Source organism: Mobula hypostoma, chromosome 10 (genome assembly GCF_963921235.1).
Source record: "Mobula hypostoma chromosome 10, sMobHyp1.1, whole genome shotgun sequence".
NCBI lineage: Eukaryota > Metazoa > Chordata > Chondrichthyes > Myliobatiformes > Myliobatidae > Mobula > Mobula hypostoma.
Genome location: NC_086106.1, coordinates 11,021,813 through 11,092,786, shown reverse-complemented (window position 1 = coordinate 11,092,786; position 70,974 = coordinate 11,021,813). Strand labels below are relative to the sequence as shown.

Below are 70,974 nucleotides of genomic sequence, written 5' to 3'. Positions count from 1 at the left end.
CAAGTAAACTTTGCTTGTCGACTGCTGTAGCTTCCTCAGCGTCACTCTGAACGGGGCAGCTGGAGGGGGGTTTTTGCGTCGACCTTGTGCCCCGCTGTAGTCGCCGAGCACACTTCTTGGGGGGCGGGGGGGGGGTCCTGCGTTGGAAGTGGCCTTTAACTGCTGTACCTTCGCCCCACAGAGATACTGGGTGAACGCGGAGCTGTGGGAGCCAGAAGAGGGTCCGGTGTTCCTGTATATTGGCGGCGAGGGGTCCCTGTCGGCCTACTCTGTCTTGGCAGGTACGCTTCTGCGTGAGTAGGTGGGTTGAGAGGATTTTTGCTGCCCCTCGCGATCGGACCACCTCCTCAGCGTCACCCACGCATTTGAGCTCATCCTATGCTAATTCACTGTCCTTTTCTCTCTCTGCGCGGTCAATGGCTCGGTTTAATATCAGAGAATGTATACACTATACAACCTGAAATTACTCTTCACAGACATCCACGAAACAGGGAAAAAAAAACCCAAGAAATGAATGGCAGAAAACGTTAGAGCCCCAAAGCCCCCCCCCATGCAAGCAGCAGCAAAAAGCATCAACCCCCTCTCCCCTTCCCCTGTGAGGTTATCCATTTTGGTACCAAGAACAGGAAGGCAGATTACTATCTGAATGGTGTCAAGTTAGGAAAATGGGAAGTACAATGAGATCTAGGCGTCCTTGTTCATCTGAAAGTAAGCATACAGGTACAGCAGGCAGTGAAGAAAGCTAATGGCATGTTGGCCTTCATAACAAGGGGAGTTGAGTATAGGAGCAAAGAGGTCCTTCTGCAGTTGTACAGGGCCCCGGTGAGACCACACCTGGAATATTGTGTACAGTTTTGGTCTCCAAATTTGAGGAACGATGTTCTAGCTATGGAGGGAGTGCAGCGTAGGTTCACGAGGTTAATTCCTGGGATGGCGGGACTGTCATATGTTGAAAGATTGGAGCGACTGGGGTTGTACACACTGGGATTTAGAAGGATAAAAGGGGATCTGATCGAAACATATAAGATTATTAAGGGATTGGACAGGCTAGAGGCAGGAAACATGTTCCCGATGTTGGGGGAGTCTAGAACCAGAGGCCACAGTTTAAGAATAAGGGGTAGGCCACTTAGAACGGAGTTGAGGAAAATCTTTCACACAGAGGGTTGTAGTTCTGTGGAATGCTCTGCCTCAGAAGGCAGTGGAGGCCAGTTCTCTGGATTCTTTCAAAAAAGAGGTAGAGCTCTTAAAGATAGCGGAGTGAAGATATGGGGAGAAGGCAGGAACTGGATACTGATTGTGGATGATCAGCCATGATCACAGTGAATGGCGGTGCTGGCTCGAAGGGCTGAATGGCCTACTCCTGCATCTATTGTCTATTGTCTATCCCCATTTGCTCCAGCAAAAGCCCCACACCCACCACACCAGCAGTAGCAAAGCCTTCAAAGACAACATGATCTGGAGTCCATCAAAAACCCACTGTCTATCCCAACAGGTGCTCTCTCACTAGACAGGGAGAGAGAGATATCGCTTCTGCAATGACGAGAGGGGGGGACCGGCAGCTCGCTGTTTTGACGTTACCATCAGCCGCGTCCCCCCAACGTGAGCAACGGACTCTCGCTCACTTTCAAGGGAGGGAGCGATCGCTCGAGTGTGGGGTCCCTTCTACCGTCAGCCGCGCACACCGCCTGCTGTCTCGATGCTTCCACCTCCCACGACACTTTGGCCGGCGACTTCAGTGGGGGACCGGGTCGTCCACCCCGAAGGCGCACGACTCCCAGGCCGCATGGCGGGTCCGAGAGCGAGACCCCACCTCCCGTGGGGGAGCTGGAGTCTGAGCCGTAGCTGTAGATCAGGGACCGGCCTCCTTGAGAAGAAAAGATGGAACGTGAAAAAGGGACAAACTGGCGCCATCTTTAGGTCCTCCCAGGTTCCGCCCCTTGGGAGTAATTCACCTACCAAACTGCGTGCCCTTGGGATGTGGCCGGAAGGAGGGGAAACCCACAGGGAGAGCCTGCACACTCCACACAGACAGTAACAGAGATTGGAACTGGACCCACACCATTGGAGTTGAGGCTGTGGCTCTGCTGCCCAGACGAACCCCCTGAATTCGAGCCAGCTTGTGCAAACTCGACCAACGCTAAGTTGCTGGCGGTCCCGTGGATTACTGTAAATTCCACTTCAATGCCTTGAGAAACCAAGTAAAGGAGAGATTAGGCTGCTGGGGGCAGAAGTGGGACGGATGGGGCTGCCGAGCTGGCAAAGATGCGGCAAAGATTGAAGGAACTCAGCAAGCCAGGCTGTATCCATGGAGAGGAATAAAGAGCCAACGTTTTGGGCGGAGACCTTGAGCCCCGATAAAGGATCTCAGCCTGATGAAACACCGACCGTTTATCCCTCTCTGTAGCTGCTGCCCGACCTGCTGAGTTCCTCCGGCAGTCTGCCAGTGTTACTCTGGGTTTCCAGCATCTCTACGGCACAGGTGTGACGGGCTGAAAGGCCTCGCTGAAATTAAAAGGAGATGTGAGAAGTTGCCCAGGGCTGGCGTTTCAGTTTGGAGCTTAATTTGTTTCCCAAGTGCCTTGAATGCAAGTGCCGGTCCTGCTAAGTATGGGCAGTATGTGCTTACCAAAAACCCCTCCACCTGAGACTGGGGGCAGAGCACGCCAGGCCAAGGGGATCGGCAGCAGGCGTCGGACGCTCAGCGACGCGCACGCGACGCTGGAGGGGCTGAACAGGTCAGGCAGCGTCTGTGGAGAAGGATAAACGTTTGACGTTTTCGTGCCGAGGCCTTTCTTCAGGGTTGGCTGCTTCTGTGCGGCCTGTCTGCCGGACCTCTGCACCGTGGCAACTTTCTGCTCCCGTCTCCCGTTGCGCAGCTTTGACTCGACACGGGCTGGCGCGCTCCCCCGCAGCCCCTTTGTGGGTGGTGGCTCCTAGTTCTGGCCCCCCGAATACTGGCGTTTCCCATTGGCCCCCTTTCCTTGCAGGGTCCTTGGGTTTTCGCTATGGGGTGGAGAGTTGCTTATCTCCCGGTACGGATGTCTGGGTTGGAGGGCTGGGGGGCGAGGGGTGCGAGGGAGGTGGAGCTGTCTCCCAGGGTGGTCAGGACTCGCTGTTCCGCTTCGCCTCCTGCCACGTTTCCCTTTCCCGCAGGCGAGCACGTGGATCTGGCGCACAAGTACCGGGCCCTGCTGGTCTCGGCGGAGCACCGATTCTACGGAGCCAGCATCAACCCCGACGGACTGACCGAGCAGAGCCTCCGCTTCCTGAGCAGCCAGCAGGCGTAAGTCTGGCGGGGCGCGCGAGGCGGCTTGATCGCGGCTGGCTCATTACCCCCCCTCAGTTCCATTCTACTGCCTTCTCATCACCTTCGACACCCCTACTAATCAAATCTGTGTGCGTGTTTGTGTGTATTGACTTCGAACTGCTCCCAGACGCCGCCTTCCCCTTGATGCCTCTCTCCGCAACTTCTGCCTGCTCTCGTCTCATTCCTCCCGCTCAAACAGGGTGCTTCCCGTTTCTCTCCTCTTCCCCCCCTCGCAGTAACCTGCACACCAAGCACAGTGCCGCTGTTTCCTGATCTTGTTTTTTTAAAGTTTCCTTTCCAATCCTAACGCCGCGCTTTCTGACCTGCCACCGCATTCACCCCGCCATTGCTGACTGTGCCTTTGGCGGGCAGAATCTCTGAACTCCTTCCTGAACTGCCTGTGTCCACTGCTGCAAGCCGCCCGGTTGACCAGAACAACTTCCCTCGTGTCGTCTTGTTGTTGCGACAGGAGTTCCCGCTAGCTGGAAGTTGAGATACAGACTCGGTGCCTGTGGCTTTGCTTTTCTTTTTAAATTTTAGGGGTTTATTGCCTCCCCATTATCCTGGATTTCCCTAACACTGCTTCCTTCGCTGCACAGGCTGGCCGACCTGGCCACCTTCCATGCCTTCATCTCCCAGAAGTACAATCTGACGAGGCGCAACACTTGGATCTGCTTCGGGGGCTCGTACCCCGGCTCGCTGTCTGCTTGGTTCCGACTGAAGGTGAGGAAGGCCGCGGGGGCGGGGGTGCAGAATCGGGCCGGAGTCCGCTCCGCCATTCCGTCACGGCTGGTTTATTTCTCGACCGCGCCCTCCTGTCTTCTCTCCGTAATCCTTGACGCCCTGTTTAATCAGAAACCTGTCAACCCCCAACTGAGATGCGCCCAGTGACTCGGCCTGCACAGCCGTCTGTGGCAAAGAATTCCCTACATTCGCCACCCCCTGGCTAAAGTGATCCAAAGTTTTTGAAGGTACATTTGATGTCAGAGAAATGTATACAATATACATCCTGAAATTCTTTTTCTTCACAACCAGCTACGAAAACAGAGGAGTGCCCCAAAGAATGAGTGACAGTTGAATGTTAGAACACCAAAGCCCCCCCCCAATGCATAGACAGCAGCAAAGCGACGATCTCCCTCCCCACCAGCAAAATAAGCATCCACACCTCCTTCCCCCTTAGCAAAAAAAAAGCATCCGCACCCCCCCACCTAGCACTCAAACGTGCAGCAAAGCATCAATAAAGACACAGACTTGCAGTACCCCAAAGACTACTCGTTCACCCAGTATTCGACATACCACAGGCTCTCTCTCTAATAGGGGAAAAAGAAGTGTCCCCATTTCACAACGAGAGGGGAGACATAAAACAGCTCGCTGATTTACGATGTTGAAAGTCCGTTGCATTGCTTTTTCCGAGTTCTGTGCCCGAGGTGCCCGGGTCTCTGGGTGCACAGCCAGCAGCCAGCTCGCCACTTTCAATCTTCCGTGTACTCCCACGACGCACCAGGTTCCTGAGGAATGAGTCCGCCTCACCTCCGATCCAAGTGGACTGCCTCGCAGCTACAAATTGGGAATGATGAGTCGTGCAAGAAGATAGGCTCCCAAGACTACAGTCCCAGCAAATCGTTGGAAAGTTGCTGTTGTGAGACGTAGCTGGCCCCAACCAGGCAGGGCCAGAGGTGCTGGGCTCCACAGTATACAGAAAAGCTGGGGGAAGGTTTACCTCTGTCAAACAGTACCAAGTCAGGGCCTTGCATAGGGTCAGGATCCTTTCTTAGAACGGGAATTTGGAAGTTGGTCTGACTGTGAGTTGGCAGTTTCAGACTGAGACGGCGACCGCAGTTGCTTCTATTTCTGGTCACCCCTTGTGCAATCGCTCTAGCTCTCTGACTTGGCTCACCCCCTCGATGACAAGACAAGGGCTAAATAACTAGGTGTACGCTCTAATGTCCGAGGCGGTGGGTGGGTCTGGGAGGTGGGAAGGGGCGAGGAAGAAACCCAAGGCAGCCGAACGAGAGCTTGGGGTCTTTGGGGGGTGGGGGAGGGAGTGGTTTGTCTGTGAGGGAGAGACTGGAGGGATGAGGGTGGCTTCAGTTCTTGCCTTAAGAGGGCTGGTGTGATTTATTTGCCTTTGTTCTTGTCTTTCCTCTAGTTCCCTCACCTGGTTTATGCTGCTGTTGCCTCGTCTGCTCCTGTCCGGGCCCAGCTGGACTTCACCTCCTACAATAAGGTAAAAGTGTTCCCACAATCCCTTCCCCTGATCCGTATGGGGAATGAGGGGGCAGTGTTCCCACAATCCCTTCCCCTGATCCGTACGGGGAATGAGGGGGCAGTGTTCCCACAATCCCTTCCCCTGATCCGTACGGGGAATGAGGGGGCAGTGTTCCCACAATCCCTTCCCCTGATCCGTACGGGGAATGAGGGGGCAGTGGTCCCACAATCCCTTCCCCTGATCCGTACGGGGAATGAGGGGGCAGTGTTCCCACAATCCCTACCCCTGATCCGTACGGGGAATGAGGGGGCAGTGGTCCCACAATCCCTTCCCCTGATCCGTACGGGGAATGAGGGGGCAGTGTTCCCACAATCCCTTCCCCTGATCCGTACGGGGAATGAGGGGGCAGTGTTCCCACAATCCCTTCCCCTGATCTGTACGGGGAATGAGGGGGAAGTGTTTTCATTATCCTTTCAGGGGTGGGGGCCGGAAACTCACCTCTCTCCATCTCAGTCACCAGCCCGCGAGGGTGAGTAAGGTATTGTGTGAAGCCCCCTCTGTCCCCCTATCAAATGCTCCCTGTACAGAGGGAGTGTGTTAAGATTAATGAGGGGGCTGCTCTTCTCGTTCCGGTTGTGTTTCAGACTCTGTGGGGGGGGGGGGGAGACATGATGGAGGAGGGGCTGTGAGTTTACTGAGATTGGACAAGGCAGTCGATGGCTGAGCACGACAGCAGGCCATCAAAGGGTCCCTCCAAAACAACTGCCTGCCCCCCCGTCCCCCTTAACATGTTGCTCCCCCCCCTTTAATGAGTGGAGTCCTTGCAAGGGAACCCCTGAAGAAGTGGGGTGCACGGTGTGTGCCAGTCAATTGGAAACACAGAGGCATCAATTGGCACAGTAGGAACCAAAGTATTTTGTCAGCACAGTCACGTTTGTGCTGTTAATATTGGTGTATTTGATAAATGGTTTGTGCTGGTAATATTGGTGTATTTGAAAAGAGAAAATCAAAGGAGCCTGAAGATGCAGGCAAAATAGTATATTTAAAAAAAAAGGGTGACATACAGTGTAACGTTCCCTCTATCCTGTCCCATCACACACCCGGGGTGTCAGTCCTGGTTAGGTACAATTACACCCCTCTATACTGTCCCATCACACACCCAGGGGTGGGTCAGTCTGAATTTGAAACAATTACACCCCCCCTGTCCTGTCCCATCACACACCCGGGGTGTCAGTCCTGGTTAGGTACAATTACACCCCTCTATACTGTCCCTTCACACACCCAGGGGTGGGTCAGTCTGAATTTGATACAATTACACCCCCCTGTCCTGTCCCATCACACACCTGGGGTGTCTGGGTTACGTACAATTACACCCCTCTGTCCTGTCCCATCACACACCCAGGGGTGTCAGTCTGGGTTACATACAGTAACGATGTCTCTGTACTGTCCCATCACACACCCAGGGGTGGGTCAGTCTGAATTTGAAACAATTACACCCCCCTGTCCTGTCCCATCACGCACCCAGGGGTGTCAGTCTGGGTTACATGCAGTAACGATACCTCTGCGCTGTCGAATCAGGCTTGGAGGGTCTGTGGGTGGAGTGGTGGAGTCTGTTGTGTTAACCCTGCTTCTCTTCCACAGGTGGTGTCTCAGAGTCTGTCCAACCCGGTGGTCGGAGGCTCTCCCAAGGTATGAGTAGGGTCAAGCACGTTGGATTGTTCATTCGCGCGTCGTCGGGACGCAGTGACTGCCTTTAGTGCGCCACGGTTAGCGCGACGCTACGCAGTTTGGGCGTCGGGGGTCAATCCTGGCCCCCTCTGTTAGGGGTTTGTAGGTGCCCCCCGTGACTGCGTAGGTTTCCTCCGGGTGCTCTGGTTTCCTCCCACGGTCCGAAGACGTGCTAATTGGTCATTGTAAATCATCCTGTGATTAGGCTAGGGTTAAATTCAGGGGATGTCAGGCAGTGTGGCTTGAAGATCCAGGCTCTGTCTGTAGATTAGTAAATACATTGCCCTTGCCTGCTGCCTTCCCCTCCCCTCCCTTCACCCACCTGCCCCCACCGTCGAGTACTGCTAATTCACTCCTCACAGAGACAGAATCCAGGATCGTGTCTGAGGGAGTGGAGACTGACAGACAAACTTCCCCACTTCCCTTCAGACTCCTTCCCTGAAACCGATTATCAGACCCCAGCAGGTTTGGGCCTCGGAGACCCCACCCTGGCCGCTCGATCGTGGGGCTGCCCCTCCCACACCGAACAACACCTTCAAGGGCTGCTCTTCCCCTGGGCTTTCTGAGTCCGCCCAAGGCCCTGGGGTTTAAAACCATTAAGTATGGAAATGAGTGGGGGGGGGGATGGTGTTGGAGATGCATCTCTACTAAAGGAGGTGTAAGGTGCTCCTTTCCTCTGCAAGCCTACAGGCCACCTTTGGGCAAGGAGTAGTCCCCGATCAGGGTCACGTGAAGCCATATGAGCAGCCGGTGCAGATCACAAGCCCTGGTTATGCGACCACTGACGCCAGGCAGACAATCTCTGAAGAGTACTGATAATGGCTGGGAGGGGTCACCGGTCTTGTGAAGATACTGCCCAGAAGATGGCAATGGCAAACCACTTCTGTTGGAAAAATTTGCTGAGATCGCAGCACATAATGATGATGTCACACAACATGGCGCATAATAACAATGGAAAAAGGCCCTTCAGCCCCTCATTTCCAGGCTGACTATTCTACCTGCTTGTACTAGCCCCATTCGCCTGCAGTGGGTCAGTAGTCTTCCGTGAATTGCCAATTCAAGTGCTCAGACAGATAATCTTTAAAAGTTGGGTTGGGAGAATTTCGGCATTTACCAGTCCCTTGCAGTCCATTCATCCTCTGGGTGAGGACAACCCCCTCCCCACCCCAGATCTCCTGTTTTCTTCCTCTCATCTTGACCGTCTGTCCTGGGGTACTTCCACCGTGGGGTAAACTACTTGCTGTCCCTTCTGAAGCATGAGGGGAATGGCTGTGCTGTGTGCAGGGTCTCGGTGCCAGAGACCCTGGGTCCGATCCCAGCTTCCGATTCCGCGAGCTTCCTGTGACACTGTGGGTTTCCCGAGGGAGCTCCAGTTTTCACCCGCAGCCCAGATTGTTGGGTTAACAGCCTGCTGTGATTTCCCCTAACGTGCAAGTGGAGGGATAGAATTCTGGGTTGACAGGAGCTTTTTAAGAAAAAAAGGGGTGGGCACTAACCTAGCATACACTCGATGGGCTGAAGGGCCCATTTCTGTGCTGCCTCCCCCCCGTGGATCTCCTTCGAGGGCTGGTTCTCACTGCTTCCTTTCCCTCGGCAGTGCCGGGACGCCGTGACGCAGGCCTTCTCCCAGCTGGACCGCGCCCTGGCGCAGGGCGAAGCGGCGAGGCTGGAGTCTGACTTCCGGTCCTGCCAGAGGCTGGGCGGCGCCGGCGACTACTACGAGCTGGCCAGCAACCTGGCCGACGTCGTCATGGGGACGGTCCAGTACAACCGGGAGCAGCTGGGCTACGACATCGGCAGCCTGTGTCAAGTGATGACCAACCCAGCGCTGGGCTCGGCCTACCAGAGGCTGGTGATGCTTAACCAGGTAACCGTGGCTGGGAACGGGGTCCGGCTCGGGGTGGTGGTGGCGGGGGGGGGGGGAGCTGCTTGAATGAGAATCAGGATTATTGTCACTAATGCCGTGAAATTTGATTCGTGGCAGCAGTGTGCAAGTCTTAATAAAACCACAAGTAACGATAGTTTAGTGATTCACGTTCCTCTGTTACGGTGCCAGTGACCCAGGTTCAGCCCTGTTGCCCTCTGTAAGGGGTTCACGCACAGTCTCTCCACGACCATGTGGGTTTCCTCTGGCTAATCTGGTTTCCTCTCACTGTCCAAAGCGGTGCGGGTTAGTAGGTTATAAACAAGAGATAAACAAGAGAAACAAATGAAGTTCCTCCATCTCTGGTGGTGGTCAGGGCTTCCTTCGTCGTGTCAGTAGCTTCCTCTCAGTTTTCACTACTGTCAGTCATCCCCGTCCCGGGTGGAGACTCAGGAATACTGTCACACTCAGATGTAGAAGGATTCTTCACTGCTGTTTCCGTAACAGTCAGGGTTGTTAGCCCTGAGCTGCACCCCCGAACCTGGAGGACTGGTGGACCACTCTTAGTCTGACCTCTACCCTTTGACCTGTTTGGCATGGGTGACCCCACCAAGAGCCAAAAGCACAAGGCCCTGACACCAGCCAGCATCGCTCTCCATGATTTTGAGGCACACAACCCTCCAAACCCTACCACAAGGGTGTGGTCCTCCTGGAGGAGCGTTTTGTGTCTGTTGGTTATTTTGGTGCACGTTTTCAATGTTGCCTTGGTCGAGGTGGAAATGAGTTGAAGTTTAATTATCATTGAACCATACATGAATGTAGCTGAGTGAAACTGTGTTCCACTGGGCCAAGGTGCAAAACACCTTACCACCAGCACTCAGTACTCTGCGCATAGCACAAGAGGCACAGATGGTTACGGCAAACATACAGTCAACAAGACAAAAATAAACTTGGCCCGGTCCCCGAGTGGCATAGCTGTGGAATTGCTGGTTAACACTAGAGGGCAGCACTGCGCAAAGCAATACTGACACACCAGCAACACACATCAAAGTTGCTGGTGAACGCAGCAGGCCAGGCAGCATCTGTAGGAAGAGGTACAGTCGACGTTTCGGGCCGAGACCCTTCGTCAGGACTAACTGAAGGAAGAGCTGGTAAGAGATTTGAGAGGGGGAGGGGGAGATCCAAAATGATAGGAGAAGACAGGAGGGGGAGGGATGGAGCCAAGAGCTGGACAGGTGACTGGCAAAAGGGATGTGAGAGGATCATGGGACAGGAGGCCCAGGGAGAAGGAAAAGTGGGAGGGGGGGAAACCCAGAGGATGGGCAAGGGGTATAGTCAGAGGGAGAAAAAGGAGAGTGAGAGAAAGGATGTGTGTATATAAATAAATAATGGATGGGGTACGAGGGGGAGGTGGGGCATTCGCGGAAGTTAGCGAAGTCAAAGTTCATGACATCAGGTTGGAGGCTACCCAGACGGAATATAAGGTGTTGTTCCTCCAACCTGAGTGTGGTTTCATCTTTACAGTAGAGGAGGCCGTGGATAGACATGTCAGGGTGGGAATGGGACGTGGAATTAAAATGTGTGGCCACTGGGAGATCCTGCTTTCTCTGGCGGACAGAGCACAGGTGCTCAGCGAAATGATCTCCCAGTCTGTGTTGGGTCTCGCCAATATATAGAACGCCACATCGGGAGCACCGGACGCTGTATATCACCCCAGCCGACTCACAGGTGAAGTGTCGCCTCACCTGGAAGGACTGTCTGGGGCCCTGAATGGTGGTAAGGTCCCAGTCTGCAGCAGTCAAGGCCAACAGGGATTGGGTAGGGTTGAGGTGAGAGGTCCACTCTCTCTGCAGCTTCCGGCCTGACTTGCTTCTCTTTCCAGGGCTACCTGAAGCAGATGAGTAAGAACTGCACGGACAACTCTCACCAGAACGCCCTGGAGCTCCTGCACAGCACTGTGGTGAAACCCTTTGGCGTCGGGGAAAGGCAGTGGTACTACCAGACCTGCGCCGAGTTCGGCTACTGTGAGTTCCTGCCCCTCGCCTTCCTCTCCGTGGTCCGCGTTGAGCCCGGCATTCCCGTACGGATTCCCGGAAGGGATTGATCTGCTGGAGTAACTTCCACTGCAGAAGGAGAATTGCTGCTGGTATTCCTCGCGCCCCCCGCCCCCCCCCCAGCTTCTGCCTGGTCCAGCCCCTGCCGGGCTGAGGTTGCGTTTATATAGCGCCATTGACATCCTCCGTCTCCAAGAGGCTCGCAGCTGATGAAGGGGCTGTTGTCGGGCATGGCTCCCATGAAATACTGTGGCTCCCCCAACGGGGGAATGATATTAGCCCCAGGCCCCGCTTGGCGCGTGGGGGAGAGCACAGCGAGTTCACAGGTTCAATCCTGAACTCCCGTTAAATGCCTGTACGAAGTTTGCAGGTTCTCCTCGTGTCCCAGAACGCGTGCAGGTTGGTGGGTTAATTGTCTGCTTGTTGGTGGGTGAGGGGTGCAATCTGTTGATAGGAATGTGTCGGGGGGGGGAATAAAATTGGGTTTGTGTAAATGGGTGGTGGGCACAGATTCGATGGAGCGAAGGGCCTCTTTCCATGACTCTGGCTAAGACTTCCTTCTCTGATTGTCCCTGATTGCACTGATTACTCAGACTTGGTCTCTTGGGTCTTGAGTTTGTGACACTCAGTCTGGTGATGTCACTGTCATTTCTCTGAACCTTGGGGGTCCTTCCCGGGGTCAAGAATGGCAAACATTCTTAAATCTTAACAGTCATTTATTTTAAACTTTAATCAAGCACTTGAATACAGAGCTGAGAAACAAGCAGAGCTGAATGAAAAGTAAAGATGATAAGATGATGCCTCTGAAAAATCCATCGCCTTTTATAATCAAGATAAGAAAAATTCCTTAGATAAAATAACCCAATCACTAGTTGCACAATTACAAGCGGTGGATGTTGTCTATATGGACTTCACCTTTGACAAGGTTCCACACGGAAGGTTAGTTAGGAAGGTTCAATCGTTAGGTATTAATATTGAAGTAGTAAAATAGATTTGGCAGTGGCTGGATGGGAGACGCCAGAGAGTAGTGGTGGATAACTGTTTGTCAGATTGGAGGCTGGTGACTAGTGGTGTGCCTCAGGGATCTGTACTGGGTCCAATGTTGTTTGTCATATACATTAATGATCTGGATGATGGGGTGGTAAATTGGATTAGTAAGTATGCAGATGATACTAAGATAGGTGGCGTTGTGGATAATGAAGTAGGTTTTCAAAGCTTGCAGAGATTTAGGCCAGTTAGAAGAGTGGGCTGAGAGATGGCAGATGGAGTTTAATGCTGATAAATGTGCTACATTTTGGTAGGACTAATCAAAATAGGACATGCATGGTAAATGGTAGGGCATTGAAGAATGCAGTAGAACAGAGGGATCTAGGAATAATGGTGCATAGTTCCCTGAAGGTGGAATCTCATGTAGATAGGGTGGTGAAGAAAGCTTTTGGTATGCTGGCCTTTATAAATCAGAGCATTGAGTATAGGAAACAACAGGAATTCTGCAGATGCTGGAAATTCAAGCAACACACATCAAAGTTGCTGGTGAACGCAGCAGGCCAAGCAGCATCTATAGGAAGAGGCGCAGTCGACGTTTCAGGCCGGGACCCTTCGTCAGGACTAACTGAAGGAAGAGTGAGTGAGGGATTTGAAAGCTGGAGGGGGAGGGGGAGATGCAAAATGATAGGAGAAGACAGGAGGGGGAGAGATAGAGCCGAGAGCTGGACAGGTGATAGGCAAAAGGGGATACGAGAGGATCATGGGACAGGAGGTCCGGGTTCTTCCCGGAGGTTCTTCCCGGACCTCCTGTCCCATGATCCTCTCGTATCCCCTTTTGCCTATCACCTGTCCAGCTCTCGGCTCTATCCCTCCCCCTCCTGTCTTCTCCTATCATTGAGTATAGGAGTTGGGATGTAATGTTGAAATTGTACAAGGCAATGGTAAGGCCAAATTTGGAGTATTGTGTACAGTTCTGGTCACCAAATTATAGGAAAGATGTCAACAAATTAGAGAGAGTACAGAGAAGATTTACTAGAATGTTACCTGGGTTTCATCTCCTAAGTTACAGAGAAAGGTTGAACAAGTTGGGTCTTTATTCTTTGGAGCGTAGAAGGTTGAGGGGGGACTTGATAGAGGTGTTTAAAATTATGAGGGGGATTGATAGAGTTGACGTGGATAGGCTTTTTCCATTGAGAGTGGGGGAGATTCAAACAAGAGGACATGAGTCGAATGTTAAAGGGCAAAAGTTTAGGGGTAACATGAAGGGGAACTTCTTTACTCAGAGAGTGGTAGCTGTGTGGAACGAGCTTCCAGCAGAAGTGGTTGAGGTAGGTTCGATGTTGTCATTTAAAGTTAAGTTGGATAGATATATGGACAGGAAAGGAATGGAGGGTTATGGGCTGAGTGCAGGTCGGTGGGACTAGGTGAGAGTAAAAGTTCGGCACGGACTAGAAGGGCCGAGATGGCCTGTTTCCGTGCTGTAATTGTTATATGGTTACATGGATAATGGACTTAATGAAAAATGAGTAAGGTGATAAACTGCTATACCACCTTCTGCCAGTAGCTGGCGACGAACCGCTACATAATCTGAAAAATGCGTGCGTTTGTTCAAAAAGTACAAATTATGTTTAAACTCTGACTTTAATAAAAGTACAAATGATTTATTAAAAAAATTAGTGGTTTCCAATTGCTATTAAGCAAAAGGTGTTGAGGGGACACTTCTCCCTCTTTTCTGCCAACTCACTCCTGTTTCTCATTTTAACCTCGCCCCCTCCTGCCCAGACCAAACCTGCGAGGACGAGAGCTGCCCCCTCTCCCGCTGGCTGACGCTGCCGTCTCAGGTGGACATCTGCGCCCAGGTGTTTGGCATCAGTGCCGGCAGTGTACAGGGTGCAGTTGCCTTCACCAACGAGTACTATGGAGCTGACGAGCCCAAGTCCAGCCGTATCATATTTGTCAACGGTAGGTGGTGGTGATGTGGTTTAGGGTTGGGGAGGGAGGGAGTCGCTGCTGGCACACGGGCACACCCTCCACCCTGTGGGCAGGGTCAGGGGTACCTGAGGGTCCTGTGTCTCGTCTCCAGCGGGCTGGGTGTCACAGATGACCTGTTAAGTGTAACTTGAGAAGAATTCCCAACCCTATGTGTCAGGTGGGCTGAAGTTTAAAGTCTTGGATAATCTCAAATCAAAACTTGGATACTCTGGATTCAACATCTTTTTTGGCCCAGTAACAAAATAATTGAACCAATGCTTTTAATAAAAGGGGACGTTTGTCTATAAATTGTCTTCAGAGAGGACTTTTCAGGCTTTACAAAATGTTCAGAATTAAACGTCGTGAGATGTTCTTTTGCAGCAGTACAGAGCAGTGCATTAAACTTACTACTAATTATAACAAATCAGCAAATTTGCTGATGATACAAAGATTGGAGGTGTAGTTGACAGTGAGGAAGGTTTTCAGAGCCTGCAGAGGGACTTGGACCAGCTGGAAAAATGGGCTGAAAAATGGCAGATGGAGTTTAATACAGACAAGTGTGAGGTATTGCACGTTGGAAGGACAAACCAAGGTAGAACATACAGGGTAAATGGTAAGACACTGAGGAGTGCAGTGGAACAGAGGGATCTGGGAATACAGATACAAAATTCCCTAAAAGTGGTGTCACAGGTAGATAGGATCGTAAAGAGAGCTTTTGGTACATTGGTGTTTATTAATCAAAGTATTGAGTATAAGAGCTGGAATGTTATGATGAGGTTGTATAAGGCATTGGTGAGGCCGAATCTGGAGTATTGTGTTCAGTTTTGGTCACCAAATTACAGGAAGGATATAAATAAGGTTGAAAGAGTGCAGGGAAGGTTTACAAGGATGTTGCCGGGACTTGAGAAACTCAGTTACAGAGAAATGTTGAATAGGTTAGGACTTTATTCCCTGGAATGTAGAAGAATGAGGGGAGATTTGATAGAGGTATATAAAATTATGATGGGTATAGATAGAGTGAATGCAAGCAGGCTTTTTCCACTGAGGCAAGGGGAGAAAAAAACCAGAGGACATGGGTTAAGGGTGAGGGGGGGGGAAGTTTAAAGGGAACATTAGGGGGGGCTTCTTCACACAGAGAGTGGTGGGAGTGTGGAATGAGCTGCCAGACGAGGTGGTAAATGCGGGTTCTTTTTTAACATTTAAGAATAAATTGGACAGATACATGGATGGGAGGTGTATGGAGGGATATGGTCCGTGTGCAGGTCAGTGGGACTAGGCAGAAAATGGTTCGGCGCAGCCAAGAAGGGCCAAAAGGTCTGTTTCGGTGCTGTAGTTTTTCTACGGTTTCTAACAAGAATATACGGTGGATTCAGGTTAACTGGGTCAGTACATTTTGGCCCATTTAGGTGGCTGTCCCAATTAGGTGGAAGTTTCAAAGAAATAGTTAAACAGGTATAAAAGAAAAAGACAAACTACTGTTTAACTGAGGAATAAGTTGTGTATTTAAATGAAAAACAACAAATTAAACTATCGATACTGCTACCGTACCATAAAGCTTAGATATTGACGGAGGGATTAATCCAGTGTACGCTGCCAGCTCTTTTGACTGCAAGTGAACAAGATCAGCGCAGGCACCTCGTGTAGGTAATGGACTGCCTTCGTACCGGTCTTTAGACAACTGGCCGTTAAATACTGGCCTTTGGAGTCCGAGACCAATCCAGCCATGGACAGCATCCTCCCAGCTGCCCATGGCCCGAAACCCTCCAAAACTGTTTCCCTCCGTGTACGTATCTGTCCAAACGTGCCAAAATGTTGCAGTTGTCTCCCCGTCTGCATGCATCTGATGAACCCAAAGGAACGGCAGAGACTGATACAGTTTGGTACCAGCAGCGTTGCAGGAGTTGCCAGTCGTGTTGAACTCAACGTAGGACTCCAACTCCGGACTTTTCCCTCTGGTTTACTCCCAAAGCCTTCCCCGTGAGCAAGGTAGCGGAGGTTTGAGATCAGAGTTTTCCTTCTAGACGAGCTGCCAACCACGGCTGACGAGCCCCATCTGCCCGAAGCGACTGGTTTTTAAGGCGCCAGTAACCTGACTTTGCCCCTTCTCCTGTCAGTAGAAACAGTTCGACTGGGCTTAGTAGCTAAGCCACATGTGAAGGCCAGGAGCTGGACTTGGATGTCAGAGGCTATTTGAGACGCACACCATTGGGGGCATTTAGTAGGTAGTGGGAGCTTACCTATTACCTATAACATCCTTAAGAAACCACCACAGGTGACTATCTTCTATGTAAAGGTGTTTTCGATCTGTAAAATTTCTTCCCTCTTCTCTATGCTCTCGAACTTTGGACTACCCAACCCTGGGGGAGAAAGATTATGGCCGTCCATTTTATCCAAGCCCCTCATGATTCTGAACTTTTACGAGGTCACCTCTCATTCTCCGATTCTCCCAGGAATAAAGATCCAGCGTTGGCAACCTCTCCCTATAAACTCATGCCACCCCCCCCCCCGAAAGCCCAGGCCACATCCTTAAATCTGTCCCACCCACTGTCCACCTTGACAATGTCTCCTATAAGAGGGTGTCCAGAACTTTACACAATTCTCCACAATGTGTGGCCTCACCAGCGACTTGCATCACCGACACATAACGTATGTACAGCTGCCCTGGCTGATGAGGGCCGACGCTGCCTTTGCCGCCCCGCCTGTCGCGCGGCCCCGCTTTCCCGCAAACTCTGCACTTGCACTCCGCGAACCCTCCGACCCGCAAATCCGATTTCCGCCACTGGAAAATGCCCCGGGACACGGCTGGCCCAGGGTGCTGGTGACACCTTGTGGCTGGTCTGGATATTGCATCAGGTGGGTGCCAACAAAGATTTCTGGCCACTGAAGCTTCCAAAAACGCTGTGTTGTCGCCAGTAATGAAATAAAATAATTAAAGTAACTGGGCCCAGAACACACATACATTCTTATAAATTAGATGTATTTTACTTGCACCTCTTCTCCTTGCCTTGGTGTAAGGGTGACCCTCTCCAGGGGGAGGTGAGGAACCCAGACACACAGGTGCTCAGCAGCCCGGAGAATTCTCTGTCCCTCCCCACCTCGCCTACACCCCTGCCTGCTTCCTGTGGGTTGCAAAGTAGCGAGGGTGGGTCGTACGGGGAGCGGGTGAATTCCTGGCAGTGAAGAGCAATGATCCCTCTAATTTGTAATGATCAGTGTGCGCAAAAATCTTATGTTGTGCAATTTTTTTTGCCCAGTGACAACGTGTGCGCACTGAATAATTTCTTCAGTAAAAACAGTATAAATAAGCCAGTCCTAAAATCTGCAGACAAATCATTGCAAACTCCACGTTGTCAACATTGTCTACATCAGAATAATAATAATAGGCATCCATTAATCTTGTCAGACCATGGATTTGCGCCTTGGAAGGTTTCCAGGGCGCAGGCCTGAGCAAGGTTGTATGGAAGACCAGCAGTTGCCCATGCTGCAAGTCTCCCCTCTCCACGACACCGATGTTGTCCGAGGGAAGGGCACTAGGACCCATACAGCTTGGCACGGGTGTCGTCGCAGAGCAATGTGTGATTAGCTGCCTTGCTCAAGGACACACACGTTGCCTCAACTAGATCAGAAACCAGAAAAGGAAATGTGATTGTGTATGATCGTGAAATGTACTTAACCTGCCGACGAGATAGAGGGTGACAACCTTTTGTGCGCAGTTTAAATTCCTTTGTGCTCTCGTAGCAAAAGATGTGTGAGCGCACACACCTTAGAGGGAATATTAGTGAAGGCACTGTTGGATCTGACTATTTAATTCTTAGATTTTACTGTTTAATTGTTACTTTCTAACAGCTTAATTGGTTATATTTCATATAATTGTATGCAAGTAACAGTTTAATATGCCTCCTTCATGGTTATGCAAAGTATGATTCTGTAAGCTTCTTTGTTCTACATTATTTGAATAAGAGCCACCTCATTAGTTAACTCTTATCTATAAATTTGAATGGGTATTTTTCTTATGGGTAAAACAACTAAACACAAAGCAGTGTGGCTTAGTCTGTCTTGACCTTAGCTTTCCCTAGGCCGTGTCACTGACTATTTCAATTGTTTTTTTGCTTTATCAAAGATTAATAAAACGATTATGAAGCAATAAGTTTTGTGCTGCTTTCCCGACTTCTGAAAGATTAAAACACCAGAATCCAGCAGTTCTGAGCGGGGTCTGGGGGCAGGGCCAGTCTGTTGGCTGACTATCGGTTTTTTGGGGTGGGGAGAAGAATTCTAGTGGAGTTGTTGGGTTGAGGGCTGAGAGTGGGGGCCTTTGGTGGGGAGAGTTGTGGGAGGGAGGTTGTCTGCAGGTATGGGGTGGGCTTCTCCTCTCCTCCCTAATGGCGCTGTTCTCTGCATCAAGGTGACATCGACCCCTGGCACGCCTTGAGTGTGCTGAAGAACCAGTCTCGCTCGGAGCTGGCGGTCCTCATTAATGGCACCGCTCACTGTGCCAACATGAACCCCCCCGAGAAGGACGACCCGCCCTCCCTGCAGCAGGCCCGAAAGGTGAGACCCGTGGTGGGGGGTGGGGGGCACGGTGGGATGTGCATGGTGGGGGGGGCTGCCTTCTCCACACTCGCGTCCTCTGCCTTCTCCACACGCAGCCCACTCCCCCCGAGGGGGTGGAGATGTCTGCACTCTGTTGCTGGTTGCCGCGGGTTGTGTTTGAGGGTCCCAGTGGGGTGGGGGGGGGAGCGAGACCACACATCTGACCTCCCAAACCGAACGACTTACAGCCCCTGGGGAGTCCAGGGAGGAGCCATGATTCCAGACTGGAGGGGGCGCACCGTGGCATTAACACCTCAGACATCGGACCGGGCAGTGAAAATCCGCAAATCCAGTTTGATTGTTCCGATTGTACGTTCATTCCTCTTTTTTTGAACAGAGAATCGATGATCAAATCGGAGTGTGGTTGGCCAGGAGTCGCTCGAGTCCGTGGTAGCCGGGACCCAGGGTGCCTTTCACAAGAAGGGAAATCTTCTTATCCTCCGCATCAGACTGTTTGGGAGTCAAACTTCAGAAATCACAGGGTCCTGTTCTACAGATCTAAGCTACCTGGTGGCCATACACTCCGCTCATACCTCATCCAACGCACCCAGCCGCTGACGTGTTGAGGGTTTGTTTTGTGGGTTGGCTTTATAGTGGTTTGTTTGGGCTGGGTTCGGAGGACAGACCACCACTGCCCCCTACTGGTGACTGTCTCCCAGTGCAGGCACCAACCTGACAGCGGGATGACCGGTATCCATGGCTACAACACACCAAAACTTTTCTTCAAACTTCCTTTCTCAAAGAGACTCGATTTATTTTGTTTACAAAATCTACTCAACTGCATTACAGCTTTAAAGCTTCTAAAATTTTAAATGAAGATGTGATTTAAAACTGAATTGTTTGTAATTATTTAAATAAAATGTTCCCTTGGCAACCACTCTGGGTTTTGAATTCTACAGTTTTTATGTGGATGTTTATTTTAAAATTTTGATATGTATATTTAAGAAAAAAATTAGTGGTATTACTTTTGGAAAAACTTCATGGGATCTGGGCTTTTTATTTTGCCTGTTCTAATTGCCCTGGAGAAGGTGTCGGCCATTTGCTTTCTTGACCTGGGGTAGCACAGTTGGTGTAACGTCACTAGAACGCCAGTAAGCCGGGTTCAATTCCTGCCACTGTCTGTAAGGAGTGGGTTTCTCCTGCGTGCTCTGGTTTCCTCCTACATTGAGGGGGGAGTTAATTCACATGGCTGTAACTATATGGCACAGACTCATTAGGCCTGTTACTGAATAAGTAAAAAAAATAAAATTAAAAACTGCTGCAGACCTCTGGTAAAGGTGCTCCTGAACCTTCTGCACTAGAAAAGAACATGGTCTGTGAAGTGGGGAGTGCACCAGTGTGATTTTTTCAACCCACAAATTCTGCTAACCTGGACTTTGTACTTTTCCCCCCCATCTTGCTGTTTCCTTCAGCATTTTGTTTATTTTTGCTTATGAGGGCCAAGTTGCTGGCTCCTCATGCAAGGGGCCGGCCGGATTCGAACCTGGGACCATTGGCCTTGAAGTCCGGTGCTGATGTCACTACACCGGCCAGCTAAAGGTTTTACAAGCTATGAGTAACCAGAAGGTCACATTAAAAAGCGATGAAAAGAATATTTGCGCACCGGAGCACAAAGCCTATTTCTATCCCATCTTCCACAACTTCCAGTACTCCGCGTTTCCCAGAAACTGATAAAAGTGTAGCTAATTAGCTGCTGCATTCTGGGACCCTGGAAGCCAGAGGGCATAAACCAGCTCCCACACCAGGAACGTGGTCACCACTGATCGAAGTCACCTTGGCTGAGAGCACAAGGGAAGCAGCAGTGTTTTGGTGGAAGTTGCGGCAAGGCAAGGGTTAAGACAATGTCCAGGCAAGGATAGTTTTGAGTGTGTGTGAAGTCAGCTCAGGCGCACGAGGCCGTTGAAGAGCATAGCTTCTCTTGGGAAAGCATGAGGACCGGAGCCAATTCACGTACCAAGACAAGACAAGAACGCAAATGAAAAATTCTGGGGTGACACCCTATTGGTTAGTTGTTCTACTAATTCTGAAGTTACATTGGCCCCTAACATGTAGATTCTATTGACTATTAATACCTGTATTGTTGTGGGGTGACAGAGTGGAGACATGTCTCAGCCAAAGGAGGTGTAAGGTGCTCCCTCCCTTCGCTAGCATATGGGTCACCCTTGGGCAAGGTGTAGCACCAGCTTGGCCCCCGATCAGGGTCATGTGAAGCCGTGGGGGCAGGTGGTTATGGGACCACTGACGCCAGGCAGACAGTCTCTGAAGAGTATTGATAATGGCTGGGGTCACCCGTCTGGTAAAGACACTGCCCAGGAGAAAGTAAAACCGCCAAGAACAATACGACCACAATGACCCACGTCATGCAACACACCACATAACCAACGATCGTCGTAGCATGACTGGAGATTCCTCACGCAAGTAAGGAATTTGATCGTCCACACAATTACCAGTGGGCCATTTTCTGTATCCAACCAGTGCACTCTTGTTCAAACTTCAGAACAGTTTCATGACAGAGGCCTTGCCTGCCTCCTTGTGCACGAGTAGGTAGACTGTGTTTTTGAGGAGGAAATTAAGAGTGTCCTGTTAATTGGCAATGACACTTATCCAACGTCTTCCACCTCGGGCTAATGTCAGATGTGCACCTCAGTCACTGTAGCACTCTTTCACAACCCTCACTGGTTACAACACCGTCCCAGTATGGAAGGGCCACTTCATAGGATTGAAAAAGCCGCAGAGGGTTGTAAACTCTACCAGTTCCACCAGCCTCCCCACCATCTCAGAAAGGCAACATCCATCATTAAGGACCTCTGCCACCCAGGACACACCCTCTTCTCATTGCTACCATCAGGGAGGAGGTACAGGAGCCTGAAGGCACACTCTCAACGATTCAGGAACAGTTCCTTCCTCTCTGCTATCTGATTTCTGAATGGACGCTGAACCCATTGTGTGGCGCGTGGACAAGTGGTTAGGGCGTTGGGCTAGCGATCTGAAGGCTGTGGGTTCGAGCCTCAGCCGAGGCAGCATGTTGTGTCCTTGAGCAAGGCACTTAACCCCACATTGCTCCAGTCTACCCAGCTGAAAATGGGTACCGGCAAATGCTGGGGGTTAATCCTCGCGATGGACTGGTGTCCTATCCGGTGCGGGGCGGGGTGGGGGGGGAGTCTCGTACTCTCAGTCGCTTCACGCTGCGGAAATCGGCATAAGCACCGGTCTGATGGGGCACAAGGCTCGTGAGAACCTTTAATTTGAACCCATGAAAATTGTGGCATGTAACATCATGGTTATGTGCCATGTTGTTGGACCATAGGCAATCAAGACAGGTGACCCCGGCCATTAATCAGAGATTGTCTGCCTGTCAACAGTGACATAACCAGGACTTGTGATCTGCACCGGCTGCTCGTACGACCGTCCACCACCTGCTCCCATGGATTCACACGACCCTGATCAGGGGGCTAAGCAGGTGCTACACCTTGCCCGAGGGTGACCTGCAGGCTAGCGGAGGGAAGGAGCATCTTACACCTCCTTTGATAGAGGCCCACTACTCTATATTAACACAACCTCACTCTTTTTACAGTGTGTATTTAGTTTTTTAAAATACAATATTCTTATAATTTATAGTAAATTTTATTTATTGCACTGTCTACTTTTGCACATTGGTTGTTTGTCAGTCTTTGTGTGTGGTTTTTCACTGATTCTATTCTATTCCTTTGTTCTACTGTGAATGCACACAAGAAAATAAATCTCAGGGTCGTGTAAGACGATATATACTAATTGATTTAAAAAAAAGTTACTTTGGCCTTTGTACTGCTGCCACAAAACTACAAACTTCATAATGCGAGACAGTGGCAATAGACTTGATTGTGATTCAGTGGTGAAGGCAAGCTTGAATTCTATTCCCCTGGGTGGATCCTCGAAGTCTTGCTGCCAAGCCAGGAGTCCTTCTCCCCTCCCGCGGGGGCACCTGCCTCTCCTCAGTTCGGATTCCGTTCCCGACTCCTTGTTGTTTACGACGAGCTGCGTCTTGTGATCGGCTCTTCTGGAATTTTCCACTGGTGAACAGCGAGAGTGAAGTAGCTGTGTGTTACGGTCTGAAACAGTGGAGCCTTACAGAACGCAATGAGTGTCCCTTCCAGGGCTAGTTAACTGAAGGGTGGCTGATTCAGAACATATGGGACCAGGGAATCCTAATTTCTGGCCTCCGGTAAGGCACTGTATGTTTAAACTCACTACATAGTGTCTATAATCTATAGAACGTGGCGTGTAAGTGAGTCAAGAGCAGTTTTACATACATATACAGTGACTTAGACAAAATTAGCGGAGACACTGAACCTAGTAGATACAGGAGTAAATTATTCAGCAAAACAGACATCATATTGAGACACTCTGGTAAGAAGAGGCCTGCTCGACCCAATATTACATGACATGGGATTGGATTATGTGATTAATGGACTTATGGCTAAGTTTGCTGATGATGCAAAGATAGGTGGAGGAGTGGGTAGTGTTGAGGAAACAGCGAGCCTTAGATAGTTGGAAAGTGTATGGTCATGCACTTTGGTGGAAGAAATAAACAGGCAGACTATTATTTAGAAGGGGAGAGAATTCAAAATGCAGAGATGCAAAGGAACTTGGGAGTCCTTGTACAGGATACCCTAAAAGTTGACTTTCAGGTTGAGTCAGTGGTGAAGAAGACGAATGCAATGTTGACATTCATTTCTAGGGGTATAGAATATAAGAGCAGGGATGTGATGTTGAGGCTCTATAAGGCACTCATGAGACCACACTTGGAGTATCGTGTGCAGTTTTGGGCTCCTTATTTTAGAAAGGATATACTGACATTGAAGAGGGTTCAGAGAAGATTCACGAGAATGATTCCAGGAATGAAAGGGTTACCATATGAGGAACGTCTGGCAGCTCTTGGGTTGTATTCCCTGGAGTTCAGGAGAATGAGGGGGATCTCATTAAAAAGCCTGAACAGATTAGATATGGTGAAGTTATTTCCCATGGTAGGGGAGTCTAGGACAAGAGGGCACGACTTCAGGATTGAAGGACGTCCATTTAGAACTGAGGTGTGGAGAAATTACTTTAGTCAGAGGGTGGTAAATCTGTGGAATTTGTGGCCACGAGTGGCTGTGGAGGCCAAGTCATTGGGTGTATTTAAGGCAGAGATAGATAGGTTCTTGATTAGCCAAGGCATCAAAGGGTATGGGGAGAAGGCAGGGGAGTGGGGATGACTGGAAGAATTGGATCAGCCTATGATTGAATGGCAGAGCAGACTTGATGGGCCGAATAGCCTACTTCTGCCCCTGTACCTTATGGTCTTGTGGACATTTTACATGCTAAATATCAAAAGTAACAGCAGGACAATTCTATAGTTACAATGTATTCTACAATGCTTCCTGTGAATTACATGTAGTTTTCAATCGCCTCCTTCTTCGCACCCACACTCCAGACACCCAAAACGATTGTTAATCTGCACTGTCTGCTTTGCAAACAACTCCAGTCGGCAGCTCCAGGAGAACTATGGCCCCGGGCTGCATTTTAATTTCAGTCTACAATCCAACAAGGCAGTTTAAGGTGTCGCTACTGAAGGTGGTCGACAGCTTACCGGCGGTTCGTACAATTTAAATGCCAGGCCAGACGGACTTTGAAAAGGCAGGGTGTCGGGACCAGAGGCGAGGGTCGGCCCTGTTCTGCTCGCTGCCTTGTGACTTCTGCTCCGCTCTTTGCTACACTGAGACTGCTCCGGGCTTCGTGCCTGGGACCTCCGCGGTGCTTTGCTCCACTGTGTGGTGAACTGAGGCCTGCTCTGGGCTTCGTGTCGATGGACGCATTCACGTCCTGCGTGCTGTTGTTTGCCTTTACTGTTTGCACGATTTCTGTTTTTTTTCTCTCCCTCTGCTCATTGGGAGTTGGTCGGTCTTTTTTTAAAAAATGGGCTCTTTTGGGTTTCATCAGCTCCCACATATTACAGTCAAATCTCTCTGCCTGCTGTGATTTCTATAATTTTAGTTTAATTAATAGGCATCCGTTATTCTCACGAGATCATGGATTTGTGCCTTGGAAGGTTTCCAGGGTGCAGGCCTGGGCAAGGTTGTATGGAAGACCAGCAGTTGCCCATGCTGCAAGTCTCCCCTCTCCACGACACTGATGTTGTCCAAGGGAAGGGCATTAGGACCCATACAGCTTGGCACCAGTGTCATCGCAGAGCAATGTGTGGTTAAGTGCCTTGCTCAAGGACACAACACACTGCCTCAGCTGGGGCTCAAACTCACGACCTTCAGGTCACTAGTCCAATGCCTTAACCACTTGGCTACGCGCCAACACAATTTTAGTTATGTATTTTTATATATTAATTGCATGTGGCTGGGCTGCTCGGCCTGGTGGAACTGTTTCTACTGACAGGAGAAGGGGCGAAGGGGGGTTACTGGCACCTGAGAACCTGTCGCTTCGGGCAGCTGAGGTCGGCAGCTCATCTAGGAGAAGGACAGCTCTGATCTCAAACCTCCGCTGCCTCGCGACTGTACCCACTCATGGGGAAGGCTTCGGGAGTAAACCCCAAGGGAAAAATCCAGAGGCGGGGTCCCTGAGGCAGCCCTACGTTGAGTTTGGCGTTGACTGGCAACTCCTGTGGCGCCGCTGGTGCTGAACTGTGTCGGTCTCTGCCGTTCCCCCAGCCTTCGTCAGCTACGTGGAGGGGGGGAGCCGGCTGCATGGGCAACAGCTTGCTGTCCGTGTCGTATGGCTCTGGTAGGCAGCCAGGGCGCAGTACTGAACCTGACCAACAGAGAGCCTCATACCTCACGGAAACAGGCCCTCGGCCCAACTCATCAGACGGAGCACCCTCCTCCGTCCGCCACAACAGACAGGATCTCCCGGTAGCCACCCACTTCAACTCTGCTTCCCATTCCCATTCCGATATGTCCGTACATGGCCTCCTCTACTGCCATGATGAGGCTAAACTCAGCTGGAGGAGCAACATCTCACATACCGTCTAGGTAGTCTCCAGCCCTCTGGTATGAACATTGAATTCTTCAACTTCCCTCCCCTCCCTTCCCCTATCCCAGTTTCACTCTGCCCCCTCCCCCAGCTGCCTATCACCTCCCTCATGGTTCCGCCTCCTTCGACTACCCATTGTATTTTCCCCTATTCCTTCTTCACCTTTCCTGCCTATCCCCTCCCTGCCTCCCCTCCCTCACCCCTTTATCTTTCCCCTTACTGGTTTTTCTCCTGGAACCTACCAGCCTTCTCCTTCCCACCCTCCCCCCACCTTCTTTATAGGGCCTCTGCCCCTTCCCTCTACAGTCTTGACGAAGGGTTCCGGCCCGAAATGTCGACTGATCGTTTCCATGGATGCTGCCTGACCTGCTGAGTGTTCTGAGTGTTGCCCAACTCATCCGTGAGTTAGTCCCACCCGCCCGCGTTTGGCCCATGGCTTTCTGAACCTCTCTTGTCCATGTAGTAATCTATATGGGTTTTAAATGTTGCTGATGTGCCCACCTTAACCACTATTTCTGGTAGCTCGTTCCGAATACGCACCATCCTTTGGTGAAGAAGCTGCCCCAAATGTCTCTTTCCTCTGATCTTAAACCGATGCCCTCTTACATTTGTCAACTCTTCCTTGTGTGCTTTCACCCCATCCATGCCCCCATCACCTTGTATGCCTTAATACGCCTGCTGAATCTCTGACAGTTGTGGGAATTGTCCCAGTCTACACACCCTCACCTTGCGACTTAGATCCCCAAGACTGGGCAACATCAACCCTACATAATACTCCCAAAGTATGGCCTTCGCCAATTGCAATGTAACTGGGGTGGCGTGATACTGTAGTGGTTGGCACAGTGCAGACGACCCAGGTTCAATTCCCGCTGCAGTTTGTATGTTCTCCCCTTGACTGCAAGGGTTTCCTCCAGGTGCTCTGGTTTCCTCCCACAGTCCAAAGATGTACCGGCTGGTATGTTCACTAAGGAGGACATAAATAATCTTCCGGAAATAGTAGGGGACCGAGGGTCTAGTGAGATGGAGGAACTGAGGGAAATGCATGTTAGTAGGGAAGTGATGTTAGGTAAATTGAAGGGATTAAAGGCAGATAAATCCCCAGGGCCAGATGGTCTGCATCCCAGAGTGCTTAAGGAAGTAGCCCAAGAAATAGTGGATGCATTAGTGATAATTTTTCAAATCTCTTTAGATTCTGGACTAGTTCCTGAGGATTGGAGGGTGGCTAATGTAACCCCGCTTTTTAAAAAAGGAGGGAGAGAGAAACCGGGGAATTATAGACCGGTTAGCCTAACATCGGTGGTGGGGAAAATGTTAGAGTCAGTTAACAAAGATGTGATAACAGCACATTTGGAAAGTGGTGAAATCATCGGACAAAGTCAGCATGGATTTGTGAAAGGAAAATCATGTCTGACGAATCTCATAGAATTTTTTGAGGATGTAACTAGTAGAGTGGATAGGGGAGAACCAGTGGATGTGGTATATTTGGATTTTCAAAAGGCTTTTGACAAGGTCCCACACAGGAGATTAGTGTGCAAACTTAAAACACACGGTATTGGGGGTAAGGTATTGATGTGGACAGAGAATTGGTTGGCAGACAGGAAGCAAAGGGTGGGAATAAACGGGACCTTTTCAGAATGGCAGGCAGTGACTAGTGGGTACTGCGAGGCTCAGTGCTGGGACCCCAGTTGTTTACAATATATATTAATGAATTGGATGAGGGAATTAAATGCAGCATCTCCAAGTTTGTGGATGACACGAAGCTGGGCGGCAGTGTTAGCTATGAGGAGGATGCAGGGTGACTTGGATAGGTTAGGTGAGTGGGCAAATTCATGGCAGATGCAATTTAATGTGGATAAATGCGAGGTTATCCACTTTGGTGGCAAAAACAGGAAAACAGATTATTATCTGAATGGTGGCCGATTAGGAAAAGGGGAGGTGCAACGAGACCTGGGTGTCATTATACACCAGTCATTGAAAGTGGGCATGCAGGTACAGCAGGCGGTGAAAAAGGCGAATGGTATGCTGGCATTCACAGCAAGAGGATTCGAGTACAGGAGCAGGGAGGTACTACTGCAGTTGTACAAGGCCTTGGTGAGACCACACCTGGAGTATTGTGTGCAGATTTGGTCCCCTAATCTGAGGAAAGACATTCTTGCCATAGAGGGAGTACAAAGAAGGTTCACCAGATTGATTCCTGGGATGGCAGGACTTTCATATGATGAAAGACTGGATTGACTAGGCTTATACTCTCTGGAATTTAGAAGATTGAGGGGGGATCTTATTGAAACGTATAAAATCCTAAAGGGGTTGGACAGGCTAGATGCAGGAAGATTGTTCCCGATGTTGGGGAAGTCCAGAAGGAGGGGTCACAGTTTGAGGATAAAGGGGAAGCCATTTAGGACCGAGATGAGGAAAAACTTCTTCACACAGAGAGTGGTGAATCTGTGGAATTCTCTGCCACAGGAAAAAGTTGAGGCCAGTTCATTGGCTATATTTAAGAGGGAGTTAGATATGGCCCTTGTGGCTAAAGGGATCAGGGGGTATGGAGGGAAGGCAGGTACAGGGTTCTAAGTTGGATGATCAGCCATGACCATACTGAATGGCGGTGCAGGCTCGAAGGGCCGAATGGCCTACTCCTGCACCTATTTTCTATGTTTCTATGTTAATTGATTACCTACTGCCCGTTACACCGCTGGCGTTTAGGGCGGCAGTGAAGGTCCTCCATCTCTGGTGGTAGTCATGGCTTCCTTCATCGTGTCAGTAGCTTCCCCTCGGTTTTCACTCCTGTCAGTCAGGCAAGTCCCGGGTGGAGACTCACTCAGATGTAGAAGGATGCTTCATTGCTGTTTCTGTAATAGTCAGGGTTGTTAGCCCTGAGCTGAACCCCCGAACCTGGAGGGTTGGTGGACCACTCTTAGTCTGGCCTCTGCCCTTTGACCTGTTTGTCATGGGTGACCCTACCAAGAGCCAAAGCATAAAGCCCTGACTCCAGCCAACACAGCTCTCCGGGTCATTGAGGTACACAAGCCTTCAAACCCTACGACAAGGTTATGGTCCTCTTGGAGGTGCTAATTGGTCATTGGGCATTGTCCCCTGACTAGGCTCAGATTAAATTGGGGGGGGGGTGTTGCTGGGCGGTGTAGCTCGAAGAGCTTATTCCGCGGTTTCTCAATAATAAAAAACAAGAACTTGCCAGCTCCTATGCTCAGTGCCTGACTGATGAAAGCCGATGTACCAAACGCCTTTTTCACCACTATCTTGTCATACCCTCTAATATAGCTTCCTCACGGACCAGAGCTAAACCACATTCACAACTTCGTAGTTTAGATTTCACACACTGATTTTGATAGTGTTGGTAGAAACAGTTCTGCTGGGCTTAGCTGAGTCACGCGTGAAAGTCAGCATCCGGCCTCAGTTGTCAGAGGCTATTTGAGGTGTGTCTTGTGATGTGCCGTGTCGTATGATGTGGGCGATCATGGTCTTTGACCACGATTGTTCTTGGCAAATTTTCCTACAGAAGTGGTTTGCCATTGCCTTCTTCTGGGCAGTGCCTTTACAAGACGGGCGACCCCAGCCATTATCAATACTCTTCAGAGATTGTTTGCCTGGCATCAGTGGTCGCATAACCAGGACTTGTGATCTCCACTGGCTGCTCATGCGACCATCCACCACCTGCTCCCATGGTTTCATGTGACCCTGATCGGGGGGGGGCTAAGCAGGTGCTACACCTTGCCCGAGGGTGACCTGCAGGCTAGCGGAGGGAAGGAGCACCTTACACCTCCTTTGGTAGAGACGCATCTCCACCCTGCCACCCAGTACACCATTGGGAGCATTTAATAGAGCTTATCCCCGCTGTTGTAACGTGAACGAAGTCAGTGGAGAGATACTGAAGCTAGTGGGTACCAGAAATGTTTTATTCAACAAATACTCCCAGCCCAATATTACATGACCTTTTTATATGCTGAGATCAAAAGTAACAGCAGGACAATGCTTCATTTGAATTACATGTAGTTTTCACATACCCCCTTCTTCGCACCCACACTCCAGACACCCAAATCAAATGTTTTTGTAACTGTTCTTGAACCTGGTGGTGCGAGTCCCAAGGCTCTTGTACCTTCTGCCTGATGCCAAGTCTCTGGATGCTCTCAAGAAAGAGATGGATAGAGCTCTTAAAGATAGCGGAATCAAAGGTTATGGGGATAAGGCAGGAACTGGATACTGATTGTGGATGATCAGCCATGATCACAGAGAATGGCGGTGCTGGCTCGAAGGGCCGAATGGCCTACTCCTGCACCTATTGTCTATTGTAGTGCAGATTGTGTCTCACATAAGTGGCATTTAATTAAAGGGTTAAAAAAATTAATCACGTGGAACTTTCTATCCGCTTCCCTCTTCCAGAGGTTTGAAGAGTTCAGCAGAAGCCGTGGCGCTGCCCGGTCCTCCCGCCAGACGTGGCGCCGCCCGGTCCTCCCGCCAGGCGTGGCGCTGCCCGGTCCTCCCGCCAGGCGTGGCGCTGCCCGGTCCTCCCGCCAGCCGTGGTGCTACTCGGTCCTCCCGCCAGCCGTGGCGCCGCCCGGTCCTCCCACCTGCCGCGGTGCTACTCGGAGTCCCCGCCTCCCAGAGGGTCCACTCTTGCTCAGTCCGCTCACTCCTCTGCGCGGGGATGAGGGATGGCGGCGGCAGTGCTGAGCCACCGGCTAGGACTGTACTCCAGGCGAACGGTAGGGAGACGGGGGCGGCGGGCGGATTTCTCGTTGCTCCCGGCGGAGGATGAGCAGACCCTATAACCCCCTCCGGGATAGGGTGGGAATCGGAAAGCGAGAACCAAGAACCAAGACCTGGGTCCGACCTGCGTCTGATGCTCGGGAAGCGAGCTCAGCGACAGGTCGTAGCCCCGCCTCCCGCCTGCCCATCACGTAACCCCGCCCCCTTCCCAGCCCCGCCCACTACAACTGTCCATCATCTCCATGACCAACCCAATTCCAGCTCGCCTCAGTCCCTCTGTTGGCGCCGCCCCACAACACTCTGCCAATCATCCGCATAACCCCGCCTCGTCCCCCCCACCACCTAGCCCCGCCCATCGGCACTGCAGCCACGCCCCCATCCCACATTGGCCCCGCCCCTCAATCACTTTTGGGCTCTTGAATAAAAGGGGATAACTACACTCAATTTTTTTTATTAAGTGCAGTCGTGAACAATAGCCAGATCAGAGTTGTAACCACAACCAATGATCTCACTTTAAGGACTCTTTATTTTGTTATTTCATGTTTTCGTTATTAATTGCTATTTATTTCCATTTGCATTTCCATACTCTGGTTGATCTTTCATTGATCTAGTTATAGTTACGGTAAGCCAAGCTCGGCAAACACAGCAACATTAAACGCCTAAACCCCAGCTATGAATATCCACCAGCATCCTAAAGTTACTATTCTATAGATTTGCTGAGTATGCCCACAGGAAAATGTATCTTCGGGTTGTATATGGTGACATAAATGTACTTTGATAATAACATTTTCTTTGAACTTTGAACTCTGAACCCAATGCCTTGCCCCTTGCCACTGTGTATCAGGTCAGGGTTGAGGAGTGTACAGGAGCAGGAGCAGGCCACTCGGCCCTTCAAGTATGATCATTGTCTGATCTCCACCTCTGCGCCAGTACCCAATAGACCCCAGTTCCCTGATCTTTCAAAAATGTACCTCCCTCCTCTATAAATGCCCGCAACGATCTCGGTTCCATACCTGCTTGGGTTGGTGAATTCCCAAAAATGACGGGGAGCTACTGCACAGGATCGAAGTAATCTGCAGAGAGTTGTAAAGTTAGTCAGCTCCATCATGGGCACTAGCCTCCATAGTCCAGGACATCTTCAAGGAGCGATGCCTCAGAAAGGTGGCAGCCATCATTAAAGACCCCTATCACCCAGGATATGCCTTGTTCTCATTGTTACCATCAGGGAGGAGGTACAGGAGCCTGAAGGCACACACTCAACATTTCAGGAACAGCTTCTTCCCCTCTGCCATCCGATTTCTGAATGGACACTGAACCCGTGAACACTACCTCACTACTTTTGCACTACTTAATATAATTTAGTACTATATATTAATATATCACTATTATTTAATATATTACACTCTCTCTTTCTCTGTTTGTATGTGTATACATGATATATATATATATATATATAGATTAGATTAGATTTTATTGTCATTGTGCTGAGTACAGATACAAAGCCAATGAAATATATTTAGCATCTGACCAGAAATGCAAAGAATAGTGTTATTTACTATATATTATATACATACAGTAACTCATTTTCTTTTTCTCTCTATTATCATGTATTGCATTGTACTGCTGCCGATTCCTTCATATTTTGTAACGGTGCCCTCTCACTGGAGATATTCTCATTAGAATCTCAGTATCTGCCTGCTCATGACCCTGTAGCATTTTAAAATTTGCAATAACATAAGGGACTTCATCTTCCTCTCACCCCACCATACCTGAACACCCCAAACCTCCCTTTTCCTCAGGCACAACCAACCCCTTTCCCCCTTCCGATCCCAGCTCTCATCCGTGCCGGATTTTCACCATTCCCTCCGACCTTCCCTTCTCTGAGGCAGGATATTCTGTTCTCAATAAGGGCCTCTGCCCTGTCCTCCTGCGCCCACACCTCAGCGAGTTCCACGCCTGCAATGACACTAAGCTTTTCTCCCGCCGCCTTTGTCTCCCAGCTTACTTCTTTGGGAAGGATTCTCCACCCCGCACCGATGACCCCTTCCCCTGTCTTCAACCCTCCTCCTCTTCCTGGACACCCCGCCCTGGTCTTCTGCCTGCCTTGGACCTTTTCACTGCCAACTGCCAATGGGACATTAACCATCGAGACTTCAACACTCCTCTCCAGTTCCAACCTCATCCCTTCCAAATGCTGTGCTCCCCATTACCTCCGCACCAATCCTGACCTCGCCACCAAACCCGTAGATAAAGGCGGTGTTGTAGTAGTCTGACACACTGACCTCTACCTTGCTGAGGCCCAGCGACAACTGCTAGACACCTCCTCTTACTTACCTCTCGAACAGGATCCCATTAAGGAGCACCAGGCACTCTGATCTTATTAGATCTCCCATCTACCGCCATCAACCTCACAGTTCCTGCACCCTGCACCTCCTGTTTCTACCTCCTACCAAGATCCACAAACCCACTTGTCCAGAAAGACCCATTGTTTCAGCTTGTTCCTGCCCCACTGAACTCATATCTGCCTACCTCAATTCTGCCTTATTCCCCCCTCCCCAGTTCGGTCCCTTCCTACTTACATCCGTCACACCTCACAAGCTCTGGATCTTTTCAAGGATTTCAGGTTCCCTGGCCTCCGTCATCTTATTTTCACTATGGATGAAAATCCAGTCCCTACACACCTCCATCTCCCACCAGGAAGGCCTCAAAGCTCTCCGTTTCTTTCTGGACACCTCCACCACCACTCTCCTCTGTCTAGTGGAACGTCCTCACGCTCAATAATTTCTCCTTTGGTGCCTCCCACTCCCTTCAAACAAAAGGTGTAACCATGGGCACTCACATGGGTCCCAACTATGCCTGCCTTTTTGTTGGCTATGTGGAACAGTCCATGTTTCAAGTCTACACTGGTGTCTGTCCCCCATTTTTCCTGCGCTACATCGATGACTGCATTGGTGCTGCTTCCTGCACCCAGGCTGAACTCGTCCACTTCATCCACTTGGCCTCCAACTTCCACCCTGCTCTCAAATTTACTTGGTCTATTTCCGACACCTCCCTCCCCTTTCTCGATCTCACTGTCTCTGTCTTTGGAGGCAGCTTATCCACCGATGTCTATTACAAACTCACGGACTCTCACAGCTGCCCGGACTATACCTCTTCCCACCCTGTTACTTGTAAAAACGCCGTCCCCTTCTCTCAATTCCTCCGTCTCCACCACGCTCTCAGAATGAGGCTTTTCATTCTAGAACGAGGGAGATGTCCTCCTTTTTGAAAGAAAGGGGCTTCCCTTCCTCCACCATCAACGCTGTTCTCAACCACATCTCTTCCATTTCACGCATGTCTGGTCTTACCCCGTCCTCCCGCCACCCCACCATGGACAGGGTTCCTCTTAACTTCACCTACCACTCCACCAGCCTCTGCGTCCAGCACATTATTCTCCGAAACTTCCGCCACCTCCAATGGGATCCCACTGCCAAGCACACCTTTCCTTCCCCTCCCCTCCACTTTCTGCTTTCCGCAGGGATCGCTCCCTACGCGACTCCCTTGTCCACTCGTCCCTCCCTGCTGATCTCCCTCCTGGCACTTAACCTTGCAAGCAGAACAAGTGCTACATCTGCTGCTACACCTCCTCCCTCACAACCATCCAGGGTCCTTAACAGTCCTTCCAGGTGAGGTGACACTTCACCTGTGAGTCTGTTGGGGTCATCTACTGTATCTGGTGTTCCCAGTGTGGCCTCCTGTATATTGGGAGACTGTTTCGCTGAGCACTTACGCTCTGTCTGCCAAAACAAGTGGGATACACCAGTGGCCGTCCATTTTAATTCCACTTCCCATTTCCATTCTGATATGTCCATCCATGGCCTCCTCCACTGCCGTGATGAGGCCACACTCAGGTTGGAGGAGCAACACTTCATATTCTGTTTGGGTAGCCTCCAACCTGATGGCATGAACATCGATTTCTCAAACTTCCAGTAATGCCCCCAACCTCCCTCTCCTTCACCATTTCCCATCCCCCTTTGTCTCTCTCACCTTACCTCCTTGCCCACCCACCACCTCCCTCTGCTGCTTCCTCCACCTTTTCTTTCTTCCACAGCCTTCTGTCCTCTTCTATCAGACTCCCCCTTCTCTAGCCCTGTATCTCTCTTACCAATCAACTTCCCAGCTCTTTACTTCATCCCTTCCCTCTCCCAGTTTCACCTATCCACCTTGCCTGTCTCTCTCCCCTTCCCCCACCTTTTAAATCGACTCCTCTGCATTTTTTCTCCAGTCCTGCCGAAGGGTCTGGGCCCGAAACGTTGACTGAACTCTTTTTCATAGATGCTGCTGGCCTGCTGGGTTCCTCCAGCATTGTGGATTTCCAGCATCTGCAGATTCTCTCTTGCCTGTAACATAAGGGATTAGTTTAGTTAGCCATTTAATGATCAGTTTATTTGGTTTGGGACAACATTTTGTACTGAAAGGCCTGTTCCTTTGCTATGTGTTTTATGTCCTGATAAGGTCGCCTTCCACTCTTCTAATTTCCAAAGAGTATTGACTCAGTCTCTTTTGCTGCTCACGATACGATAACCCTCTGATCCAAAGAGACTGGTTGATCTCCGGAGGACTGCAGGATAATCCCTGTGTTATTGACCCCATTCTTGAAGGAGTGGTTGGCCACCATGCAGTTTGTCTTTGTAGATGGATGGGAGTCTGGGAGAGGCTCTTGTGTGATTGATCCTGACAGAGCAGGGTAACTGGTGGACGGTCAGTCCCTGTGTGACTGGTCACCGATGAAGAGAGTGATTGGAGGACGGTCCCTGTTTGTTTGTTCACTGTTGAGGAAGGTGATTGGGGGACGGTCCCTATTTGTTCACCGTTGAAGGTAATTTGGGGACGGTGGCTGCATCGTTGAGGAAGATGATTGGGGGACGGTCCCTGTGTGGTTCAGTAGAGAAAGTTGGAGGATGGTCCCTATTTGTTCACCATTGAGGAAGGTAATTGGGGGTCGGTAGCTGCATTGTTGAGGAAGGTGATTGGGGGATGGTCCCTGTGTGTTGAGGAAGGTGATTGGGGAACGGTCCCTGTGTGGTTCACTGTTGAGGAAGGTGATTGGGGATGGTCTCAGCGTGGTTCACCATTGAGGAAGGTGATTGGGGGACGGTCCCTGTGTGTTCACTGTTGAGATTTGAGGACAGTCCCTGAGTGTGTCACTGTTGAGATTTGAGGACAGTCCCTGAGTGTCACTGTTGAGGACGGTGATTGGGGGATGGTCCCTGTGAGATTGTTTACTGTTGGAGGGTAGGGTGATTGGGAGACGGTCCCTGTGAGATTGTTTACTGTGTGTTGAAGGGTAGGGTAATTGGAGGACGGTCCCTGTGAGATTGTTTACTGTTTGTTGAAGGGTAGGGTAATTGGAGAACGGTCCCTGTGAGATTGTTTACTGTTTGTTGGAGGGTAGGGTGATTGGGGGACAGTGCCTGTGAGTGTTTACTGTTGGAGGGTAGGGTGATTGGGGGATGGTCCCTGTGAGATTGTTTACTGTTTGTTGGAGGGTAGGGTGATTGGGGGACAGTGCCTGTGAGATTGTTTACTGTTTGTTGGAGGGTAGGGTGATTGGGGGACAGTCCCTGTGAGATTGTTTACTGTTTGTTGGAGAGTAGGGTGATTGATGGACGGTCCCTGTGAGATTGTTTACTGTTTGTTGGAGGGTAGGGTGATTGGGGGACGGTCCCTGTGAGATTGTTTACTGTTTGTTGGAGGGTAGGGTGATTGGGGGACAGTGCCTGTGAGATTGTTTACTGTTTGTTGGAGGGTAGGGTGATTGGGGGACGGTCCCTGTGAGATTGTTTACTGTTTGTTGGAGGGTAGGGTGATTGGGGGACGGTCCCTGTGAGATTGTTTACTGTTTGTTGGAGGGTAGGGTGATTGGGGGACGGTCCCTGTGAGATTGTTTACTGTTTGTTGGAGGGTAGGGTGATTGGGGGACAGTGCCTGTGAGATTGTTTACTGTTTGTTGGAGGGTAGGGTGATTAGGGGATGGTCCCTGTGAGATTGTTTACTGTTTGTTGGAGGGTAGGGTGATTGGGGGACGGTCCCTGTGAGATTGTTTACTGTTTGTTGGAGGGTAGGGTGATTGGGGGACAGTGCCTGTGAGATTGTTTACTGTTTGTTGGAGGGTAGGGTGATTAGGGGATGGTCCCTGTGAGATTGTTTACTGTTTGTTGGAGGGTAGGGTGATTAGGGGATGGTCCCTGTGAGATTGTTTACTGTTTGTTGGAGGGTAGGGTGATTGGGGGACGGTCCCTGTGAGATTGTTTACTGTTTGTTGGAGGGTAGGGTGATTGGGGGATGGTCCCTGTGAGATTGTTTACTTTGTTGGAGGGTAGGGTGATTGGGGGACGGTCCCTGTGAGATTGTTTACTTTGTTGGAGGGTAGGGTGATTGGGGGACGGTCCCTGTGAGATTGTTTACTGTTTGTTGGAGGGTAGGGTGATTGGGGGATGGTCCCTGTGAGATTGTTTACTTTGTTGGAGGGTAGGGTGATTGGGGGACGGTCCCTGTGAGATTGTTTACGGTTTGTTGGAGGGTAGGGTGATTGGGGGATGGTCCCTGTGAGATTGTTTACTTTGTTGGAGGGTAGGGTGATTGGGGGACAGTGCCTGTGAGATTGTTTACTGTTTGTTGGAGGGTAGGGTGATTAGGGGATGGTCCCTGTGAGATTGTTTACTTTGTTGGAGGGTAGGGTGATTGGGGGATGGTCCCTGTGAGATTGTTTACTTTGTTGGAGGGTAGGGTGATTGGGGGATGGTCCCTGTGAGATTGTTTACTTTGTTGGAGGGTAGGGTGATTGGGGGATGGTCCCTGTGAGATTGTTTACTTTGTTGGAGGGTAGGGTGATTGGGGGATGGTCCCTGTGAGATTGTTTACTTTGTTGGAGGGTAGGGTGATTGGGGGACAGTGCCTGTGAGATTGTTTACTGTTTGTTGGAGGGTAGGGTGATTGGGGGACAGTGCCTGTGAGATTGTTTACTGTTTGTTGGAGGGTAGGGTGATTAGGGGATAGTCCCTGTGAGATTGTTTACTGTTTGTTGGAGGGTAGGGTGATTGGGGGTCAGTGCCTGTGTATTTGTTCACTTGAGGAAGGTGACTGAAGGATGGCCCCTATTTATGGGGTTATAGGGCAGACAACGTGTTACTCCTCAGCACTAGGGGAGGCGTTTGTGGAGACTAACCCCTGCTGTTGTGGACAGATGATTTGGTCAGCCCCTATGTGACCTCTAAGTGTTGGGTGTTGATTTTGTGTTCTCTGTCTCTTCTCACTTTTAACACTGACATATTATATTTAATTCCAGATGCGAGGCTACCAGGTCTTGGCGCCACTCTGCTGCCAGGCACATTCCCACCCTTCGAAGCCAAAGCACGTTCACTGGATGCAGCGTGGCCTGCTGAAACTCTACGAACGTTTTTATGATGTTGAAAACCTTTTCAATTGGAGCATGGCCTTGAGAAACTGGAACCTGAGGAGGAAAAATGCGTATGTGCTATTCGTCAACAACGGCTATTTAAATTAGCATGGAGAAACATCCCTAGTTGGGTCATAGTTCAACAACACCTGAGCCTTATACTGTCTGGCCATTTCATTTAGTACACCTGCTCTTTAATGCAAATATCTAATCAGCCAATCATGTGGCAGCAACTCGATGCATAAAAGCACGCAGACATGGTCAAGAGGTTCAGCTGTTGTTCAGACCAAACATCAGAATGGGGAAGAAATGTGATAGTTTAATAGTTCCATTTAATATCAGAGAATGTATACATTATACAACCTGTATTTCTTACTTTCCGCAGACATCCTCGAAACAGAAAAAAACTCCAAAGAATGAATGACAAAAAAAAGACCTACGAATCCCAAAGCCCCCTTTCCCTCCTCCCATGCACAAGCAACAGCAAGCAGCATCAACCCCCCCCCGCAAAATATTCCAGCATAAAGCATCAGAACTCCCAACACCCACCAAGCCAGCAACAGCAAAGCCCCCAAAAAGAGACCACGGTCTACAGTCCATCAAAAACCTACTGCTCACTCCATCATTTCGACATCACACAGGCTCTCTCTCTCTCACACTAACAAGGGAGAGACAGACATCACTCCTTCCACAGTGACGGGGGGGACACCAGTGGCTATTTCGATCTGAAGCATTGTTTTTATTTCGAGTCCCCTGACTCGAGAATCGGCAAAGCGAAGACAGCCTCTGACTCCCGCTGTCCCTCGATGTTCCGGCTCCCGCTACGTCTCAGTACACGACACCGGTGAGAATTCCCGTCCACGGGGCCACGCGGGCCCCGAAGTTGCCCGACTTCAGGCTGAACGTGGACGTACCGAAACGTGGCCGATCTGTGAGCTCCAAGAACAGGAGCGTGCGGCCATACAGAACCGCAGTTTGAGTGTCGCTGTAGTTCAAGGATCCCAACAGGACCCCAGCCACCCTGAAAAGAAAAACAGAGACATTAGAATAGGAAGGATTCAACGGTTGCACTGATGAGCCTTCTAGCGCTATCTTCCACACTGTTGCCACAAAAGAAAACAAATTTCATGACGGATGTGAGCGGTGGTAAACCTGATTCTGATCTGGGTCTCTATTGTGGACTAAGAGTGGAAAGGAGGCAGGGAGAGGGGAATCATGGTTGGGGAAAAGGGGAAGGGAGAGGGAAGCACCAGAGAGACATTCTGTAATGATCAATAGACCGATTGTTTGGAATCAAATGACCTTGCCTGGTGTCTCAGGGCTGGGTGTGTCTGCACCCGCACCCCCGGCTCTCCTTCTCTGCCACCTGTCCCACACCCCTCCTGCGGCGCTCCACCCTCGCCATTCCCAACATCCTTTGCTCCTGCCAGATTTACAAACTCACGTGGACAAGTACAGCTGTAAAAGCCATAGGCAGCCCAGCTATATAAGTGTGCCTAAGAGCTTTGCACAGTCCGGTAGATGTTGCCTTTTCGAAGCGGTGCCTCCTGTAGATGCTACTGATGACGGGGAGGGGTGTGCCCATGGTGAGCCTCTTAACTGAGCTTCTCTCCTCGTTCCAGGTACTACGGGTACACCCAGAAAACATACGGCATTTACATCGCAGCGGCCTACTACATCTTGAGCCAGCAAGGAGCTGTACGGTAAGTCCTTGCTGCCGTTCTCCTTGCTCGGTACCGACAATGCGGAGCGCTGGATCTGTTAGCTGTTGGGGAATCGGCCATTTGGCTCATCGTTCCAGCACAGTCAAGGGCGCTGCTTCGTAGCTTTCGTGACCCCAGTCCCATCCTGACCTTGTTTGGAGTTGGCTCGTTCTCCTGTGACCAGTATAGACACATTTGTCTGTAACTGCAAAGAGAAAGTCATTGAAGGGTTTCCACGGGGGCTCAGTGCCTCGTCCACTTCTACCGTAATTCACATCACAGACCATCTGTAAAGATGCAAACACGAGGAAATCTGCAGATGCTGGAATTTCTGGCAACACACATAAAAGTTGTCTGCGTTCACCAGCAAATTTTACGTGTGTTGCCGTTTGTAAAGATTCCATTTTTACAAACAACCTTCAGTTGATTTTCTTTGTAAGTTTGGAAAATGCACAAAAATCACTCCTTACGGTAACTGTACCTCCATACTGTTGTACTATAGTGGTAGTCCTTTGGATTCGAAGAAGACACGCTGTTGCGTGGTTCATCTGTGGACACGGAGGTGACTCTGCAGTCCCAGACTAGAAGCGCAGGGTCCAGCACAATGGGGGCACTGGAGGTCCGTGGGTGTAATAATTGGGGCTGCTGTTCTGTGACACCGCTCATGGTTTTTCCATCAGTTTTTGGCAGCGCCCATCTTCAAATTGCATCAAAAATACATAAGACGGTTAAGAAAAGTAATTACTAGAGGTGGAAAGGGAGAAGAAACCTGTTCTTCTGCTCATAAGAACGAACGTACACTCAGTGGCCACTTTATTAGGTACACCTATCACCTCGTTAAAGCAAATATCTAATCAGCCAATCACATGGCAGCAACTGAATACATAAAAGTATGCCAGTGTGGTCAAGAGGTTCAGTGGTTGTTCAGACTAGACATCAGAATGGGGAAAGAAATGTGATCTAAGTGACTTTGACTGTGGCATGATTGTTGGTGCCAGATGGGGTGGTTTGAGTATCTCAGAAACCGCTGATCGCCTGGGATTTTCACGCACAACAGTCTCTAGGGTTTACAGAGGATGGTGTGAGAAACAAAATAAAATCCAGTGAGCAGCTGTTCTGTGGGCGAAAACGCTTGGTTAATGAGAGAGGTCGGAGGAGAATGGCCAGACTGGTTCAAGCGGACAGGAAGGTGACAGTAACTCAAATAACCACGCGTTACAACAGTGGTGTGCAGGAGAGCATCTCTGAACGCACAACATGTCGAACCTTGAGGTGGGTGGGCTACAGCAGCAGAAGATCGTGAATATGCTCTCAATGGTATCTTTATTCGGTACAAGATGAAGTGGCTACTGAGTATGTACTTTAAGATTCAATAATTGTATGTATATGTCAGGCATTTAAATGGGGGGGGCAGTTTGTAGTAGGTTTTACTTAAGAATGTGTTATTAGCATTAAAGTGGGCCACTTGGTTCAAAGTAAATTTATTATCAAAGTACAATCCTCTTCCCCAACCCCTCAATATTGTGAGCTTAATGAATTCCCCATTAATGTGTTTCAATTGTTCTTAGTTTCCACAGTCTCTATTTGCAGGCAAATTCCTGGGGTTGATTCTGTAATCTGTGAGTTCACTGATAACAATTTTGTTAACAGTGTGTGTAGATATATATGTCAAGATCTCTGTGGACCCAACCTGGTCCCAACATATTGATGCAGTTATAAAGAAGGCAAGACAGCGACTATTCTTCATTAGGAGTTTGATGAGATTTGGTATGTCAACAAAAACAGTCAAAAACTTTATAGATGTAACGTGGACAGCATCCTGACAGGCTGTATCACTGTCTAGTATGGGGGTAGGGCTACTGCCCAGGACTGAAAGAAGGGGCAGAGGGTTGTAAATCTAGTCAGCTCCATCTTGGACACTAGCCTACAAAGTATCCAGGACATCTTCAGGGAGCGGTGTCTCAGAAAGGCAGTGTCCATTATTAAGGACCTCCAGCACCCAGGGCATGCCCTTTTCTCGCTGTTACCATCAGGTAGGAGATACAGAAGCCTGAAGGCACACACTCAGCGATTCAGGAACAGCTTCTTCCCCTCTGCCATCCGATTCCTAAATGGACATTGAAACCTTGGACACGACCTCACTTTTAAAATATATATTATTTCTGTTTTTTGCACAATTTTTAATTATTCAATATATGTCTACTGTAATTTATTGATTTTATTATTATTTTTTTCTTCATTTTCTGTATTATGTATTGCATTGAATTGCTGCTGCTAAGTAAACAAATTTCATGGCTCATGCCAGTGACAATAAACCTGATTCTGATGTACTGTGCATATACACATATATACAGCTAGGGAGCCTAATACCTTTGCACAGTACTGTAGGCCTGAAACGTTGCCTGCTTATTCCCATCCACAGATGCTGCCTGACCTGCAGAGTTCCTCCAGCATGTTGTGTGTTTTGCTCACTGCATTTCACTGTACGTTTTGACGTGCATGTGACAACTAAAGGCAGTCTTTAGTCTTTTTATCTCCTGCCCAACGTTAGACATGGCACAGATGGTGGGGATGTTTGATGATACAGTACTGTGAAAAAGTCTCAGGCATCCTGAACTACTTACTCATAGCTAGGACGCCTAAGACTTTTGCACAGTCCTGTACTGTAGTAATTTTATATATTACGTTATACTGTTGCTGCAAAAGTAAACAAATTTCATGACATATGTGAGTGATGATAAACCTGATTCTGATCTGGGTCTCTGTTGTGGACTGAGAGTGGGAAGGGGGCAGGGAGAGGGGAAGCATGGCTGGGAAAAGGGGAAGGGAGAGGGGAGGGAGCGGGAAGCACCAGAGAGACATTCTGTAATGATCAATAAACCGATTGTTTGGAATCAAATAAGCTGATCTGGTGTCTCAGGACTGGGTGTGTCCACACCTGTGGCCCCCTCCCTTGGCACTCCTTCAGTGCCACCTGCACCAATGGCCTCATTACAACTCCCACCCAATGAGTTGAGAAGAGGGCTGTTAGCATAGGATTATTTAGCAAGTGGAACAAATACGCACACACACAAATAGCGGTAGTCCTTTGGATCCGAAGAAGACACTCTGAAACCTGTGCGTGATGGTTTTAAGTGGAACAGCCGTTACACAGGGGCAATCCCACTCTCTCGGCAGAAGAGACCTTGATCCAGTGGCACGGACAACCGTTACGGCTGGAGACCTCTCCTGCTGCAGTGGATGACCAGGACGTCTACGTGCCTTGTCGCGCTCTTAGTGCTCCACAAACGCCTGCTGGGCCTGCCTTCTTGACCGTTGGACCATTAATCGGTCTTCCCCGCTCAGTCTGCCAGGGCCAGACTTCATACGCTGGGACAGGCAGACCCCCTACCTCACCGAGGGTCGAAGACCCGTTGGCTACCCTCAACTGGTTTGGCCCGTCTGCCGAGACGGTTTACCGGGGTGTGGCCGCTGTGCGTGTTACAGCTACTTGGAGCCACAGGTGAGAGCTGAGCACCAGGTGGGGACCAAAGGTGGACGAGCTGCCCTGAAAAAGGGCACGGCAGGCCCCCCCAACAGAGGTGCTACCCCTCCCTAGACACCCCATACACCCCACACAAATACACACCAAATAACCAACACATTCTAAAAATTAATTTTATTGAGATACAGTATGGAACAGGCTCTTCTGGGTTTCAAACTGTGCTACCCAGCGATCCTCCAATTTAACCCTAATCATGAGACAATTTGCAATGAACAATTAACTTGCCAACCGGTACCTCTTTGGACTGTGTGAGGAAACCAGAGCACCCGGAGGAAACCCATGCGGTCACGTGGAGAACATACAAACTCCTTAACAGCAGCAGTGGGATTTGAACCCTGGTTGCCTGTACTGTAAGGTGTCGTGCTCACCACTGCACCGGTGGTCCTCAACCTCTGGGCCGCGGACCGATACCGGGCCGTGAAGAATGCAGCGGTGGTCGGGATGCACCCAACACATCTTTAAGAAAAAAGCCAAAATAAACAAGCTAATTAATTAGGTGCCGCCCGGCACGTAAGTGTCGGCCCAGATCAGAGGCGATTGCCGATTGTGTCACCTCTGATCTGGGCCGACATTTACGTGCCGGGTTGTACCTAATTAATTAGCTTGTTTATTTCGGCTTTTTTCTTAAAGATGTGCTGGGTGCATTCCCGCTACCGCTGCACCCCTGCATGCTTCGCGGCCCGATATCGGTCCGCGGCCTGGAGGTTGGGGACCACTGCACTACACTACCGTGCCACCCTCCCTGGTAGTGGTAGCGAGGAAATTGAGGAACTCTTGATCTCCCGTTCCACCAAGGCATGGTCTTTACACTTCATGTGCCAGCCTGTACCGCTCTTCCTCTTTAACTGTATCACTTCATTCTGCATTCTGTTTTCCTCTTTACTGCATCAGTTTACTTCTTCAACCAGTGATCAGATGGACGACGCAAAATAAGCTTTTCACTGTGCTTCAGCACATGACAGTAATAAACCACGAACAGAGGAGCCCTTTGTCCCAGACGGTTGAGAGCTTAGCAGAAGAAAGTCACAGCGGTCAGGTCTCTGGCACTGAGTCTGGCTCTGTGACTCAAAGAGAACAGGGGAGAAGAGGCGAGCTGTGGTGATGGGGATTTGTTAGCTCGGGGAACAGAAAGGAGGTTCTGTAGACGAGACTGAGATTCCCGGATGGTACTTTACCTCTCGGATGCCTGGGTCTGGGACGTCTTGGATCGAGTCCTCAGCATTCTTAAGTGGGAGGGTGAGCAGCCAGAGGTCGTGATCCATGTAGGTACCAATGACATGGTAGGAAGTGTGACCAGGTTCTGCATAGGGAGTTCAGGGAGTTTGGTGCTAAGTTAAAGGGCAGGACCACCAGGGTTGTGATCTCAAGATTGCTACCCATACCACGTGCTAGTGAGGCCAGAACTAGGAAGATTATACAGGTTAATACAGTGACTAAAGAGTTGGTGGAGGAGGGAAGGTGTCAGACTTTTGTATCATCGGGCTCTCTTCCAGGTAATGTGGGAAGAAGAGTCATCGGAGTCCTGATCAAGCGTCTCAGCCTGAAACATTGGCTGTTGAAACCCCTCCATAGATGTTCCCTGACCTGCTGAGTTCCTCCAGCATTTTGTATGTGTTGTTCCAGGTTTCTTATCCCTCTGCTCAATCTCTTGTGTTTAAGATGCACTCCTTAACGTTATCTCTTATTCTGTTTAAGTTCCTGTGGATCATGAAGTTCCCAAAGTGGAAAATTGCCTTTGATGTCAATTAACCCCTCTTCAGTGTAGGGAGGGAGAGATATTCCCTCATGTTCAAGTTCAAGTTCAAGTTTAATTATTATTTAACCATGAAAACAGCCAAACAAAACCGTGTTCTTCCAGGGCCAAGGTGCAAAACACATTACCAACAGCACACAGCACAAACGGTGCATATGGTTACGATAACAGAAAAACATACAGTCGCAAAGCAAATAAAATAATATAGCCCAGGTCCCAGACTGGTATGACTGTAGATTGTCCTCGTTTCGTTAGCTCCAATGCTTCTGTAGATCTTTGTTATTCTTTACTTCTGAAAACAACATTTCTGTTCCAGTGATGATGACCCTAACTTGGGGGAAGAGCATCTGAGTTTTCACTGAGTCTTCTCACATCCTTCCGTAACTCCAAGCTATCTCCATCTTCCCTCACCCCAGGGTTGGTTCCTCCTGCCTGGGACTCATCATCTATCTTTTAATTTTGTACCCTATCAAAGAACTTCTCGCTGTTCCCCTTTTACCCTGCCCCTGTACACACTTACAACCTGTTACACCGACAATAGAATGGTCCAGCACAGGAACCCACAACGTTAACGTTTGTGCCGACCACAATGCCAATTCAAACTCATCCCGCTTGCCTGCACAGCGTCCATATCCCTCCATTCCCTGCTTATCCACCCGCCTGTCTATGTACCTGTTAGGGACTGGTCTTGTGTTTGCTGCCGTGAGCAGTGCATCACATCACCCTTCCAGTCCTGATGAAATTCGCTGATCTGAAATGTTAACTCCGATTCACTCTGTCACAGATTCTGTTTAATTTCCAGCTGGCCTGCTGAGCACTGGATTTGCCTTTGCAGATTTCTTTGCCTTTTGAAGGGTTGGGTTGTCAGGAAGTCGGGCTAGAGCAGGAGTGCCCAACCCTTTTTTATGTCATGGACCACTACCATTAACCGAGGGGTTTCGTGGACCACAGTGTGTTCTGTCACTGAGTGGGCACAGACGTTCTACCTGTCTGTGTTGGATTCATCGTGGCCTTGGCTGAAATAAGTTGCAGAAAGTTGTAAAATTAGTCAGCTCCATCAGGGGTACTAGCTTCCATTGTATCCAAGATATCTTCAAGCTGTGGTGCTTCAGGAAGACCTCGTCCCTCATTAAGGAAACCCCACTGTTCAGGACATGCCCTCTTTTCATGATTACCATCAGGAAGGAGGTACAGAAGCCTGAAGACACACACTCAGCAATTCAGGAACAGCTTCTTCCCCTCTGCCATCCGATTCCTGAATGGACATTGAACCCATGAACATTACCTCACTACTTTTTTATTTGTTAACTTTGCACTAATTTTAACTTAACTATGTAACAGACATATATATATATATACTTGATGGAACTCAATTTTTTATATTATTATGTATTACATTGTACTGCTGCCGCAAAGACAACAAATTCTACAGTATAGGCTGGTGATATTAAACACACAAAGTACCGGAGAAACTCAGCAGCTCAGGCAGCATCTATAAGGAAAATGAACACCCAAAGTTTTGGGTCTTCAACCCAAATCGTCGACTGTTCATCTCCGTACAACAATGCTGCCTGAACCTCCTACACTTTGTGTGTTGTTCCAGATCCTAACGTCTGCCTCGTAGTCTCTGATTCCCATCGGTTTGTTTTTTTTTGCAGCTTTGCAGGGAAGGACGAATGGATAAGGCCAAACAAAAAGGGAAAGTTCAGCTGGGACTTCCTCAACTTCAAAGAGGTCCCATTGGAAGCGGTAGACGCCAGCGGCTGCTCGATAACCTACGACGGATTGGAGAACTTGGGTGAGTGGCGAGTGAAATTGGGAACGACGGTTAATCAGTGACTCTCAGCCTTGCTTTTATAGAGCGTAGAACAGTACAACACAGTACAGGCCTTTTGGCCCACAATGTTCTGCTGACCTACGTATATAAACCTACTCCGTGATCAATCTAACCCCACCCACCTTCACAGCTCACAACTCTGTTTTTCTTTCATCTACGTGCTTATCTGAGAGTCTATTAAATGTCCATAGCGTATCAGTCACAACCATCACCCATCCCTGGCAGTGCATTCCAGTCACTCTGTGTAAAAATGTTACCCCCTTTCCTCTACTCACCTTAAAAGAATATTCTGTGGTATTAGCCATTACCACAATGGAAAGGAGGAGCTTGCTACAGCTTACTCTCCATATCGTACTGCCCAGGCTTGCATATCTAGACAGCTAGAACACAACATCCATGGTCAACTCTGACTGACGGAGGCCTCAGTGTTATTTACACTGGACAACAAATGCTTTCCAAAAGTGTTGCTTCCTCAGCATTTTATTTTGTTTATGATAGACCATTTGAAGCTGAACACAAGTATAATTTCAGACTACTTGTGTCACATAGGAATTTGCAGAAACGAGAAATTAACTTTTATTGAATATAACGTGTTTAATTACATAACAAGGCTGACGCTTTGCAATGGTTCAACTAAGCAAAAAATCTTTTGTTGATGATTTTTGTTTGTACTCAGTGTATGAGGCTTCTCACTTAAGTGTCCAATAATAATCAGCCAGCGTTGATGGATTCCACTTGCCCTGATACCGTTTCCCCATGACCGCAGTGTCCTGGTGAAACCTTTCATCATGTTCGTCACTGACAGTGCCAGGATTTGCAGGGAAGAAGTCTAAATGGGAATGCAGAAAATTAATCTTTAGTGACATGTTGCACTTCATGGTTTTGTATGTTTGAAGCATGTTGTCAGCCAGCTGCACGTAGATTGGTGCTCTGTAGTTGCCAAGAAAATTTTCGACAACATCCTTGAATGTAAGCGATTTTTTCCAGTCCCACTAGAAGTTCTTCAAATTGCCTGTCATCGATGACCTGTTTGATTTGTGGACCAACAAAAAATGCCTTCCTTAATCTTAACATCAGTTATCCTGACTTGAATTATGAATTGAAATAACAAGTATAGACGATTTCAAAAAAATGGTGTGTGATTGGGAAATTTCATGGCAATTTTCATGATCGACTGCCCAAAATCCATTAGATACACCCAAAAGTATTCAGAAAGTAAAATCTTTGTTGTCCAATGTTATCAAAGTCCATATGCAGTGTACAACTGAGACTTGTCTTCGCACATACAAATCTTATACTCCTCTATCAAGTTGCCTCGCAGTCTCCTTCATTCCAAGGAGAAAAGCCCTAGCTCATTTAACCTTTCCTCAAGGGCATGAGACAATCTTTTCAGCTGAGATCTTGTCAGGAGGGATGTGGAAAAAAAGATGCTGACCATCTACCTATCCCACAAGGATCTGTTCTGGGACCTCTTGTCTTTTGTGATTTTTATTAACGACCTGGATGTGGGGGTAGAAGGGTTGGTTGACAAGTTTGCAGACGACACAAAGGTTGGTGGTGTTGTGGATAGTGTAGAGGATTGTCGAAGATTGCAGAGAGACATTGATAGGATGCAGAAGTGTGCTGAGAAGTGGCAGATGGAGTTCAACCCGGAGAAGTGTGAGGTGGTACACTTTGGAAGGACAAACTCCAAGGCAGAGTACAAAGTAAATGGCAGGATACTTGGTAATGTGGAGGGGTATTAACGTTAATAAAAACTCCATCTTTCTGAATAAGCCTACCGTGTGGAACCTTGCAAATGCCTTACTAAAATCCATATAGATCACATCCACTGCACTACCCTCATCTATATGCCTGGTCACCTCCTCAAAGAACTCTTATCAGCCTTGTTGGACACGATCTGCCCTTCACAAAGCCATGCTGACTATCTCCCATCAGACCATGATTCTCTAAATGCCCAGAGATCCTATCTCTAAGAATCTTTTCCAACAGCTTTCCCACCACAGATGTAAGGCTCACTGGTCTATAATTACCCAGACTATCCCTACTACCTTTTTTTAACAAGGGGACAACATTCACCTCCCTCCAATCCTCCGGTACCATTCCCGTTCAAGGGGGAGATTAGAGGAAGGTTTTTTACTCAGAGAGTGGTTGGTGCGTGGAATGCACTGCCTGAGTCAGTGGTGGAGGCAGATACACTAATGAAGTTTAAGAGACTACTAGATGGGTATATGGAGGAATTTAAGGTGGGGGGTTATATTGGAGGCAGGGTTTGAGGGTTGGCACAACATTGTGGGCCGAAGGGCCTGTACTGTGCTGAACTATTCTATGTTCCATGCTCTGAGGAGCTTGTTGCCTTGCTGCATAACTCTGTGACTTCAGTTGTGACTGTGATGTTCTTGTGAAACAGTGTGCGAGACCTTTCTGCACGGAGCGTGTGATGTAAATCCCCCTGTTTCTAAGTGGCATGCCTTTGCTCGTTTAGTGGGCTTGAAGGAGCTGAAGCACCTGCATCTCAACAACTGCCCCTACATTGATGACTGGTGCCTGAGCCGCCTGCATGTGTTTGGAGAGTCGCTCGAAGAGCTGGGGCTGGCAGGTTGCCCCAGGATCACGGAGAGAGGTCTGGCCTCGCTGCATCATCTGAAGTAAGTTGGGCCGGCCATTTACGGGCGTGCTAACCCCTCCCTCCCCTTCCTGCTCACGTGTCCGTCGGAAACGCCTCTTAATTGCCTCTGTCACGTCTGTTTCTACCACTACCCCGGCAGGGCTTTTCCGGGCGTCCTTTATATATAAAGGCATCCGTTAGTCTCGTGAGACCATGGATTTGTGCCTTGGAAGGTTTCCAGGGCGCAGGCCTGGGCAAGGTTGTATGGAAGACCGGCAGTTGCCCATGCTGCAAGTCTCCCCTCTCCACGGCACCGATGTTGTCCGAGGGAAGGGCATTAGGACCCATACAGCTTGGCACCAGTGTCGTCGCAGAGCAATGTGTGGTTAAGTGCCTTGCTCAAGGACACAACACGCTGCCTCAGCCAAGGCTCGAGCTAGCGACCTTCAGATCACTAGACGAATGCCTTGACCTCTCAGATTCAGATTTATTTCAGTCACAGACTCAAAGCACATTTATTATCAAAGTACGTATACCGAATACAACTCAGAGATTCGGCCTCCCGCAGGCAGCCATGAAACATAAAAAAACCACGGAACTCATTCAAGAAAACATCAACCACCCGATGTGCGGAAAAAAAAAACAAATTGCGCAAATGACAAAAAACGAGTGTACAACACATAGAATATCAAACATCAAACCAGGAGGCCAGTAGTGTTCAGTTCAGTTCAGCGTCGTTCCGATAACCAATGCAGGCCGCAGAGTCAGTCTTTGCCAAAGCGCCCCAGTCCAAATCGAACAATCCACTTGCCTTTACATACTGTGAAATGTGTTGTTTGCGTTAAAACCCAACACAACCTGGGGATGTGCTGGGGACGGCTGCACATTCGAGCACCGACCCAGCCCGTGACGCTGGGCAGAACGACGCAGAACACAACAAAACAGAACGCAACAACAGCAAAACAAGCCTCTCCCACTCTCCCTCCCATGCACCGCCAACTCCAGGACAGGGTCCAGGGCCCAGGGCCCAGGGCCCAGCCCCCTGCTCCCTGCCTCCAGAATTCAGCCCTCAGGCCTTCATTTCTGGACTTCCGATTGACCTTCGACACTGCCGAACTCCGTGTGCACTGACTGACCGGCCCTCGTGTCTCCTGCTCTCGCAGATATCTGCACTACGCTGCAGTAGTGCCGCAAAATATAAAATAGTAAATTTTTTAAAGAGATACAGTACTGTGCAAAAGTCTCAGAGATATATATTAGATAGATATTAGATCTGATCCTGGGACAGCCGGACATCCACGGATGTCTTTTCTCTCTCTGTCTAAAAGAACTTGTCCCGTAAAATCTCCCTTAAAATTCTCCCCCTCTTACCTTTAAACAAATCCTCTACAATTTGACATTCCTTCTCTGGGGGAAAGAAAAGATTATGGCCATTTACCCTATCTGTGCCTCTCATAGTTTGATGAACTTCTCTCAGGTCTCGTCATAGTGCAGAGTTCTCCTGCGTGATCGTTTTCATTCATTCCCTTCCGTGGTTGCTGCCTGACCTGCTGATTTCCTGCAGAATTTTATTTATTGAGATACAGTGAGGAGTAGGCCCTCGTAGCCCAAAAATCTGCGGCACCCAGCAATCCCCCGATTTGAACCCTAGTCTAATCATGGGACTTTTTTTTGCAACGACCAGTTAACCCACTAACTGGCATGTATTTGGACTGTGTGAGGAAACTGGAGCACCCGGGGGAAACCCTTGCATTCCATAGGGAGAACGTACAGACGCTCCTTGCAGATGACTTTAGGATTGAGCTCCGAACCCTGGCACCCCAAGCTGTAATAACGTTGCGCTGACCGCTATGCTGCAGTGGTCCCGTAAAATATAAAATAGTAAATTTTTTAAAGAGATACAGTACTGTGCAAAAGTCTCAGAGATATATGTCAGATAGATATATATAGCTAGTGCCCAGGACATTTGCACAATACTGCAGTAACTTTATATATTGCACTGTACTGCTACCGCAAAAAAAAACAAATTTCATGACATATGTGAATGCTGATAAACCTGATTCTGGTCTGGGTCTCTATTGTGGGCTGAGAGTGGGAAGGGGACAGGGAGAGGGGAATCACGGTTGGGAAAAGGGGAAGGGAGTGGGAAGCACCAGAGAAACATTCTGTATTGATCAATAAGCCAATTATTTGGAATCAAGTGACCTTGCCTGGTGTCTCAGGGCTGGGTGTGTCTGCACCCACACTAACCCCTGCTCCCCCCCCCGGCACGCCTTCTCTGCCACCTGTCTCACATCTCTCCCTCGGCGCTCCAACCTTGCCATTCCCAAAATCCGTAGATTTACAAGCTCGCTCTCCGCTCCACGTTGACAAAATACGGTATTGTGTAAAAGTCTTAGGCACCCCAGCGATGCCTATGTGCCACATATTTTTGCGCAGTCCTGTACCGCAAGGTCACAGGCCCTTCCGGCCCAAAGAGCCCACCCGCCCGCCCAGTTACACCCGTGTGACTGATTAACCTACTAACCCGTATGCCTTCGGACTGTGGGAGGAGACCAGAGCACCCGGAGGAAACCCACGCAGTCACGGGGACAACGTGCACACTCCTCTCAGACAGTGACGGGAATCGAACCCAGGTCGCTGGCGCTGTAAAGTGTTGTGCTGAGCATTTCCGTGCTGCCCGTTTTGTGTGTGAACACTCTTGTCCCTCTGTAACCAGGTGGTGGGTCCAAGCCTCGATCCAGAGACTCCAGTCCCAATGAAGGGCCTCAACCTGAAATGCTCATAGATGCCGCCTGATCCGCTAGTGTAAGACTCGCTTTGCCTAGTGGCATGATCTCGGGGGTGACACCCCCTCCCCGGCCAAACTTCAGCACTCTTGTTTGGGTGGATACTGCGTGTTGTGTCCCCTGTGTAACATCAGTACCCCGAAATAACATTCAGTCCACAATGTACAGTTAAACGATTAAGATTTTATATTTAAGTATGGGGTTAGTAGAGAAATAAAAGAAAAGGAAAACAAATAAAAGGCGCCAATAATCTCATAAACATGTCCAGTGCACAAGCGTTGGAGCTCACGGATTCCCTTTCGCTGATCCTTCTTTGCTCGTCGTCGACCCCTGGGCTCCCGCCCCGAGCCCAGGCCCAGCGGGTCCAGCAACCGTCTCCTCAAGCCACCTCTTCTCTCTTCATCCTCCTCGCGCCATCTCCCCTAAACCCGTGCTAACTACAGCTTTCACACAGACAGAAAGAATAACATCTATCCCAATTGGTTAGCAAATGAATGCAAGTCCTTTTATCACTAATTATAACCCAAACATGCTGCTATGGAGAACCACTGCCTCAGCAGTTACAGTACAGAGAAGCCATTCTCTGCGGGGTAGCCGACATGGGGGCATCCTGGGAATTACCTGGCGCGAGCGGGTGCCTCACATTGAGATACTTGTAAAGACCAACTGCAGGAGTATTGAGGCCATGATCACCCAGCGTCAGCTGCAGTGGCTGGGGCACGTGATAAGGATGCCCCCCTCCCCCCATGTCGGCACCTTAGCGGTAACGTGAAAGAAGAAACCCTTACACTAGGTTTTTCCAGCTCCATGGTGTGTTGCTCCAGATTTCCAGCATATCCGGTCTCGTGTGTTTCCAGTATCCAATGCAGGCTGATCCCAGGGGTAACACTGCGGAGCTGCAATCCTGCTGATGAAATATTGAACCCGTGGTTCCATCAGCAAGACGGCACATTTAGCAGGTTACAAAGGTTCCTGTGACTCTCGTTCAGAGTCTAGGAAATTATCCTCTTTGTCTTCAGCCAATGAATCGAAATCAAAATCATCGAAAGCCGGCCGGTGGTGCACTGGACTTCGAGGCGGATGGTCCCGGGTTCGAATCCAGCCGGGCTCCTTACACGCTTTCCATCCATGTTGAGTTGAGTGTTGAGACAGCAACTGGGCCTTATAAAAAAAAACATAATAAAACCAAGCTTGTCACCCGATACCCCATGCGGGGCGGGAACAACGAAATAAATAATGTCATTGACATATCGTGAAATTTGTTGTTCTGCAGTGGCAGTACAGTGCAGTACTTTAGAAATAATGTTGCAACAGAAAATATATGATCATAAAACGTAGGAGTAGAATTAACCCATTCAGCCCGTCAAATCTGCTCTGCCACTTAATCATGGCTGATTTATTATCCCTCTCAACCCTTCTCCCCGTAACTAATCAAGAGCCTATCAAGCTCCACTTTAAATATACCCAGTGACCTGGCTCCCACAGCTCTTTGTGGCAACGAATTCCTATGTCCTCTTTGCATCCTTGACACAAGAGCGAGCAAAATAGTGATGTCGTGTTCATGGACCATTCAGAAATATAATGGTGCAGGAAGAAGCTGTTCCTAAAGCACCTGGACGGTGAGGGTTCTTAAGGATGGAAGCCACTTGAAGATGTCCTTGGTGGAGGGGGTCTATGGTGGAGCTAGTCTTTCCTGCTTATGGGATCATCTGCTGCACACTCCCTCTTTTGCCTATAACGCCACTGGCGTTTGGGGCAGCAATGAACGTCTTGCATCTCTGTTCATGGCTTCCTTCATCATGTCAGTAGCTTCCCCTCAGTTCTCACTTCTGTCAGTCATGCAGGGACTGAGGACTGCCATCGCACTCAGATGCAGAAGGATTCTTCATTGCTGATTCTGTAGCTATTCTGTTTGACTAGTCAGGGTTGTTGACCCTGAGCTGAACCCCCGAACCTGGGGGACCAGTGGACCACTCTACCCTTTGACCTGTCTGTCATGGGTGACCCTACCAAGAGCCAAAGCACAAGGCCCTGACTCCAGCCAACAGAGCTGTCCAGGTCACTGAGGCACACAAGCCTCCAAACCCCATGACAGGTTGGGGTCCTCTCGGAGGTCCCTCTGCACAATAGAGCTGATCCATTTCCCATACCACACAGTCTTAGAGTCCATCATTAGCTCCGAAGTATTTTATCTCCCAGTCTTTTAAAGGTCCATCTTCGCTCTTTATTTCCTTCTATCTAAAATTCTAATCATCTCTGTCATCTATATATAACCATATAACAATTACAGCAGGGAAACAGGCCATGTCGGCCCTTCTAGTCCGTGCCGAACTCCTACTCTCACCTAGTCTCACCGACCTGCACTCGGTCCATAACCCTCCATTCCCTTCCTGTCCATATTTCTATCCAATTTAACTTTAAATGACAACATCGAACCTGCCTCAACCACTTCTGCTGGAAGCTCGTTCCACTCTCTGAGTAAAGAAGTTCCCCCTCATGTTATCCCTAAACTTTTGCCCTTTAACTCTCAACTCACGTCCTCATGTTTGAATCTCCCCCACTCTCAATGGAAAAAGCCTATCCACTCAGTTATATACTCACTGAGCCTCCACAATCCATTTGGGCAAAGATTCACCATCCCTTAGGCTGGAGGTTCTGAACCTGTGGTCCAAGGACCCCTTGTTAATGGTAAGGCTCTATGACGTAAAAAAGGTTGGGAACCCATGCTGTTAGAGAAGAAATATCTTCTCCAGTCTGTCCTGAATGGTGGATCTCGTGCTCTGAGACTACGACTCTGGGGTATGGATGCCCCAGTCAGAAGAAACCTCATGCTTGCTGGTAGATCTTCCACCTCAGAGCTCTAGCGGCCCAAATTCAATCCTGGTGTTGGGTGCTGCCTCTGTGGGGTTTGCACACTCAATTTTAGCTGGGCAGAGTAAAATCAGGAAACGTACAACACAGAAAGCGGCCGCTGTATCTGTGCTGGTCAAACATAAGAGTTGCAGAGCCTAAGTCCACCTTCCAGCACAAGGTCACAGATGTTCAAGGACATGTCCAGATGTTTTGTGAATGTAATGGGGGGGATTCTGTCTCTCCATCCCTGTCAGGCAATGACTTTCAGTCCCCACTGCCCTCCGGGTGAGTAAAACATCTTCTCCTATCTCTCCTCTAATCCTTCTACTACTGCTGGCCTTCGACCTGTTTGCTCCAGGAGATGGGTCTCTTTTACCTAGGATATAAAAATCAAATCAAATCCAGTTTAATTATCAGTCAACCAACTATGGATACAGCCAAATGAAACAGCGTTCCTGTGGGGCCAGGGTGCAAAACATACACAGTACATTAAAAAATAGCGAGCAAAAAAAACGTAGTCATGCACAATAGTCATATATAGCCCAAGACCCTGAGCGACATGTCCCGCAAATTGATGGTACAACTCCCAGCAATCTAGCCTGTCATTCCACTGATCGAACACTGGAGGGCAGCACCAACAGGAGCGGCCAGGCCTCAGTTAGACATTGACGCCATGCTACTACATCTCCTCACCTGGACTGCAGCAGCAGGCAAGCCCACAGCTTGACGTCATGTCCTCGCCTCAACCGAGGCAGCACAGCTCCCTTGCCGAGGTAAACAAGCCTGCAGCACCTTACATTGTCAATGTTCAATCGGGTCCTTGCGATCGCAGGTGAAGCGTCCACGGCAGTCACCCACGGTTACACTGCCCGCCACCGTCGCGCGCCAACCGCAATGCCTTCGAGTAGCGGGCGGCAATGTGGTCTGCACCCAGGTCAGCTCCCCCTCCTCCCTCTCCAACCCGCCGGCCGGCTCCTTCATCAGCTACTTTGATCAACGACCAGCTCACTGATGCAGTAGACTGGCCGTACCCGAAATTCTTGGAGTCCAGTATAATCTTACAATAAAAAAAACACACTCTTAACAAAGGAAAAAACACCTTTGGTTGGCTCCTGAGAGGCGGCTGCCTCCATAGGCTCCGGCATTTTACCGCGATCTAGACCTCACGTAATTGTACGTAACCTCTCCGTCCTTGTTTGTTTGAAGGAAAATAATCTGACCTCAAAATCAGGTTTAATATCTTGGAATTTGTTGTTAGCAGCATATTAGTACCATCAATTACAATAAGAAATATATATATACACATAATTAGACTAAATAAATAGTTCAAAAAGAGAGCAGAAATCATGTTGATGGGTTGGTTCATTGTCCGTTTGGAAATCTGACAGTGGAGGACATAGAAAGCACAGCGTGTGTCTTCAGCCCCCTGTTTCGTGAACGAGCTCCTAATCCTTGGTCTTATACTACTGTTGGTGTTTGGCTGGGTTGAACAGACCTCACGTAGTCAGGACACACAGCCACTCCTCGACACCGGTGCTGAGCCCACTGCTGTACACTCTGCCGACATGGGGGGCATCCTTACCACGTGCCCCAGCCACTGCAGCTGGCGCTGGGTGATCATGGCCTCAATACTGCAGTTGGTCTTTACAAGTATCTCAGTGTGAGGCACCCGCTCATGCCAGGTAATTCCCGGGATGCCCCCATGTCGGCTACCCCGCAGAGTGTTATACGGCCAGCTACATCATGGTCGACGCTCAGCTGGAGGGCCGAAGAAGTGTTATAAGGATGAGATGAAGAATGTTTTAAGGAAGTGCAAGATCAGACCCGAGGACCTAGAGGATGTTGCTGCTGACCGTACCACGTGGCGACAGCTGTGTAGGGACGGGGTTCGTATTCTGGAGGTGAAAAGAACAACCAGAAGACAGCAGAAGAGAGCCAGGAGAAATGCAGCCATGGTTGCCACCACTACCACATATACATGTCCCACCTGCAATAGAGCTTGTGGGTCCAGGATAGGACTGTATCGTCATCAAAGAGCTCACCGTTAAAGGAATGGACATCGTCATCGGATTTCGATGGACAACCGAAGAAGGAGAACACTCTGCCAAACAGCTGAGTAATCAGATCATCGAGTTCACTGGCGATGCGACAGTGGTGGGGCTGATCACCAACAATGATGGACGGCCTACAGAGAGGAGGCGGAAGGGCTCTGGTCCTGGCGCCAGGCACATGACCTCTTCCTCATTGTCAACGAGACAAAGGAGATGGTTATTGACTTCGGGAGGACTTGCAGTAGTCACACCGCCCCCCGCTTTGCAGAGGGGGCACAGCTACGAGCAGTTTCAAACCCCTGGGAGTGTAAATCACACGCAACCTTTCATGTTCCCAGGCACATCCTACACGGCCAAGAAAGCTCACCAGCACTTCTGCTTTCTGAGGAAGCTGAAGAGAGCTCAACTTCGTACAAGCAAGCTCACATCACTCTGGAGATATGCAGTAGAGAGCATCCTAACAAGCTGCACGGCTGCTCGGCGTGGAAACTGCGCTGTGGCGGGCAGGAAGGGCCTACGACCGGTAGTCAAAACTGCCCAAAACATCACCGGTACCAGCCTACCCACCTTCAAGGACACATACATATATATTGAAAGGTGTTGGAAAAGGGCCAGTAACATCATGGGGAGGAGGCTACGTAACATCCACGCCAGGACCACCAGACTCAAAAACATCGACAGTACTTCCCCCAAGCAGTAAGGCTGATCAACACCTCCTCCCTCTAACTCCACCACCACCGTCAGTCACCTTATGTGCAGCCCAGCATCACTTTACGGACAGACAGCTATGTATAGAAGCTATCTTATGTATTTATATTTGTTGTGTTGTATTATTATTATTGTTGTGTTTTATTATTTCCGCACGCGTCGAGAAAAACAGCACCAAGACAACACTGGAGGACAGCGCCTTCAAGTGCAGTTGCTGCAGCCGAGACTGTCACTCCCGTGTGGGACTGTAAAGCCACAACAGACACGGCTCTACCAGCACAAGACTTTCCAGGCGCAGGTCCATGGTCTCGCGAGACTAACGGACGCCACCACTTCTATTATTATTATTGTGTACTTTGTCTTTTTGTGTTTATTTTTATGCTGCATTGGATCCAGAGCAACAATTATTTCATTCTCCTTTAGACCCGTGCGCAGGAAATGACATTAAACAATCCTGAATTTTGCGTCTGTGCCTCCTGTCTGATGGTAGTAACAAGAAGCAGGCATGTCCTGGGTCGTGGCTGAGTGATGGATATCAGCTGTTTGTGCCATTGCGTTCTGAAGGTGCCGTCAATGATGGAGGGGCTGGTGCCCAAGAAATGGAGCTGGCTAAGTTTTCAGCTCTTCAGTTTTTCCCTCCAAACCTGGCAGCATCTTTGTCAATCTCCACTGCACCCTCTCCAATATAAAGGCATCCATTAATCTTGCGAGACCCTGGATCTGCGCCTGGAAAGTCTTCACTCTCCAGGGCACAGGCCTGGGCAAGGTTGTATGGAAGACCGGCAGTTGCCCATGCTGCAAGTCTCCCCTCTCCACGACACCAATGTTGTCCAAGGGAAGGGTATTAGGACCCATACAGCTTGGCACTGGTGTCGTCGCAGAGCAATGTGTGGTTAAGTGCCTTGCTCAAGGACACAACACGTTCCCTCGGCTGGGCCTCAAACTCACGACCTTCAGGTCGCTAGTCCAATGCCTTCACCACTTGGCCACGTGCTCACACTCAATATAATCACAACTTACCTGTGAAGTGGTGACCATTCCCACCCATGTACCTCCCGTCAATGTTGAAATCGAACCCACATCCACTCCTCCTGCCGGCAGCTCGTTCCACCCTCTGAGAGAAGGCGTTCCCCCTCATGTTCCCCTTAAATATTTCACCTTTCACCCTTAACCCATGACCTTGAGTTCAAGTCTCACCCAAACCCAGTGGGAAAAAACCTCCTTGCAGTTACCCCATCTGTACCCTTCAATTTTGTATACAAAATTATGATTAGAATTACAATAAAAAATCTGAAAGATAATAATTAGTGCTAAAGGTGAGGAAAATAGTGAGGTGTGAGCCAAAATAGTGAGATGGTATTTATGGGTTCATGACTGATCAGTAATCTGCTGGCAGAGGGGAAGAAGCAGTTCCAAAGATGTTGAGCGTGGGTCTTCAGGTCCTGTGCCTCTCCTCTGATGGTAGTAATGAGAAGAGGGCATCTCCTGCGTGGTGGGAGTCCTTTATGATGGATGTCAGCTGTTTGAAGCACTGTGTTTTGAAGGTGTCCCCGACAGTAGGGAGGCTAATACCCATGATGGAGCTGTCCAAGTTTATATCTCTCCAGTTTTTCCTCATAAAATTCAGTTTTCCAAACCTGGTCGCACACTTGTCAATCTCCACTGCATCCTCTCCAATCTAATCACGTCTTACCTGTAAGGTGGTAATCAGAACCGCTGGCAGCTCTCCAGCTGCGGTCTAACTGCTCCCATCAAAGGTTTGAGGAATTAACAGCATCGGAACTAAGTCTGTAAAAGCAGAAGACATAGGACCAGAGTTGGGCCGATCCTCTCCACGGCTGATCTATTATCTCTCTCAACCCCCATTCTCCTGCCTTCTCCCTGTAATCTCTGACACCCTAATAAGGCATCCGTTAGTCTTGTGAGACCATGGATCTGCGCCTGGAAAGTCTTCACTCTCCAGGTCGCAGGCCCGGGCAAGGTTGTATGGAAGACTGGCAGTTGCCCATGCTGCAAGTCTCCCCTCTCCACGACATCGATGTTGTCCAAGGGAAGGGCATTAGGACCCATACAGCTTGGCACCGGTGTCGTCACAGAGCACTGTGTGATTAAGTGCCTTGCTCAAGGACATGACACGCTACCTTGGCCAAGGCTCGAACTCACGACCTTTAACTCTAACACTAACACCCTAACTAACCAAGAACCCATCGACCTCTGCTTTAAGCATACCCAATGAATTGGCCTCCACGGCCGTCCGTGGCAATAAATTCCACAGATTCACCACCCTCTGGCCGAAGAGTCCTTTATGATGGACGCCACCTTCTGGGAAGATGTCCTCATTGGTGGGGAGGCTTGTGCGTGTGATGGAGCTGGCCAAGTCTACAACCGTCTGTACCTTTCTCCGACCCTGTGCATTGGTGCTTCCACATCAGATAGTGATGCAAGCAGTCAGAGTGCTCTCCATGCCAATATTTTATCTTACAAGTCAATGCACAAGATATCAAGGTCTGCTCTTTTAAATAGCCGCGTTGAGTCTCCTGCTTTAGGTCCCTTCCTTTGTCCTCTTTGACTGTTGTCTGTTCTTCACAGGAACCTCAAGCGCCTGGACCTGTCGGACCTTCCCTTCGTGAACAACCGAGGACTGGTGAGGATCCTGCTGGAGGAGAGCCTCCCGCAGTGTGTAATTGTGGGGATCGAGTACGAAGACGGATTGTTACCACAGCCCCTTCCCGAACAGAATGGTCCCACTCCGCGTTTAAACAAGCAAAAGGGTTGGAGCGACCTTTTTTGACCGACACCCAACAGACTTCACACATCTTGCAGAGGTTTCAACGTCTCCCTGGTCTGTTCCCCAGCACCATCAGCCTATTCTCAAACCAGCCACCAGAGGGCAGAGCAGGATCAGTCAGTGGTAACTTTGTTCTTTTAACTGAATTAACCAGGTTGGTGAAGACCGACCTCAAATCTGTGCTCCAGCCTTTAATCACAGAAGAACTTATTGTAGTGCTGACCTTAATCAATCTTAACTTAATCAATTTCTTCCCTAATTATGCTTTTGCCTCAGTTTAAGTCCAATCACTCGTTTCAGATATCGAAAGTTGTTTATTAAAGTTTAAAATTTTCTTAAAAATTAGCTTTATTTGTCACCTGCACATCGAAACAGTGAAGTGCATCGTTCTGCGTCAACAACCAACACAGTCTAAGGATCGTGCTGGAGGGCGCCAACGTAGCATGCCCACAACTCACTAACCCCAACCCTAACCGTACATCTTTGGGCTGTGGGAGGAAACAGGAGCACCCGGAGGAAACCCACGCGGTCACGGGGACGGCGTACAAACTCAGAATCGGACTCAGGTTTAATACCGCAGGCAGAATGTCGTGAAATTTGTGGTCTGTGCGGCAACAGTGCAATCGAATAAATAATAATAGGAAAAAATCCTGAACTGCTGTAAATATATAATATCATTAAATTAAATAAGTAGTGCAAAAATAAATATAAAAAAGTAGTGAGGTAGTGTTCATGGGTTCAATGTTCATTTAGGAATCGGATGGCAGAGGGGACGAATTGAATTGAAATGACTTTATTTCTTACATCCTTCATATACATGAGTAAAAATCTTTACGTTACGTCTCCGTCTAAATGTGCAATGTGCAATTTATAGTAATTTGTAATAAATGGTATGTACAACAGGACAGTCAATATAGCTTAGAAATACAATTGTATCAGTGTGAATTAATCAGTCTGGTGGAAGACGCTGTCCCGGAGCCTGTTGGTTCTGGCTTTAATGCTGTGGCACCGTTTCCGGATGGTAGCAGCTGGAACAGTTTGTGGTTGGGGTGACTCGGGTCCCCAATGATCCTTCAGGCCCTTTTCACGCACCTGTCCTGAGTAGTGGGAAGTTCACGTCTACAGATGCGCTGGGCTGTCGGCACCACTCTCTGCAGAGTCCTGCGATTGAGGGAAGTACAGTTCCCATACCAGGCAGTGATGCAGCCAGTCAGGATGCTCTCAATTGTGCCCCTGTAGAAAGTCCTTAGGATTTGGGGACTCATGCCAAACTTCTTCAACTGTCTGAGGTGAAAGAGGCACTGTTGTGCTGTTTTCACCACACATTCGGTATGGACGGACCACGTGAGATCCTCGGTGATGTGTATGCTGAGGAACTTAAAGCTGTTCACCCTCTCAACCCCAGATCCATTGTCATTAGAGGTTAGCCTGTCTCCATTCCTCATGTAGTCCACAACCAGCTCCTTTGTTTTTGCAACATTGAGGGAGAGGTTGTTTTCTTGACACCACTGTGTCAGAGTGATGACTTCCTCTCTGTAGGCTGCCTCATTATTATTTGAGAGAAGGCTGATCAATTTAGTTTCATCAGCAAATTTAATTAGCAGAATGGAGCTGTGAGTGGTGACACAGTCATGGGTGTACAGAGAGTAGAGAGGCTGTTCCTTGCAGGGGGAATTAAACCCTGATTGCTGATTGATGGTGCTGCAGTAAACCGCCCATGCATTCTTCTCGTTAGTAGGATTTGACTGGTGGTGTCGTCGTGGTGAGTGTCTGCAAAGAGTACTTTTCAGTGTTCATTCTCAGAGCGTGACAGAGCCAGCGTTTATCGGCCAACCCCGATTGCCCTCAAGAAGCTGGTCATGAGAATCGCTGAGCAGTCCTTATGATTCCATTTAATATCAGAGAATGTATACAGTATACAACCTGAAATTCTTGTTCTCCACAGACATCCACAGAACAGGAAAAACCCAAAGAATGAATGACAGCAAACGTTAGAACCCCAAAGCCCCCCCAAACAAGCAGCAGCAAAAGCATTAACCCCCCTTTCCCCTACCCCCCCCACTTGCTCCAGAAAAAGCCCCAACCCTCCCACCCACAATGCCAGCAGTAGCAAAGACCCCCCCCCCCCAAAGAGACCATGTTCTGGAGTCCATCAAAAACCTACTGTCCATCCCAACACTTGGACATCTCAGACAGGCTGTCTCTCACTAGCGAGGGAGAGAGGTATTACTTCTGCAGCAACAGCAAGGGAGACCAGCAGCTTGCCGTTTCGATGGTAGAATCTGCCCCATTGCTTGGTTGGGTTCCCCCGAATCGAGCAACAGACTCTCATTCATCGTTGAGTGAGGGAGAGAGCGACCGAGTACAGGGGCCCCTTCTTCCTTTTTCAATATTTTTATTGATATTATATAAATTGCATGAATACAAATACAAAATTCATAAGGATACAAGTAAATAATACAAATTACATTACACTTAAATCACAGTATCCTGTATTACAAATCAATCGTAGAAAAAAAGATTGAACTGTGAAATGAAATAAAATAAAATAATTGTATTTTATTTAAAAAAAAATCTACCCCCACTACCAAAATGAGCTGGTTGGTAAAAAAAAGAAGAAAAAAGAAAAATACCTTACCATATGATATTATAATAATAATGACTCAGATCCATACTTGAATAACCGTTCAAAGATTATGAAAGTAATTCAGAAAGGGTCCCTAGGGGCCCTTCTTCCGACAGCAACGCACACCACCTGCTGCCTGGATGCTTCAATCTCTCATGATACTTCAGCTGGCAACTTCGGTGAGGGACCGGGTCGTCCATGGGGCTGCACCCCGAAGGCGCACGTCTTCCAGGCCGCACAGCGAGCCCAAAAGCGAGAACCCACCGCCCGTGAAGAACCATAGTTTGAGCTGCAGCTGTAGATCACGGACACCGACAGGCCTGCAGCCTCTCTGAAAAGGAAGAAAAGAGACGCAAGAAGAGAAGATTAAACTGTTTCATGGACAAACTGGAAGTCGTCACCAGAGTCTGCAAAGCCCACTGGTGCCATCTTTAGCTCCTCCCACTCTCTGATGAAAACGTTCCCACGGTGAGAAGGTCCAGTAATTAATACCCTGAGGAGTAGGTGGCTTCACCCATCTCGTGTTACTGTTATTTGAGTCAATAGCAACATGCAGAGTGACAGAGTCATACAGCACGAACACAGGCCATTCAGCCCAACTGACCAAAATGTCGACCTAAGCTGATGCCATTTGTCTGCATTTGGGCCTATATCCCTCTAAACCAGGGGTTGTCAACCTGGAGTCCTTGGACCCCTTGCTTAATGGTATTGATTCCAACCACCACCCCCCTACCACCATCTAAACATTCTCCTATCCATGTACCTGTCCAAAGGTCTCTTCGACACATCCACCTCTACAACTTCCTCTGACATCTTGTTCCATATTCCCTGCACCCTTTGTGTGAAGGAATTCCCTTTTAAATCTGTGTGTTCTTGTTTTAGGCATATTGATAAGGTCACTTTTCAGCTTTCTTTGTTCAAGGGAAAACAGTCTCAGTCGCCAGCCCTGCAGTCCCAGTGATCGTTCTTGTGACTCTTTTCTGCACTCCTTCCAGCTTAAATGGCATCCTTCCTACCGCCAGGTGACCTGAACTGCACACAAGACTGTGACTTCTTACTTCATCCTTCACTTCCCTCACCTTCTTATTCTTGCTTCTTTCCCCTCCCTTTCCAGTCCTGGTGAGCCACCGACTGTAAAAAGGTTCAAAGGTCACTCAGTCCTCTTTTATTGTCATTTAGTAATGCATGCATTAAGAAATGATACAATGTTCCTCCAGAATGATATCACAGAAACAAAGGACAAACCAAGACTAAAAAAAAACTGACAATAACCACATAATTAGAACATATATATATAACAGTGCAAGCAATATCGTAATTTGATGAAGAACAAACCTCTTCTCCCTGGGTCCCCTCATCCTTCACTTTTTCCCTATGGTCCACTTTCATAGAACATAGAACATAGAACATAGAACATCGAATAGTACAGCACAGTACAGGCCCTTCGGCCCACAATGTTGTGCCGACCCTCAAACCCTGCCTCTTATATAACCCTCCACCTTAAATTCCTCCATATACCTGTCCAGTAGTCTCTTAAACTTCACTAGTGTATCTGCCTCCACCACTGACTCAGGCAGTGCATTCCATGCACCAACCACTTTCTGAGTAAAAAGCCTTCCTGTAATATCCCCCTTGAACTTCTCACCCCTTACCTTAAAGCCATGTCCTCTTGTGAACAGTGGTGCCCTGGGGAAGAGGCGCTGGCTGTCTACTCTATCTATTTCTCTTATTATCTTGTACACCTCCATCATGTCTCCTCTCACCCTCCTTCTCTCCAAAGAGTAAAGCCCTAGCTCTCCTAATCTCTGATCATAATGCATACTCTCTAAACCAGGCAGCATCCTGGTAAGTCTCCTCTGTACCCTTTCCAATGCTTCCACATCCTTCCTATAGTGAGGCAACCAGAACTGGACACAGTACTCCAAGTGTGGCCTCTCCTCTCAGATTCTTTCTTCTCTAGCCCTTGACCTTTCCCACCCGCCTGGCTTTACCTATCACTTTCCAGCTAGCCTCCGTCCTCTCCCCTACTCCCCACTCCAACCTTTTTATCCTGGCATCTTCCCCCTTCCTTCTCAGTCCTCGGGAAGGGTCTCGTCCCAAAACATCAACTGTTTATTCATTGCCATAGACAGTGCTTGGCCTGCTGAGTTCCTCCAGCATTTTGTGTGTGTTGCTCTTGTTACGAGAATACACATAAAATTAAGATGTTTGCTGGCCTGGGTTAGCATCAGTGGCATCAGCAGTTGGTCTGCCACCTGCCCTCAGGGGAAGGAGAGATAAGGAACAATGGAGCAGCGTCTGGAGATGTGTAATGAAGGGATGTGGGAGAGAGAGCTGTCTGGAGCGGCTCCCCCTTTGAACCCTGAACTGTTTGAAGTGATGGACAGGCGATACCCCAGCAGGGGGATAAAAAGGGACAGGTTCGCTAAGGCAGGACACACGCCACCCGAGGTAACGAGACCCTGGAAGCGGTGCGCCTCTCACGAGTGGGTGAGAAGTACCAGACAACGACAAGGGTGGAAAGGTACGATCAGCGGGAACCCGGTGTGTGTCCGCCCTTGCCTGGGTGCCGGGTTCACTGCAGAGAAGGGGTCACAGTCGGTGACCTCAGGTGACATCACCAAGGACCCGCCCAAAAGCTGTTTGTGAGCCATATCGCTGGTCTGTGAGTGAAGCTGTGCTGAATGATCAGTTGTTCCTATTCTATCTCTCTCTTCCCCCACGTTGTCTATCGCCATGGCAACGATTACTGCGAACTGAACTGGACTGAACTTTGAGTCATTTTGAAATTTGGTCATTTACCCCTAGACAACGATAGAGCTTGATTGATGCTGTTATCTTAATTCTGTGCACATGTGCGTTTATCATCGCTGAACTGTTGCATTTATTATCCTTTCGATTACTGTGTTGCTCGTTTCTTTAATAAAACTTTCTTAGTTCTAGTACTCCAGACTCCAACTGAGTGATCCATTTCTGCTGGTTTGGCAACCCAGTTACGGGGTACGTAACACTCTGGAGTTCTATAGACCTTTTCGTGTTTATTAGCTGTTAGTAGTTTAATTGGCCATTGCAAATTCTCCTGTGGTTAGGCTAGGGTTAATTGGGGGTTGCTAGGTAGTGCATCTTGAAGCGTCTATTCCATGCTGTATCTCTAAAAACATATTATTTTATTGTGGTTTTCAAGGAGCACCGATACGGTCGGTACTTCTGTCACTTGGGGAGTTGGGGAGCCCTATCTGACGGTGAGAAGTTCAGAGTAGTACAAATATGGAAATTTTCTTCTGGAATTGGCAAGGGAAGGGAGCCATTTAGTGATTTTTATATGAAGTGTTCATAGTTTTTTTTTTGTTGCTAAAAATATTACTGGCAGCCAGAAGGAGGTTACAGATGTCACTGTGCAGAGTGAAAGAGTTGAACGTGTACCCACTATTTCAATGTTGCTTTACTGAACTTCAGTGAAGTCAAATATCCCATGGCCACTACAGTATTTGGGCAATTCTCATTAGTAACGGTTCAATTATCACTGCTTACTTACGTCACGGCGTTTTGGGCAGCAATGAAGGTCCTCCATCTCTGGCGGTGTTCAGGGCTTCCTTCATCATGTCAGTAGCTTCCTCTCGGTTTTCATTACTGTCAGTCATGCAAGTCCCGGGTGGAGACTCAGGAATACCGTCACACTCAGATGTAGAAGGGTTCTTCATTGCTGTTTCCGTAACAGTCAGGGTTGTTAGCCCTGAGCTGAACCCTGAACCTGGAGGACCAGTGGACCACTTTTAGTCTGGCCTCTGCCCTTTGACCTGTTTGGCATGGGTGACCCCACCAAGAGCCCTGACTCCAGCCCAACATAGACCTCCTGGTCACTGAGGCGCGCAAGCCTCCAAACCCAACGACAACTTTGTGGTCCTTTCGGAGGGGTCAATATCAGTTCCTCAGATAGTATCTCTGTCAGGAAGAAAACAAAAAAAAATAGAAGTACTGGTAACTAATAATGGGATCTTGCTATGCAACAACAGCACCCCCCCCATCCCCCATTTCATGCCTTGAAAGTACTCCATTAGCCACAAAGTGCTCTGGGATGTCTTGAAGTTTAAAAAAAATGCTAGAGAAGTATAATTTTTTATTTTTCTCTCCACTTCTCTTTCCTCTTTATTGTTTTTTTTCCTCATTCCTTTCCTCAGAAACCCTTGGGTGGAAATGACCACAATATGTGATCACATTATGTGGTGGTGGTTGTCCGGTCCGACGATGATGGGGAATCCGTGAGGGAGAGTTTTCAAAGTGGGAAAGCCGTTGTCCTGGGGCAGTTCCGCTCTCTCGACCTCGGAAGGCCAGGACCAGTGGAGCAAGTATTCATCACGGCTGGGGTCTGCCTTGGATGCATAGTCAGAGTCATACTTTATTGATCCCGGGGGAAACTGGTTTTCATTACAGTTGCACCATAAATAATAAATAGTAATAGAACCATAAATAGTTAAATAGTAATATGTAAATTATGCCAGTAAATTATGAAATGTCCAGGACCAGCCTATCGGCTCAGGGTGTCTGACCCTCCAAGGGAGGAGTTGTAAAGTTTGATGGCCACAGGCAGGAATGACTTCCTATGATGCTCTGTGTTGCATCTCGGTGGAATGAGTCTCTGGCTGAATGTACTCCTGTGCCCAACCAGTGCATTATGTAGTGGATGGGAGACATTGTCCAAGATGGCATGCAACTTGGACATCATCCTCGTTTCAGACACCACCGTCAGAGAGTCCAGTTCCATCCCCACAACATCACTGGCCTTAGGAATGCGTTTGTTGATTCTGTTGGTGTCTGCTACCCTCAGCCTGCTGCCCCAGCACACAACAGCAAACATGATAGCACTGGCCACCACCGCCACGATGTGTCCTGTGCCTCGTCGTGCCCTTCAATCTCCACGGAGCATTGCAGATACAAGTTTACAACAGGTGACAGAAAGAGCAATGTTGCCGTAATGATGGTGCATTTTGATATTGTTACATACCCCGTAACTGGGTTGCCAAACCAGCAGAAATGGATCACTCAGTTGGAGTCTGGATTACTAGAACTAAGAAAGTTTTATTAAAGAAACAAGCAACACAGTAATCGAAAGGATAATAAATGCAACAGATCAGCAATGATAAACACACATGTGCACAGAATTAAGATAACAGCATCAATCAAGCTCTATCGTTGTCTAGAGATAAATGACCAATTTCAAAATGACTCAAAGTTCAGTCCAGTTTGTAGTTCAGTTCGCAGTAATCGTTTCCATGGCGATGGACAAGGTGGGGGAAGAGAGACAGAATAGGAACAACTGATCATTCAGCACAGCTTCACTCACAGACCAGCGGGATGGCTCACAAACAGCATTTGGGCGGGTCCTTGGTGATGTCACCTGAGGTCACCGACTGTGACCCCTCCTCCAGATGCGGTCGATCCTCTGCAGTGAACCCGGCACCCAGGCAAGGGCGGACACACACCGGGTTCCCGCTGATCGTACCTTTCCACCCTGTGCGTTGTCCGATACTTCCCACCGACTCGTGAGAGGCGCACCGCTTCCAGGGTCTCGTTACCTCGGGTGTCGTGTGTGTCCTGCCTTAGCGAACTGGTCCCTTTTTATCCCCCTGCTGGGGTATCGCCTGTCCATCACTTCAAACAGTTCAGGGTTCAAAGGGGGAGCTGCTCCAGACAGCTTTCTACACATCTCCAGGTGCTGTTTCATTGTGTCCCTTATCTCTCTCTTGAAGACAGGTGGCAGACCAACTGCTGATCACACAGGACAGCTAACATCTTATCTATGTGTATTCTCGTCACAATATGTAAATAGATTGTGGGAAACCAGGTTGGTGCTGTACCTTCCTGTTCTCGTTACCAGGGCTGCAGGGAAGATAGAGTGCGGACAAATCCTAACTTGCTCTCACTCCCTGAGCCAGCTCCTGGCCATTGGATCTCACTGTCGATCCCATCCACGCAGTCTGCTGGAGCTGGTTTTGCATGCCGGGCCTGGCACATCCCTAACTCACCGGGGTATGAGGTTGCTGGCTGCCCTCACCCGCTTTAGCCTGGCGGTCGAAACAGTGTACCGTGGTGTGGTCACTGTCGTGTGCAGACAGCTACTTGGAGACACAGGTGTTTTCCCTAGATGGAAATGATGCAAACCAAAAGCCAGAGATTTGAGTATGCGCAGAAGATGGAATAAGCTTCTAGGTGATCTCGTAGCACAGTTAGAGATTGATAGGTATGTGGGTGTTACTGGGTCATGGCTGAAAGAAGAGCAGGAGAAGATGGCGGTGCGATGCAGCGCACGCGGCCTCTCCGGTGATGAATATCTCTTATCTGTCAAGTAGGATGCCGTGCACAATCCTGATTTGATGGAGATAGACGTGAGAGTACGGAGGAACATCTGGTGAAACTTCTGAAATGCCTGTTTCACTGCCGCTGCTACTGTGTGGTCCGGAATCTCCGGAGGGGAAGGCCCCGAGTCCTCGGCTTTGCCTAAAGCCTGTTGCCAGGGTCGGGGTCGAAGCGCTCGGCAGAGATGGTGCTCGGTGCTCGGTGTCGGAGGGCTGGTCGGAGGCTCGGATTTTTCGGACGGACTCAGAGTCGGACTGTGGTCGGGTGCTTCCAGGGTGCTGCATCGGCAAGTTTGCGGCGCTGGAAGCTCATGGCAGGGAGAGTTTTCTTCCTTCTCCCATCTACGTGAGATGTTGGGGCTATCGGGACTTTGAGACTTTACCGCGCCAATGGTCTGCTCTTTATCAAATTACAGTATTGCTTTGCAGTGTTGTAACTATATGTTATAATTATGTGTTTTTTGTCAGATTTAGTTTTGGTCTGTCTTGTGTTTCTGTAATATCATACCGGAGGAACATTGTATCATTTTTTAATGCATGCATTTCTAAATGACAATAAACGAGGACTGAGTGTTCTCATAATCTAATCTAATAGTCTAATTGGGAATTTAACGTCCATATTGTATCAGATTTCAAGGGGAATAGAATATAAAAGCAAGGAGATAATGCTGAGCCTTTATAAGACATTCCCTCCCTCCCTTTATAAGACACCAGTCAGGCCGCATTTAGGGTATTGTCAACGGCTTTGGGCCTCATATCTCAGAAAGGAGGTGTCGTCATCGGAGAGGAGGCTGTTGGGGATGATTCTGGGAATGAAGGGGTTAACATATGAGGAGCATTTGGCAGCTTTGGGCCTGTACTCACTGGAATTTAGAAGAATACGGGGGGATCTCATTGGAACCTACCGAATGTAGAACGGACTAGATAGGGTGACGTCCTGACGAAGGGTCTCGGCCCGAAACGTCGACTGCACCTCTTCCTAGAGATGCTGCCTGGCCTGCTGCGTTCACCAGCAACTTGATGTGTGTTGTGGTAATCATGGGATTGGGATTTCAATCTGCAGGTGGATTGAGGAATATCAGGTAGCTGCTTTTCCTTACCGTTCTCGTTGCCGAGGCTGCCGCGTAGGTACAGTGTGGAGAAATCCTAGCTCGCCAATCCCTCCCCAAGCCAACTCCTGAAACTCTGCAAGGAAGGGTTGACTCAAACTCTTGTAAATATAAACCTGTTCAGCCAGGGAAATTTCCCTGTTCAACCAGTGTTATCACCTCATCACTGCCCGGTATTATTCATGTAATTAGAAACACAGCTCGGAATAGGACCTTTTATCTCCTTGAGCTATGCTGCCCAGCCGCTCCCGATCTAATGTTAACCTACAGTAATTATGCAGCAATCTACAATGAACAATCAGCCTTTTAACTGGCACCGTCTTTGGACCGTGACAGGAAACTGGTTCACCCAGGGAAAACCCACACATTCCCCGGGGACAAGT

General features: G+C 49.1%; 3 protein-coding genes across 4 annotated transcripts in view; 2 read left to right on the top strand and 1 right to left on the bottom strand.

Annotated features, from left to right (window-relative positions):
* si:ch211-14c7.2 (uncharacterized) overlaps positions 1 to 4,983 on the bottom strand; it is a 90,382-nt gene extending 85,399 nt beyond the window's left edge. The window contains exon 1 of the mRNA XM_063059988.1: positions 4,604 to 4,983. The gene's annotated coding sequence lies outside the window, so the exon portion shown is untranslated. The remainder of the gene's footprint in view (positions 1 to 4,603) is intronic.
* Positions 1 to 19,582, top strand: part of prss16 (serine protease 16) — a 30,114-nt gene extending 10,532 nt beyond the window's left edge. The window contains 10 exon segments of the mRNA XM_063059992.1: positions 182 to 281; positions 3,154 to 3,283; positions 3,907 to 4,030; positions 5,457 to 5,534; positions 7,158 to 7,205; positions 8,842 to 9,111; positions 10,991 to 11,132; positions 13,932 to 14,111; positions 18,523 to 18,668; positions 19,048 to 19,582. Of these exon segments, the coding sequence (XP_062916062.1) occupies positions 182 to 281; positions 3,154 to 3,283; positions 3,907 to 4,030; positions 5,457 to 5,534; positions 7,158 to 7,205; positions 8,842 to 9,111; positions 10,991 to 11,132; positions 13,932 to 14,111; positions 18,523 to 18,668; positions 19,048 to 19,104 (1,275 nt within the window). The 3' untranslated portion in view covers positions 19,105 to 19,582.
* A 3,193-nt stretch (positions 19,583 to 22,775) lies between these two features.
* dmac2 (distal membrane arm assembly component 2) lies at positions 22,776 to 61,430 on the top strand. Of its 2 annotated transcripts, none has more exons than XM_063061267.1 (6): positions 22,776 to 22,911; positions 37,759 to 37,940; positions 39,492 to 39,572; positions 46,528 to 46,667; positions 49,192 to 49,354; positions 60,305 to 61,430. In XM_063061267.1, exons 1-6 carry the CDS (start codon positions 22,879 to 22,881, stop codon positions 60,504 to 60,506), a joined length of 801 nt encoding a protein of 266 aa, XP_062917337.1. In that variant the 5' UTR covers positions 22,776 to 22,878; the 3' UTR covers positions 60,507 to 61,430. The 2 variants fall into 2 exon arrangements, with proteins under 2 accessions (XP_062917337.1, XP_062917336.1); XM_063061266.1 differs by lacking the exon at positions 22,776 to 22,911 and adding an exon at positions 29,612 to 30,427.
* The last annotated feature ends 9,544 nt before the right edge of the window (positions 61,431 to 70,974 follow it).

Bases quoted from the DNA above. Each gene is read 5' to 3' on its own strand.
- dmac2 (XM_063061266.1), top strand. From the start codon at position 30,377: ATGGCGGCGGCAGTGCTGAGCCACCGGCTAGGACTGTACTCCAGGCGA. The intron at 30,428-37,758 runs GTAGGGAGACGG...ATTTAATTCCAG, and splicing joins GACTGTACTCCAGGCGAACG to ATGCGAGGCTACCAGGTCTT. The intron at 39,573-46,527 runs GTAAGTCCTTGC...TTTTTTTTGCAG, and splicing joins AGCCAGCAAGGAGCTGTACG to CTTTGCAGGGAAGGACGAAT.